This window comes from Oratosquilla oratoria, unplaced genomic scaffold, assembly GCF_046742065.1.
Source record: "Oratosquilla oratoria isolate Oo_2021 unplaced genomic scaffold, ASM4674206v1 SCAFFOLD295, whole genome shotgun sequence".
NCBI lineage: Eukaryota > Metazoa > Arthropoda > Malacostraca > Stomatopoda > Squillidae > Oratosquilla > Oratosquilla oratoria.
The window spans coordinates 1,434-73,522 of record NW_027467646.1 but is presented as its reverse complement, the minus strand read 5'-3'; the positions used below and the strand labels follow the sequence as shown (position 1 = coordinate 73,522).

Here is a 72,089-nt window from a genome sequence, read left to right as displayed (position 1 = left end):
GAGTCAGCACTCTAGTGTTACTGTAGACTTTGGCAGATCCAAGAAAAATCTAAATATCTCCAACCCTGCCACTTGCAGTGCACTGTCTGCTTTGGTAGATACACCTCATCTCTTTTCAAGTCTTGCTCCTCATTGCAAACCCATTGTAACTAAGCCTTAGAGATTTGGGGATGATGATAAGTTCATAAGGTCTGAAATTAACAAGATGCTACATGATGGTGTTATTGAGGAAAGCACATCTCTATGGAGGGCGCAAGTCCTTGTTGTGTCACATGAGCACCACCGAAAGAGATTAGTTGTTGACTATGGACAAACCATTACCAAATTCACTATCTGGATACGTACCTTCTTCCAAGAATAGACGACCTTGTCACAGAACTGTCTCATTACAAGTACTATAGTTCACTGGACCTAAAAGTGCTTATCACAAGGTACCTATACAGAAAGAGGACAAGCCATCCTGCCTTTGAAGTGAATGGTGAACTATATCAGTTCCGCAGAGTACCATTTGGAGTTACAAACGGCATTGCTTGCTTCCAAAGGACTACTGACATCAAATAACATGATCTGCATGGAACTTATGCTTATGTAGACAATATTGTCATAGCAGGGAAGACCCAGCTAGAGCACAATAAGAACTTGACAAAGTTTCAAGAAGCTGCCCGGTTCCATAACCTTACCTTCAACAAGACTAAATCTATCATTTCCACAAAATCTATGGATTTTCTTGGTCACACAATAACCCATAGTTCTCTCAAACCAGATCCTGAACATTTACGTCCATTAAAGGAATTACCTATCCCTAAAGATCATACTTCCTTGTCCTGTGTTATTGGTATGTTTTCCTATTTTTCACAGTGGGTTTCCCAATTCTCTGACCAGATCAGACCTCTTGTTATTACTGACACTTTTCCTCCAAGTCCAGACGCCCTGAAAGCCATCAATGACCTCAAAGAAGAGATTGGGAAGGCTGTTGTGCATTCAACTGATGAAACTATTCCTTTGGTATTTGAGTCTGATGCATGCAATACAGCCATTGCTGCTACTCTGAATTAGGTAGGTCGTCCATTTGCCTTTTTCTCTCACACTCTCACACCTACTGAATGCGAACACTCTCCTGTAGAAAAGGTGGCATGTGTAATTGTGGAACGTGTATACAGTAGAGGTGGTCTCACTACTTGACAAGGCAATGTTTTACCATAGTTACAGAAGAGTGTAGAAGAAAGGGAGGCCTTTTGGATAGATTTAAATGAGTGCATAGAGGATTTAGGGAGAAATGTCAATGTAATAGTATTGGGAGACCTTAATGCTACGGTAGGAAATGGTCCAATTGATGGAGTGGTTGGGAAATGTGGAGTTCCAAGATAGAATCGTAGTGGAGAGTTGATGGTGGAAATGTGTCTAGAAAGAGAGTTGATGATAGCAAATACAGTGTTTCGGAAGAAAGTCAAGCATAAGTACACATGGGAAAGGGTGGTGGATGGAAGGGTGGAAGATAGAGCGTTAATGGATTATGTAATGGTAAAAAGGATTATGATAGGAGGAGTTAAGGATATACATGTGCTAAAGGGAGAGGGTGGGGGAATATCAGATCATTTTTTGGTGGAAGGTAAGTTGAGAGTGGAGGATAGATGGAGAAAGAGGAAAGGGACAAAAGGTAGGGAGGTGCTTAGAGTGAACTCTTTAAATGAAAAGGAAAAGGAGAAGGAGTACAAGAAGAAGCTGAAGGAGGAGTGGGAGGGAGTGAAGGATAGAGTAGAGCTAGGTGTGGAGGAGGAATGGGGATGGTTCAAGGAGGGAGTCACAAAGTGTGCAAGGATGGTGTGTGGAACAAGAAGGACAGGAGAAAATAGAAGGAAGGGTAGTGAATGGTGGGATGAGGAAACAAAGAAGGTTGTAGAAGAGAAGAAGCGAGCTTTCACAGATTGGTTATAAAATAGGACGAGGGAGTCATATGAGAGGTACAAAGAAAAGAAAAGAGAAGTAAAGCAAAAGGTAAAGGAGGCAAAGAGGAGAGCAGATGTGAAATGGGGTAGGAGTATGACAGAAAATTTTGAAAGTAATAAAAAGATGTTTTGGAAAGAAAATAAGAGACGAAGAGGAGGCGAATCAAGTAGAGAAGAAAAGGTAAAAGGTGCAGATGGAGAGATGATAATGGAAGAGAAGGCAGTAAGGGGAAGATGGGCAGAGTATTTTAGGGAGTTGCTAAATGTGAAGGGAGGGAAAGATAGTTGCAGTGGGAAATGCTAAGAAAATGACCGTGATGAGTGAGACAAATGGAGGAGAAATTAGGAAGGATGAAGTGAAGGCAGTTGTTAAGATGATGAAAGCAGGTAAGGCACCTGGTCTGGATGGATGCCATGCAGAATGTCTAAAAAAAGGAGGTACAGTGATGGTGGACTGGTTGGTGAGGTTATTTAATGTTTGCTGGTGAGAGGGTAGAGTGCCGGAGGACTGGAGGAGTGCCTGTATAGTTCCACTTTACAAGGGAAAAGGGGACAAGTGTGAATGTAGTAGTTTCAGAGGGATTAGCTTGTTAAGTGTAGTTGGGAAGGCTTATGGGAGGATCTTGATTGAGAGGATTAGGAGAGGAACAGAGGGAGTAATTGATGAGGAACAGTGTGGATTTAGGATGGGTAGAGGTTGTGTAGATCACATCTTTGTGGTAAGACAGATATGTGAGAAAGCTATAGGAAAGGAGGTGGTGGTTTTTTGGGCTTTTATGGATTTGGAAAAGGCTTAAGATAGGGTAGACAGAAAGGCACTGCAGGAGGTTATGCAGATATACGGGATAGGAGCTGTCAAGAGTTTTTATGAGAGTAGTAGAGCTTGTGTCAGGATTAGAAATGGAGAGAGTGAGTGGTTCGAGGTAAAGGTGGGACTTCGTCAAGGATGCGTTATGTCGCCCTGGCTGTTCAACTTATACATGGATGGGGTAGTGCGAGAGGTAAATGCAAGGGTAGTGGGTCAGGGATTGGAGATGGTTAAAGAAAATGAACAAAAGTGGGAGGTGAGCCACCTGTTGTTTGCAGATGACACTGCACTTGTGGCAGGATCGGAGGAGGGATTGAGGAAGTTGGTGACAGAGTTTGGGAGAGTATGTGATAGAAGAAAGCTAAAGATAAATGTGGGTAAAAGTAAGGTGATGAGATGTACAAGGGGTGAAAGTGGCAGTAGACTGGAAGTGAGCATTACGGGAGAGCAACTGGAGGAAGTGGATAGTTTTAGATACTTGGGTGCAAATGTTGCAAGAAAAGGTGGAGTGAAGGTGGAGGTAGAATGTAGATTGAGAGAAGCGAGTAAATGCCTTGGTGGATTAAAGAGTGTAATGAGGAATAGACATTTGGGAATGGATGCTAAGAGGAGACTGTATGAAGGAGTGATTGTGCCAACAGCACTGTATGGGACAGAAACATGGAACATAAGAGAGGAAGAGAGAAGGAGTTTGAATATGTTTGAGATGAGGTGTCTGAGAAGTATGATGGGGGTTACTAGGCTAGATAGAGTGAGAAAGGAGGAGGTGAGGAGGAGAACAGGGGTGGAAAGGGAGTTGGGAGATAGGGTTGATGAAAGAGTATTAGGATGGTTTGGACACATGGAAAGAATGAGTGAAGAAAGACTAGTACAGGTAAAAGAGGTATGGAAGGCAGATGTGGAGGGAGTGAACATGAGGGAACGTCCTAGGATGAGGTGGATGGATGGGGTGAAGGGGGCTTTGGGGAAGAGGGGAATGTCTGTTGAGGAAGGACGGGAGAGGACAGAAGACAGGGGTGAATGGAGAATGGTTGTATATGGATGATGTTGTGATGCATGAGGTGGAATGGGTGGGGGATGGGGGGTGAGGTAGTATGTGTGAGCAAAATTTGACGCAGCCTGAAGGGATTTCTCCCCGTCTTCTCCTTTTATGCATGGGGGGATGGAGAGGGGGGGTCGCCGATTAAATGAAGCGGCCTAGCTGTGGATGTGCTCTGTCTTGCAACACTGCTTCTGACCCATGTGCAGGGATGACCCGTCATCCAGGAGGTGCTAAGATGAGAGGGAGGGTGGAGGGGTTGGAGTGTATTCAGGGATGGAATGGGTGGGAGTGAATTTATGCATTTTCCTTTTTGGCTACCTACCTTGTAAGGGGGGAAAAGCCTTGGTATATGTATGTATGAATGTACAGACCAACAGGCTATCATTTTACGAATTGACTTGGAAAAATCAAGAATGATAAAATTCAACAATGGAGGATCAAGTTGGGATGCTACAATTATGACATGTACTGTCCTGGTAAATACAACATTCCTGCAGACATTCTCTCACATGCTCACTGTGGAGCTACTGTCAATAATGAGAAGCCATCTGAACTCCACGTTCGCCTTTGCCATCCTGGTGCAACAAGACTTACTCATTTTGTCAGTAAAAAATCTTCCTTATTCTGTGGATGTGAGGAGGGTGTGTTCTAAATGCCCTCAGTGTGCCCGACTGAAGCCTTGGTTCTACGAACCACACCAAACTCCCCTTATCAAGGCTATGCAGCCCTTTGAATTTCTTGGTTTGAACTCCAAGGGACCTCTACCCTCAAACTCCAGAAACCACTATATGCTCACAGTGGTGGATGAGTATTCTCGTTTTCCATTTGCATTTGTCTGTCAGAACATGACTACTGGTACTATAATATATTGTCTAAATCAATTTTTTGCAATATTTGATGTGCCTTCCTACCTACATTCTGATCATGGGTCATCATCTATGGCCAAGGATCTATGTGAATTCTTGCACAATCTAGGTATAACCACTAGTAAAACGACACCTTATAATCCTCATGGAAATGGGCAATGTGAGAAGTATATTGCTATAATCTGGAAGCACATAATCCTTGCTCTGGCATCCACAAACCTTTGAGAATGTCAATGGGAAACAGTGCTGTCTGACGCTCTTCATTCAATTAGATCTCTGCTCTACACAGCCACTAATGCTACGCCACATGAGAGGCTCTTCTCATACCAGTGTCGATCTCCCAGTGGCCATTCATTGCCAACTTGGTTATCTGTTCCTGGACTTGTCTTACTATATCACATTTGCACAAGTAAATACGAAGCCCTCGATGAGGTTCAGTTGTTCAAAGCAAATCCACAATATGCTCATGTAAGATTTGCTGATGGACACGAATCAACAATATCAATATGAGATAAAATTATCTCAACATTGATCCTTCTATAGACACAGGTTCAGCAAAGATTCTTCCAGTACCTACTACTGATACATCTGGGTTGAATTCTTAAGATGCTGTAGGTGATCAGAGTATACTCATCAAGGAAGGAGATATGAAGGTTGATTCTCTTCCGGCCTGGGTATCTGGTACTCCAGCTACTCTCAAATGTAGGGATGAACCCTCCACTCCTAAACATACTGGCCCTGAACAACTGTGCCAATCTGAGCTTTATATAACTAATAGTACTTCTTAACCCAATTAAAAATGGGTATGTTTTCTTACACTATTTTCTGTTTTGTTTTCTGACTATGGTGAAGCTTTTGGTTAAATAAAGCCTAAAGCTTCCAAGTGTTATTTGAAACTACATCAATATGTGAATTATCTTAAACTTAGTAGCAGCATTTGATTGTTTGATTTGATTTGACGGTGTTTCATTGTAGTTATTAAACTATTTTAATTTTGCCATAATTGTAATGAACTTCATACATTTAAATTGTATCTGAACTGACTCATCTGATGATTTTCAAATTACATTTCTTTCCAGTCAACAATATTAGTTGTGCCACTTACAGCACTGCTCGAGCAGTGGACCTGCCCAACAACACAATTTGCTCCCTACCCTTCCCGTGTTAAACACAACAAAATAAATTACCAACAATTACTAGTATATTCAAACTAAAGTAATTGCCAATAATCCTTTATATGATCAAACTGAGGTAATTAACTAAAATAGTTTTAAGCCATCTTTAGCACTGATAGAGTGGAGTAAATGTTGCCACAGTTCCACAATTTTCCCTATTTACCCATCTGTACCATTTTTACCTATGCCTTTATGAATATGAATTCATGCATGGTCTATTCCAAGGCCATCTCTTGAAACATATACTAGTTGTTTCACGCACACATCAGAAATAAACTATTTGACCATTTCACAAATCAAGTCTCTTGCAATAATATATTGTCTAAAAGAAAAATCTAAAAGTAAAGCACAATCTATTCATAAACCCCTCTAAATATATATGCTACACCATGTTATGCAGTAAAGCCAAGTAATGTAATATATGAAAACTGTTACCAAGAAGTGGAAGGAAAGATTAGCCATTCTATTCTATACACAAACAAACTCATGAGCATAAATTCATATTATTGCAATCTATAATCTCTTTTCCATTTTATTAGCCATTATATTCACAAAAAATAGAATCCACTTAACTGTATTATCTTAAAATATTTGAAAACAAACATTGCACCTCCATTTTCTCTTCACTATCATTCTCTTTCTCACTACTATTATTTACATTTGTGCAAATCTCTTGTAAAATATTAAGAAAATCATACATATGATGCATAAATTTATAATTAAGATTCTATCAATCATAATAAATGAATTCATATTCCCAGCCTAAATAAGAGGAAGCATAAACATGGCCTAAAATATATGGATATTTGTTCCCTAAATCACTATCATATTAACAACATAAACAAGTGGATTGTTTTTATGTAGAGCTAAAACCCCATAGAAAAACAGTTTCCTTCTTAAAAGTAAATATATATAATATATATACAAACACTAAAATTTAGAAAATACATTCTGCAACTACACAAATCAAATCCCAATATTGCACCATACCTTGTAACCTTATCTACACTGGTGTAATCTTAATTTTTATATAATCATAATAATGATCGGAATTTCATAATATAATTGCAAATGACCTGATTATAATGAGTTTGACAAACGTTTGCTGGTGATATGAACTCTTCAGCCCCCTCTAGGTCAATCATGTCAGCTTCTGTGGTCACTACGACAGTCACGTCAACCTACTCAATGGTCTATTTGTTATTCAGCCTTCTGGGATCGCCTTTGGATAAAATATAAGGCTTTTTCTAAAAAAAAATCTCACAGGTAATCTAAAGCGTAAATCCGTGCATCACTACAGGTGTATCTGACATATATAAGAAGTCAACAGTTCAGCACCTTGTACTTATTATCACAATACGATGAATTCAGATAAAAATAATGAAAACTTGCCGTTAAACTGATTATGTTACACACTTACAGTAATTAATTTCTGGTTATATTTTTGTAAATGACTTCCATTTTGTTGAGAAAAGCAAAAATTTGGAGCTTTACTTGTTCACCCTTGTCTTGTTTTGCTCTCACTACCTGGCGATATTTTTGCGAAACTTGTCTTCCCGCATACCAATATGACACGATAAAGAAATACATAAAGCTTCAACAACCGAAAGACAGACTCATTGAAATAAGTTCAAATGACATAATTACAAAATGCATTTATTCTCTTTCAATCGATGGCAACTATACTGAAAAGTCGAGCAATTCCGAGAAAGTAAAATGAATGAAAAAGTTGGTAGTCCTGCTTACGTCAACAAGAGGGAGTTTCGACTTGCAATATGCACGCCACTTACCTAAAACAGGCCGAAAACCACAATAATGTCTTCAAATTTTCTAGTTAACTTCAATCAAATTGTTTTCAACAAAATATCATAATTCAGTCTGCAGTTCACAATATGTTATACACACATTCACAAGTACAGTGTTTGAAGTGGTTATCACAATTAGTGGAACTGATGTATCAATTCATGTTATTACACGTAAAATAAAACGCCATATTTAGAAAAAAGATACAATATGTAAACACAACGGGCAGAGGATCCTCTACTTCCAAAGTAAACAACGTGACAAAAGTCAATAGTGCACCTCACTGTATGGTAATATGACTATCACAATAACTTCACATAACGGGCTTTGGGTATTTCACAACTGAATAAGATTGTTTTGCATTAGCCAGACTAATGTCTATTCCCACCACGCAAATCTTAGATCAAAGCTTTATGAAAAATAGACGAAGGCTACCAATACAATAATTAATTTCTGGCATATAATCGCGCATTGAAGCATGCAAACATAAAAAAAAATAATAATAATAAAAAAAATGATAAATCAAGAAATGCACAATCGTTGCAGATATTATTCTAACTCTAAGCCATGCCTACGGAGAAAAAAGACAATCGAACCAGGAAATATTACTTTGAAAAGTAAGTTTATTTGGCATTGGATCAATTTACATGAAGTGCAGATAATGAAAAGAACCCATAGTTCGAAATAACAATTACAATTGCCAAGGATAACACAAAAAAAACATGTAAGCCTATTTCATGCATAAGCTATGTTTAGTAACATTTCATCTATTCCTATGTCGCCTAGAGCAAAATTCCTATTTCGTCTAAAATTAATAAATGAATAAATAAATAGATAAATGAATAGATAAATAGATAGATAAATGAATATAAATAAATAAAGAAAGAAAGAAATAATAAATAAATAAATAAAACAAGAAGAAATAGCAGCTGCAGTGGACTACCACCTAGAAAAACAAGCGGCAGAAGCAGAACAGGAAAATAAAACGTAAGGAAATTTTGTTGCGGGAAGATGTCAATAGACTATTACAGTTGACATTTTACTGGAAGAGGCCTTCTTTGGCCTATGACTCCAGTGTAGCAGCCTGATTTCTACACTGGAGTCATAGGCCAAAGAAGGCCTCTTCCAGTAAAATGTCAACTGTTATAGTCTATTGACATCTTCCCGCAACAAAATTTCCTTACGTTTTATTTTCCTGTTCTGCTTCTGCCGCTTGTTTTTTTGGTGGTAGTCCACTGCAGCTGCTATTTCTTCTTGTTTTATTTATTTATTTATTTATTTATTATTTCTTTCTTTCTTACAGATTTTATGTATTTTGTGTCCCACTTCTGTGACTTGTCAAATGTCACCTTTATTATGTAATGAATTTTGTGATGAATATAATGTGATGCATATAACTTCAGTGAATAAATCACTAATATGTGATATCGGTAACAAATAAAACATTGTATTATAATTATGCGATTTCACTGATAAATAAATAATTGTAATACATGATTTCTGTGATAAATATATATGAAGATAAAAAGGAATTTGTGTATCCGCTGAAAAATATTCACCAACAACACTCGGCTACATTTACAATTGTTCCAAAAATATACACACTCCTCCAAATTAGTCCAAAACGCCCCCTCCATTTTTTTTCATAATCATGGCCATATGTACTTACGTGCACATGCCTCCTGAGCCACGACACATAACTCTAATAAATATCCCTTATTTTCCTACAGACTTCTCTTCCACTCCTTTTCCCACCCCAAAAATAATATTGATAATAATAATAATAATATTGATAATAATAATAATATTCATAATAATAATAATATTCATGATAATAATAATGTTCATAATAATAATAATAATAATAATATAGTAGGAAGATATAGATAAAAAATTAAAAAAGCCTACACACAAATACCGCAGTACAATGTAAACAACTATTTCCCTATACTTACCATATATCATGGATGCATACGAATTATTGCAACAAAATATGTGTTAATCCAGAATATACGTTTTTGGCAGCTGAGAAAATAATGTTATTTCTTTTTTTCACTAACTTTCTCCTTTCTTACTCAGTTTCCTAATTTTTGCCTTCCTGGTGAGTTTCCATGCACATTTTTTCATATCTCAATTTTTGTTTTGTTGTTATTTCATATTTCATTTCATTTATTCCCTTACTGTATTCATAAATATATGTATGTATTGCTGTTTGCAATCGAAATATATATATATATATATATATATATATATATATATATATATATATATATATATATATATACTTTTTCTTTTTCTTTTTGAAGGCATTCATCTGGGTACATAGAAAATATGAGTTAAAATAAGCTTTACAAGAATAAGGTTATTTTATTTTTACATGTGGAAATATAAACCACAACCTTAGTTAGAACTGCTACACTGACAATGACATAACTCAAAAAAGAAGTAATCATCAGGGAAGCGAGGCAGAAGGAATTGCGTGAAGTAAAGTAGGATATCACCACCTGTACAATGGAGAAACTCAGTGTACATATTTTGGATATATATTTTCCTCCTTTGTCTTTGTCCTTCTAGTTTCTGTGTGGCTGATATTCAGTTCTGGCCATATCTTATCTAGAGTAATAAAGTGTAAGAACAGTAACAGTTGAGTGGTTTTATCTTGATTTTTTTTTTCAAAGTTTACGAGTGGAAAAGGAGGATTCATGCTATACTGTACATAGACGGGCGAGAGGGAATTTGTCTTACATTTAAAAAATATAATTTCCCTGTGATGTTACAGGTTAATTTATTTGTCATTATCATAATTTGTTCGCATCTGGATTCTGGCCTAGTAGGACCAAAACGTCTGCTGCCGGCATGCTCCTCCTTACTAACTAGTCTCCTTCAAATGATGTAATAGTGTATTTATTAACCGCTGTCTAGAAACACTGAGCTCCACTAGTGAGGGAACGAATATGTAGTCTTAAAAAATAGTGTTTATGTTTATGTTGATTGTTTTTAAACTTGCTTTTCCTCTTTTCCTTTGAATAGTATACGATATTCGGTCATAATGTAAAATAATTCATACATACATACATACACACACAGGCCTACATACATACATACAAGTCGTACATGGGGACTACGCGTACAGTCGCTGCTGAGTAAAATATATTGCCCGTATGACATCACGCACCCTTGAGGCAGATCAAGAGAAACCACAACACCGCCATTTTAATTTGCGCCTGCATTTTCGTTGTGATTGCCAGATAAGAATTTTTCGAGGGTCCGGATTACTAATATAGTTAATATTCATGATTATGAATAAGTCATAATTTATTTGTTATTCATTTAGGTCGTGAGAATAGCAATATTAACGTAGTTCTGAGTGAGAACAGTGGCCAATAAACGAAAATTATTCCTTGAGGTGTTAGCAATATTTGTGTTATTGTTGGGGGCCAGTGTACGAGGGCGACCCGAACAGGCAAATTTTGGATGTGCTATTGTTTCCAAAATAAGCAATAACACACTTAGAAAGGTTTTATTTGTTGAGATAATTATAAAATTATATATCACATGGAAAATAGTGCCTGAGAAATCAATTATTTTTTTACCCAGGTGTCATTTTGTCGCATGTTTACCATGTTTTTGTACATTTTCAAGCAATGCCAGTTGATATGAACGTTTACAATTGTTTATTTTACTTGAAATAACCGTTGTTCAGTTCAATGAAATTGTATTTCAGATGCAATATGAGATGTCAATTAAATAGTGCATGTTGCACCAAACCCATACAAAATAAAAAATATTTTCAAATCCTTATAACACATACTTTACCTGAATGGAAACCTTGAGGAGGATGCCACACTTGATTAAATAGTTGAAGTTGATTTTGCACCCATTTTGAAAAAAAAAATCCTTGCGTACATGGATTTAAATATAAATATAATAATAGGAAAATGCGGAAGTAAATTTGTGGTCAGGTATGGCTCGTTGTCATTCCTACGCCCCACGGGAGACCTGCCGTGACTCATAGTTGACTTGACTTGACCCAAGGCGGGGGCAAGAAAGACCTGACTATTATAATGTCCATTGGTGTTTTGTCTACTGGGGTTTTGTCCACTGGCGTTTTGTAATGGAATTTATACACCGGACAGAACGCCAGTGGACAAAACATCAGCCTCTTATCCCCAAAGTGGACAATACCTCAGTATCATATGATTAATCTACAATATTAGGTGTCAGGCGTTATGTTAGTTTAGGTTAGGTTATTATACAAAGGAGATGCAAACAGAAACATACTTAATTATTGGTCATTACGGGGCTGCTTGCGAACTGAAAGGGGATATAAACAGTGGAACCAAAACTGTGTACATAAGACCACGAGAATGAAGGAGATTGCAAGAGACCATAAGGCTTACACTGGCCAGTTCCATCTCTACTATTTCTTACAATGTTGAGAAATAAGTTAGATTGGGATTGGCCTCTATATCCTTGTCTAGGCATTTTAAGTATTAATTGTTTATGAAATTACATTTACCATGTTAAAGTTTTTTCTTCTATTCTGTAACCATTATTTCTTGTGACATTACTGCGGTGCACGATGAAATATCATCTTGTATTCTTATTAACTAAGCCATTGAACATTTTAAAGACTTCTATTTAATCACTCCGCATTCTACTTTTTGGATAAGCTATAAATGAATTAAGTTCACTTAGACAATCATCGTAGGGTTTATCATGCAAACAAAAGATCATTGTAGTGATTCTACGTTGTACTCTTTATAATTTGCCTAATTCTTTTATAAGCTATTGCAACAAAAATTAAAAATATGATACAATTGCAACTTACGATTTCCTACCATTAATAAAGATGGCATGGACAGAGTGTTGATAATATATGGGTGACAAAATGCAGAATCGTCTACAAGATATTTGTAAAGAAACCCACTTTTCATCTAATATACTTTTGAAACTAATTTACATTTTAACTTAGTTTCAAAAGTATCTTGTGATTTTGTTATTCTGTTCATAGGTTTATTTATGAGACTGGTGAATATACTTTTAAATCACTCAGGAGGTGAATGTGTATGTATAGATTTTAGAAGTGGAATGTGCCCGGGATGGTTATTGTTTATTGTGAAGTTGAAATTAAATTGAAAAATAGGAAAGCGAAAACGTGGATTTTTTAAATCTATTACAATTCCTTGGTTCCCCAAAGATAATTCTGGCAATATTAAATAATGGGCATTGGACTTTAATTCGCCAATCTAAACCCATCTCAACGAGGTTTAAGAAATAAAGTACATTATACTATGTAGTCCATAATATTACCAATAGAGTTATAAAAGTAAAGTTTTTAGTTAACACATATCTTAAATAAATGTAATATATGTAGTATATAATAATAACAATGAAATGATAAGAATGAAATGTAGTGTTTGTTTCCAGAGTACACAGTCTGCGTTCCCTCCAAGAAGGGCACATTCCCGCCCTGGTCTACGTGCTGTTCGCCTTTAGGCCAGGGCCCTGGTTGAGTACCGTTAACCGAATTTTCAATTTCAAACCTCTTGTGGCATTTCCGGGAGCTGACCCGCTGATGTAAGCTCAACATGACAGATGAGCTGCGATATATCTCGCGCATACCAAAAAAAAAAAAAAAATCACAGAGTGAATACTCATATTTCACGAAAATTACATTACACACATCTTAAATATGTTTTCTAAGTGTCTCTACATATAATTTCACCTTTTTCATGATATACAGAATTTATTTACGTTTTTTCTTTACACACAAACACACACATACACACACACACACACACACGCACACACACACATATATATATATATATATATATATATATATATATGTAAGCGGAATAGGAAACACAGGAGTCTTAGTCTTGAGTTTATTCCTGACTAGTTTCGCAGGTATGCTTTTTCAAAGGAATATTCCTTTGAAAAAGCATACCTGCGAAACTAGTCAGGAATAAACTCAAGACTAAGACTCCTGTGTTTCCTATTCCGCTTACATCAACCTGTCAGAATGTCTCAACATATATATATATATATATATATATATATATATAATATATTGAGAGCTTCTGACAGGTTGACGTAAGCGGAGTAGGAAACACAGGAGTCTTAGTCTTGAGTTTATTCCTGACTAGTTTCGCATGTATGCTTTTTTCCATTGAAAAAGCATACCCGCGAAACTAGTCAGGAATAAACTGAAGACTAAGACTCCTGGGTTTCCTACTCCGCTCACGTCATATATATAGATATACATATATATATATATATATATATATATATATATACACATATATATATATATATATATATATATATATATATATATGCAGTTAGCAATTGAAATATATAGTTCCCTTACTCTTTCGTCCGTCTCTGGTGCTGTGATTATATATATATATATATATATATATATATATATATATATATATATATATAAAATACACATTAGACATATCATATGATATAATGGCAATATTTTATGAAATTGTAAAACACATAAACCTATACTCAATCTTAGATTAATGTTGAATTGTATTTAACACGATTGAATTCAATGATATACCAACCTAACATATATACTGTATATATATATATATATATATATATGTATATATATATAATATATATATATGTTCGTAAAGAGCTGGAGTCCAGGAGCCATGATATCGGAAATTTTTTCGAAACACTGGACTCAGAGTAACAGAATTTATTACCGACGTTTCGAACCCTGTCCGGGGTTCGTCCTCAGGGTTATACATAGTAAGCAAAAGGATTCATTTAAATAGTGTACCGATGTTCTCTGGGACAGGTCCCACCGGAGTGTACAAAGTTGAACAAAATCAAAACCCATTCCGAATGACAAAAGGTAATTACAAATTTGTGTAAAGCGTCCCCCAAATGAAAAGAATTGACAAAAAACCTCATAACACATGTCATAATAAATGGAACAAAACCAATTCTAAACGACACCCAGAAATTGATAACAGAGTAAGTACAGAGTGTCACCAAATGGCTCAACCGAAAATAAGAAATAAAATATCAAATGGCACAGACCAGACACAAAAGCACTACACGAGTCATCTGTCACCGCTCTAACTGTCCTGTATGTACTTATCGGTCCAAATCAAACCATAAAATAAAACAAAAACAAAAACCAAGACTAAAAGACACAAAGAAATTTGATTACAAAGTGTCCACAAGAAAAACAAAAGGCAAGTAAATGGCAAACCGACATAATAAAAATATCAAAAATCACGGTCCGGACCCAAAAGCACCACACGGGTCGCCAACCGCCGTTCTTTCTGTCCTGCTTGTGCTTCGCTTTTATATTGTGACGCCGGGGTAGGGTTTTCATAATACTGGGATTAAATGTAGGATTAGATCCTTTAAATATATGGCGAAGTATTAATAAATCCTCACAAAAATGACAGGTAAAGCGTTTTTGTTGCGCGTATATTTGTGTGCTCAATACATGTATATATATATATATATATATATATATATATATATATATATATATATATATATATATATATATATCGTGTGAACTTAGTCATGAGCTGTTCTCACGGATTCAGCGAGGGTTATCGACTGCACATATTTCATGCAGGCAATATTTAACGGGCACCAATCACATCCCTACGGACCAGAGTCATGCACTATACTGTATATATATATATAATATATATATATATATATATATATATAATATATATATATATATATATATTGGGAAGATTAATTTCCACAGTGAAAAAGGCTTATCACTTTGGATAGCTAGTATCCCTCCAGTCTTGGTATAATATAACATTACTTGTTCTAATACCATATTTATACTTCCAGGTTTCAAATTATTATTGTCAAATGTTGTATTTGTTGCTTTTTCATTTACGTTGTCACATGGATTATCATTATTATTACTATTATTATTATTATTATTATTATTATTATTATTATTATTATTATTATTATTATTACTATTATTATTATTATTATTATTGTCATTATCTTGATAGAGAGGTTCTTAATCTCGTTAGTATATTTTTGTACTATGTGTAGCTGACAAATAAATGTCATTTCATTGTTTAAACAGGTAAATTGAAAAAAAAAAATGTGGTGCTGTGTGGACCATTTTGACTTGGGTCATTCCAAGCTGACCTTTATCGTCTCCCGTCACTTGTGCGCGGAGGAGCGCAATCACGTACGCACTGCGCACCCACAAGGTCAGGCAGCCTTGCGCAGATGTAGTACGTATTTACGTTGTGTTGACAATGTAGAGCTCTGTTCTAAAAATAGAAAATATATTAAATTATTTCAGAATCACGCACCTTATCCAAACTTGACATACAATCTGATATTATTTTATACACAAAGATGAATATATTTACGTCATATTTTGGATCTTTAGTAGTTTGAGTTCTGAGACAATTGGGTTACGGGGAATACGTACGTGGCAAGCCATAAACAGCGGCAGCGACTTTGAATACAAGTGACGGTTATCGTTATGGCTATTATCAGGAGGACTTGAATATCAAACGCTGCATGTGACAGTTTCCTGGTCGCATTTTACTTGAGTTAACGAAATCACGTATTACAGGATTGGAAGAAAGTGTAGCCTCATGTGATGATATTGAATGTTTTTTTTTTTTTCCTCCTGGTTCTCAAGGTGAGGCCGAGGTAGGGTTTTTCCTACGTGGTTCGAACGCTTCACAACCTGTGTTGGTGTCCACTTATGTCCTCGGGTCTGTCTTATGTATTGTATTAGACCTGGGTAGGCCTATACTTAAGAAATACTATTCAGTTAGCGTACACAGTACACCGCGCTGCATACTTGCATCTCAGCCGAGCATTATGTGTAGATTGGTATGGACTAGAATGGCCCACAATAGATCGCCACTGACCTTCAGGGTAAGTATATACGTCATTTATTTTTTTTCTCTCTCTCGTTTCGTCTCGACCTCGTTGTCTCGTCTATTTCGTTCTGGCTACCACCAGGGAATTTTATTCAGTTAAGGGTAGCTCCTTCACTACTCAATTAAAACCTATATCGATTACATTGTTTATTAGTGGTATTAGACTGCTGAGGGAAACCCTCTCAATGACCAAAAAAAATACACTTCTCTTTCAGCAGCGGTATCGTCTTGACATATCTGTCCACCCACCCAGCGCTTTGGTTCAGCTGAGGAAAACCCCGTTACTACCTCTCCACTAGTGAGCGATGCCCTTAAAGTCACGACTACATCATGGTTGTACAAAAAAAAAAAAAAAAAACAGAAAGTGGAATCCTGTGTGCCAGTCACTGCCGTTGTAATATTACCATTCGTTCGTATTCTTTTCTGGCAGATGTTCATTCACAACCAGATGCTGCGTACAACTCCGCGTTGCCAGATGTCTCTATAATTTTCCTTCGGTGTTTGCTGGCTACAAAAGCAAAGCAGTTTTTTCTTATCTGAGGGAAAGCCATTATTCTGTAAGAATTTATTAAGTTGACAGAATTTTATGTGCACGTTACTGACTCTCATGACCAGCCTAGGTGTTATGCTTATCGCAACATAAAAAAAAACGGTGTAGCACAGAGCAGTTCGTACGAAGGGTTTAGAGAATTGCCAGGTAGGTTAATTAAACTTCGATCAAATTATTATTTACATTGATAAAAAATACATAATACATGAGACACAGAAACATAGATATACAAAAGTAAAATGGCATAATGCACAGAATAATCATATGTATATGAAAATCAGCATCAAAGCAACAGATTTATTGCATATTTCAAATGAGTTAAACATAGGTATTAATCAGGTACCAGGTTATCTCAGTTTACGCAGGCATCGTACGCAGCACCCGGAGATGCGGACAGACAGTGTAGCTAGCTTTGAACTTGTATTCAGCGCGTAAAAACTTGTGGGCGGACTGAAGCCTTGATGGTGGGTAGAAGACGCGCCAACGATGAGTCTGGAACGGTCTTGATGTCTCGAGAACAAATAAGTATTTTAGGGTGAGACAGATGCGCGACAACCTCTGGAAGGGAATTCTGGTTGTTGGGGAACACTTCAGATATGGACTAGATTATAGACGTTAACTGGAACAGAGAGATGTACCGGTACTTTGCTATCTCGTAGTTGCTTTTGCTTTAGAAATTCGGGAATATAATTCCCTCGGGCTTTTGAGTGAGACCGTTTCAAGGGTGAATAAGTGTAGGATTGTGTATGGTCTAGGCCACACACACTCATACACTCACAAGATATGCATACGTATGTAGGATATGTGTGCACATCCTCTCTAGTAGTCGTTGAGAGGATATCCGAAATAACTTGGAGATGCCATACACGAGTTTCGGTAACTAGGATTGCTGAGTGTAATCGAAGATATACAAAGGACTTGTGTAGTAGAGTTGTCGTAACGAGAATGTAGAGAAATTCTATTATACGTAATTTTCAGATAAACAGTGAGCGTTAGCTTCTCTGTTTGTTTCTGGTTCATCTGCTAGTCTGCTTGTCTCTTCTGCCTTCGTCCGGACCGCACTCTGTAGTCAAACAGTGCAGCTAGAAGCGTATTGTCCATATCAATACGTCTATCTAAATCTAGTTATACACCAATAGCTTTTTCCCAATTATAAGAGAGGTAGCCCAGTCAAAGGCATGTACTCTATTCACACCCATTCCACTCCCATCCACCACCATTCCCCCCCTCATCTTACCTCCTCATGGATGACGGGTCATCCCTGTATCCCCCCCCCCCCCCAACTACCCTGGGTCAGCAGCAATGTAGCAAGACACAGTACATTCACAGCAAGTCCGCTTCACTTAATCGCCGGCCCTCTCCGTCCCCTCATGGAGAAAAAGAGAGGACGGGGAGAAATCCCTTCGGGCCGCATAAATGTATCATCCACACGTAAGGATCCTTACCCCAATCCCACGCCCCTTACTTCTTTGCATAACAGTATAATCTTTACACTCACTCTCTATTTATCCCTATCCTATCGTCTTCCTTGCTCAACATACATTCCCCTATTCCTCAACTGCCCTTCACTCCATCCATCCATCTTATCCTCAGTCGTCCCCTCAAGCTCACTCCCTCCAACTCTGCCTTCCACACCTCTTATACCAATATTTCTTCATTCATTATTTCCATGTGTCTAAATCATCCCAATACTCTTTCATCAGCCTTATCTGCCCTCTCCTTTTCCACTCCCGCCCCTTCTTCGTTTCTCTGTCCAACCTTGTAACCCCTACCATACTTCTCAAATATAATTCAACTTTTCCTCTCTGTTTCTCTTAAATTCCAAGACTCCCTCCCATACAGTGCCGTCAGAACCACACATTCATACAATCTTTTTGCATCAATTCACAGGTGCTTAATTCTCATAACACTTTTTAATCCCCCAAGGCATTTATTTGCCCCTCTCAATCTACAATTTACCTCCACTCCCTCCCCTGCCACATACGACTCTAAACACCTAAAGCTATTCACTTCCTCCAACCTCTTTCCTTTTAGATTTACTTCAACTCACTGCTGCCCTCTACCTTAGTACATCTCATCACCTTACTTTTACCCACATTTACCTTCAACTTTCTACTATCACATACCTTCCTATACTCCGTCACTGGCTCCCTTGATCTCCCCCCTGACCCTGCCACAAACGCAGTGTCGTCAGCAAACAACAACTGACTCACCTCCCACTTTTCTCCATTTTCTTTAACCATATTCAGTCCCCTGCCCATTACCCTCGCCTTTACCTATCGCACCACCTCATCCATGTACACATTGAACACCCATGGCGACATGACACATCTCTGACGCAGTCCCACTTTTACCTCAAACCACTCACTCTCTCCATTCCCTATTCTAACACAGGCTCCACTACTCTCGTAAAAACTCTTGACATTGCCCTTAACTGCTTTCCCACAATCCTGCAATACTTCCCACAGTGCCTTCCTGTCTACCCTGCCATTAGCCTTTTCCAAACCTTTAAAGACCCAAAAATCATCCTTACCTTTTCCTAAATCTTTCTCACATATCTGCCTTTCCACAAAAATGTGATCCATGCAACCACTACCTTTCCTAAACCCACATTGTTCCTCACCAATTACTCATGTTCCTCTCCTAATACTCTCAATCAAAATCCCCCTACTACACTCAACAAACTGATCCTTCTGAGACTACTACACTCACATTTGTTCAATTTCTCTTGTAAACCGGAACAATACAGGCACTCCACCCTCCCTTAGGCACACATTAAACCTCACTAACCAGTCCATTATTACTGTAGCTTCATTCTTCACTCCGCATGACACCCATCTAACTCAGGTGCCTTACCTGTTTTCATAATTTTCAGTGCTACTTGCACCTGATCTTTTCTTATTTCTCCTCCATTTTCCTCTCCCATCACCGTTACTTTCTTAGCGCCTTCTACTGCCACTACTAATCCTTCCCTATCCTCCTCCATATTCAATAGCACTCTTAAGTGCCTGAAATGTCTGAGAAGTATGATAGGAGTTACAAGGTTGGATAGAGTGAGAAACGAGGAGGTGAGGAGGAGTGCGTGGTGGAAAAGGAGATGGCAGATAGGGTTGATGAAAGAGTATTGGAATGGTTTGGACACATGGGAAGAATGGATGAAAAATATTAGTAAAAGTGGTGTGGAAGGCAGTGGTGGATGTAGTGAATATGAGGGGGCGACCGAGGACAAGATGAATGGATGGAGTGAAAGGAGAGTTAAGTAGGAGGGGGATGTCTGTTGAGCAAGGAAGGGAGAAGGCGCGGGACAGGGGTGAGTTGAGAATGGCGGCGTTTACATGACACTGTGATGCATGGAAGGGAGTGGGTAGGGGGATGGGGGTTAGGGAGTGGTTATATGTGAATGATATACTGACGCAGCCCGAAGGGATTTCTCCCAGTCTGCTATTTTTCTGCATGAAGGGAAGGAGAGGGGGAATCACCAATCAAGTGAAGACGCCTTAGATGTGCTGTGTCTTGCTGCATTGCTTCTGATCTTAAATAGTTCACGTGGTCAGTGAAATGGCAAATGGACTTCAGTATCACAAACTACAGTGTGTTAAGCGTAGATTTATGCAACCCAGGAGGCAGGTAATAGTTTAAATAACACATTTTTAGAGAAAACTAGATGTGAGAATTGGGAGTTCTAGTGAGTCCTGACATTAAATCCAGGAAAAAAGTACATTAGCACTAGGAATATATCTAACAAAGCATTAGGTTGCATTGCTAGAACCGTTACGAATAAAACTGCAGAGGTAATTGTCAAACTATCTGGCGTTAGTTAAATCCATCCTTGATTATGCGGTACAGTTTTGCTCTCCGCATTTTAGAATCAGCACAGAGGAGAATAACCAAAATGATTTATGGGCTCAGAAACTTACTTTAAGAGGACAGGCTTAGGAAAGACGCAGAGTGAGGGGTAATGTAATAGAGGTGTTCAATCGGATCAAGGACTTTAACAAATGGATGAAAATATGGTTTCTCCATTCACTGTCAACTACAGAGGCTTAAGCCGGGTCCACACTGTGCCTCATGCAGATCTGCATGTAGTGTTGAAAGCTAATGTCCATACTGAGTGGGCATGAGGAAAATGCCAATATCATAAATGCAATTTTTATCTGTATCATTTGATATTTCGCATCGTTCTGAGTATTTTGAACCTCATAGATAAGTACCGTCAGTAGCGATTTTTACATTTTTGTTATTTTTGGCGGGGGGGGGGGGCTGCGATGTAGAAAAGCACAGCAGCAGGGAAATCATAAAAATATATTGTCTCCAAGTGCCTACAATTTTTCGTACTGGATTACTTTCGTTAAGGAAAAACCGGTAAATATAAAATCTCAGTTATAGTTTGAAAAGAACAAACGTCAAATGAAACTGCAACTTCCAGTAACGAACCGAAATAAATACTAACATTTTTCATCATTACTGTCCCAAAGCAAGTAAGAAGAAGTGAATTCTGGTGCATTTCGGTTAGAAGAAATGAAAGTGACCGTGAAGAATTTGGACAGAAAAAAAAAAAATTCTCCTCGCAGCGTCTTCTGGTTCTGTGCGGTATTCCAAGGACAGGAAGAGCACGGTCACCAAGTCATCACTAGTCGGCGGGGCTTTTAGCATCACACTTATTTTTTTAATATTCAATTAATTCTCAGCGATATACGTGACAGTAGGCTACGATATGTTGTAATTACAAATTAGCACGACTTTTCGGCGAAGTTTAGCTCAATAGTCAGAGAAGACTTCATGATCATTAGCATATTTTTTTCAGTTACATGTAGTTTTACTCTCTCAACCGTTACGTTCCCTCAACCGATGTAAATTGCCACCCAAGAATGTTGTTGTGGCCAGCGTTATTAAATTCGTATATTTTGTTCCTTAAGTGTTATAGGCCTACGTATGATTTGGTTTGATTGTATACAATATTTATTGCACCTATAATTTTTTTTCCTAATCCCGCTTTCTGGAATTTCTGGTCATTGCAATGTTTATTTTTATTACATGACATTTATAGCCAGCTGACACTAACCTTTGCCCTTCAACATTAAAAACTATTTGTTACTAAAACGTGCTATTGTGTAGCGCTACAAGGCTGTGTCCACTATTGTTGCAAAGAATACAACTTCATCTGTATAATGCAGCTCCACGGTTTCCCCAATGAGGTGTTTACGTTACCATATTAATAATTCTATTTTGGAGACCTTGGCGAAAAATCGGTTAAAAAATATGGCAATGGGATTATGGCAAAGAGATTATGGCTGAGAATGCCCTCTCCCAACAATAAAGATAAATAATGTGATTAGGTTACCATACGAGTTAGGTTAGAGGTGATAATTACAAAGGTGGCCGGACGGTTAGATGCGTAATACCCACTCGTTCTGTTCACGTCACTTAACGTATGAATTCCCAACCAACACTGTATAGATATATTCGACTAATTATCATCCTCATATGTGGTGCCCGGAATTGAACACAATTTTATGAAGACGTACTATAGTGTCTTCTCTCCCATCCATTTACTCGTATTGATCAATCTATTGTAGCTGCCGAGTGTGACACTACATATTTGGCAGAGTAGTAGTGGGATTAACGCCCATTTATTAATGATATATAGTAGTCATCATTCTGCCATTACACTTTTGATAATATGAGTCGCAAGCTGAGTAGCATGACTGCTAATAGCAAGCCGCAATGTTGACGTCACAGTTCCCACGCTCTATCGGCAGTTAGGTAAACTACAAGTTGCGGACAATCTCAATGCATTAAAGAACAATGTCCCTGTGGCCAAGGTAGACATTCAACATATTGACAGTTATTCTAAAATTCAACTGAAACGTTGGTTGGAATGTCTAGGACTATAAAGTGGCCACTTCTGCTAGTCCCATTGATTGAACTAGAAGTCACACACAATATTTCATAGAATTATTGAAGCAACATCATTTCTTATGGAACATCAAGAGAAAGGGACATTAATGCCAACCTTGATGATATGAGGAAAGAGTTACTCCGAACTGTGACATTCAATATGAGAGTTAGGTGCGTTTGTGGTTTTCCACGGCAGCCCTCCGTCCAAAAAAAAAAAAAAAAAAAAAAAAAAATATATATATATATATATATATATATATATATATATGTGTGTGTGTGTGTGTGTGTGTGTGTGTGTGTGTGTGTGTGTGTGTGTGTGTGTGTGTGTGTTGTACAGATGAGAGTAAAAGGGAAGAGATAGGTAGTATGTTTGTGAGAAGATGGATGTGTTGGCTTTGAGTGAAACTAAGTTGAAAGGGAAGGGTGAGTGTAAGTTTGGGAGTGTAAGTGGGAGGTTGTCAGGAGTGAAGAGAGGGCGAGGGAGGGAAGGGGTGGCTATTCTAGTAAGTGAAGAGATAGGTAAACGTGTAGTGGAGTGGAAGGAGGTTTCCTCAAGAATAATGTGGATGAAGGTGAAACTGGTAAAGGAGATGAGGGTTTTTGTAAGTGCATATGGGCCTGGCAGTGAGAAGAGTGTAGAAGAAAGGGAGGCTTTTGGGATAGATTTAAATGAGTGCATAGAGGATTTAGGGAGAAATGTCAATGTAATAGTACTGGGAGACCTTAATGCTTAATACCCCGTCTGGGGTATTGGCTGCTTGTTATTGTGGCAAAGTAGCATGCAGTCGATACTTTAGGGTCTATATGGGGCGCCCCTACGGATCAGAGCCACACATCATTTTGTCTATGATAGAAGAAATTCTGTTTATAGAGAAATGATGACACTTTTATGCTTCTGTTATGCTGTCCCCCAACCCCTTGTTGCTGTCCTGTACCATTTCTCTGAGTATTCTCTTTCTGTGATGGGGGAATTCCCTGTGGTGGGGGAAAAGAATACTGCCACCAAGTTTCCCACTTGGATCGTAAGAGGCGAGAAGAAAGGGACGGGGAGAGGGACTAGGCATCCTTCTCCCTGTAGCCCCAAGGGGCAGATTCCTAAAAAGAAAAGGAAAGGCATAAGGGGTGCTGGAGGGCCTCGGGCCAGCACCCTAAGGTTTGGGTCTTTTAATGTGCGTGGATGTGGTACAGATGAGAGTAAAAGGGAAGAGATAGGTAGTATGTTTGTGAGAAGAAAGATGGATGTGTTGGCTTTGAGTGAAACTAAGTTGAAAGGGAAGGGTGAGTGTAAGTTTGGGAGTGTAAGTGGGAGGGTATCAGGAGTGAAGAGAGGGCGAGGGAGGGAAGGGGTGGCTATTCTAGTAAGTGAGGAGATAGGTAAACGTGTAGTGGAGTGGAAGGAGGTTTCCTCAAGGATAATGTGGATGAAGGTGAAACTGGGAAAGGAGATGTGGGTCTTTGTAAGTGCATATGGGCCTGGCAGTGAGAAGAGCATGGAAGAAAGGGAGGCCTTTTGGATAGATTTAAATGAGTGCATAGAGGGTTTAGGAAGAAATGTCAATGTAATAGTACTGGGAGACCTTAATGCTAGGGTGGGAGATGGTCCAATTGATGGAGTGGTTGGGAAGTGTGGAGTTCCAGGAAAGAATCGTAGTGGAGAGTTGATGGTGGAAATGTGTCTAGAAAGAGAGCTGATGATAGCAAATACAGTGTTTCGGAAGAAAGTCAAGCATAAGTACACATGGGAGAGGGTGGTGGAGGGAAGGGTGGTAGATAGAGCGCTAATGGATTATGTAGTGGTAAATAGGATTATGATAGGAAGAGTTAAGGATGTACATGTGCTAAGGGGAGAGGGTGGGGGAATATCAGATCATTTTTTGGTGGAAGGTAAGCTGAGAGTGGAGGATAGATGGAGAAAGAGGAAAGGGACAAAAGGTAGGGAGGTTCTTAGAGTGAACTCCTTGAATGAAAAGGAAAAGGAGAAGGAGTACGAAAAGAAGCTGAAGGAGGAGTGGGAGGGAAGTAAAGGATAGAGCAGAGATGGGTGTGGAGGAGAAATGGGGATGGTTCAAGGAGGGAGTCTTAAAGTGTGCAAGGATGGTGTGTGGAACAAGAAGGACAGGGGGAAATAAAAGAAAGGGTAGTGAATGGTGGGATGAGGAAACAAAGAAGGTTGTAGAAGAGAAGAAGCGAGCTTTCACAGATTGGTTACAAAAGAGGACAGGGACAGAAAATTGAAAAGGTAAAAGGTACAGATGGAGAGATGATAATGGAAGAGATGGCAGTGAGGGGAAGATGAGCAGAATATTTTAGGGAGTTGCTGAATGTGAAGGAGGATAGGGAAGGAAAGATAGCTGCAGTGGGAAATGCGAAGAAAATGAGAGTGATGAGTGAGGAGAAATAAGGAAGGATGAGGTGAAGGCAGTTGTAAAGATGATGAAAGCAGGTAAGGCACCTGGTCTGGATGGATGTCATGCAGAATGTCTGAAAAAGGGAGGTTCAGTGTGGATTTAGGACGGGTAGTAATTGTGTAGATCAGATTTTTGTGGTAAGACAGATATGTGAGAAAGCTATAGGAAAGGGGAAGGATAAAAGCCTTGGTATATGTATGTATGTATGTAGGAAATGGTCCAATCGATAGAGTGGTTGGGAAATGTGGAGTTCCAGGAAAGAATCGTAGTGTAGAGTTGATGGTGGAAATGTGTCTAGAAAGAGAGCTGATGATAGCAAATACAGTGTTTCGAAAGAAAGTCAAGCATAAGTACACATGGGAGAGGGTGGTGGATGGAAGGGTGGTAGATAGAGCGTTAATGGATTATGTAGTGGTAAAACGGATTATGATAGGAAGAGTTAAGGATGTACATGTGCTAAGGGGAGAGGGTGGGGGAATATCAGATCATTTTTTGGTGGAAGGTAAGTTGAGAGTGGAGGATAGATGGAGAAAGAGGAAAGGGACAAAAGGTAGGGAGGTGCTTAGAGTGAACTCTTTAAATGAAAAGGGAAAGGAGGAGTACAAGAAGAAGCTGAAGGAGGAGTGGGAGGGAGTGAAGGATAGAGTAGAGCTAGGTGTGGAGGAGGAATGGGGATGGTTCAAGGAGGGAGTCACAAAGTGTGCAAGGATGGTGTGTGGAACAAGAAGGACAGGAAGAAATAGAAGGAAGGGTAGTGAATGGTGGGATGAGGAAACAAAGAAGGTTGTAGAAGAGAAGAAGCGAGCTTTCACAGATTGGTTACAAAATAGGACGAGGGAGTCATATGAGAGGTACAAAGAAAAGAAAAGAGAAGTAAAGCAAAAGGTAAAGGAGGCAAAGAGGAGAGCAGATGTGAAATGGGGTAAGAGTATGACAGAAAATTTTGAAAGTAATAAAAATATGTTTTGGAAAGAAAGAGAGGAAGAGGAGGCGAATCAAGTAGAGAAGAAAAGGTAAAAGGTGCAGATGGAGAGATGGTAATGGAAGAGAAGGCAGTAAGGAGAAGATGGGCAGAGTATTTTAGGGAGTTGCTAAATGTGAAGGAGGATAGGGAGGGAAAGATAGCTGCAGTGGGAAATGCTAAGAAAATGACTGTGATGAGTGAGGAAAATGGAGGAGAAATAAGGAAGGATGAAGTGAAGGCAGTTGTTAAGATGATGAAAGCAGGTAAGGCACCTGGTCTGGATGGATGCCATGCAGAATGTCTAAAAAAAAAAAAAAAGGAGGTACAGTGGTGGACTGGCTGGTGAGATTATTTAATGTTTGCTGGAGAGAGGGTAGAGTACCGGAGGACTGGAGGAGTGCCTGTATAGTTCCACTTTACAAGGGAAAGGGGGACAAGTGTGAATGTAGTAGTTTCAGAGGGATTAGCTTGTTAAGTGTAGTTGGGAAGGCTTATGAGAGGATATTGATTGAGAGGATTAGGAGAGGAACAGAGGGAGCAATTGGTGAGGAACAGTGTGGATTTAGGACGGGTAGAGGTTGTGTAGATCAGATCTTTGTGGTAAGACAAATATGTGAGAAAGCTATAGGAAAGGGGAAGGATGTTTTTTGGGGCTTTTGTGGATCTGGAAAAGGCTTACGATAGGGTAGACAGAAAGGCACTGTGGGAGGTTATGCAGATATACGGGATAGGAGGAAAGCTTTTGGGAGCTGTCAAGAGTTTTTATGAGAGTAGTAGAGCTTGTGTCAGGATTAGAAATGGAGAGAGTGAGTGGTTCGAGGTAAAGGTGGGACTTCGTCAAGGATGCGTTATGTCGCCCTGGCTGTTCAGCTTGTACATGGATGGGGGTGGTGCTAGAGGTAAATGCAAGGGTAGTGGGTCAGGAATTGGAGATGGTTAAAGAAAATGGAGAAAAGTGGGAGGTGAACCAGCTGTTGTTTGCGGACGACACTGCGCTTGTGGCAGGATCGGAGGAGGGATTGAGGAAGTTGGTGACAGAGTTTGGGAGAATATGTGATAGAAGAAAGCTAAAGATAAATGTGGGTAAAAGTAAGGTGATGATATGTACAAGGGGTGAAAGTGGCAGTAGACTGGAAGTGAGCATTAAGGGAGAGCGACTGGAGGAAGTGGATAGTTTTATATACTTGGGTGCAAATGTGGCAGGAAAAGGTGGAGTGAAGGTGGAGGTAGAATGTAGATTGAGAGAAGCGAGTAAATATCTTGGTGGATTAAAAAGTGTAATGAGGAATAGACGTTTGGGAATGGATGCTAAGAGGAGACTATATGAAGGAATGGTTGTGCCAACAGCACTGTATGGGGCAGAAACATGGAACATAAGAGAGAAGGAGTTTGAATATGTTTGAGATGAGGTGTCTGAGAAGTATGATGGGGATTACTAGGCTAGATAGAGTGAGAAATGAGGAGGTGAGGAGGAGAACAGGGGTGGAAAGGGAGTTGGGAGATAGGGTTGATGAAAGAGTATTAGGATGGTTTGGACACATGGAAAGAATGACTGAAGAAAGACTAGTAAAAGAGATATGGAAGGCAGATGTGGAGGCTGTGAACATGAGGGGACGTCCTAGGATGAGGTGGATGGATGGGGTGAAGGGGGCTTTGGGGAAGAGGGGAATGTCTGTTGAGGAAGGATGGGAGAGGACAGAAGACAGGGGTGAATGGAGAATGGTTGTATATGGAAGATGTTGTGATGCATGAGGTGGAATGGACGGGGGAATGGGGGGTGAGGTAGTATGTGTGAGCAAAATTTGACGCAGCCCGAAGGGATTTCTCCCCATCTTCTCCTTTTATGCATGGGGGGACGGAGAAGGGGGTTGCCGATTTAATGAAGCGGCCTTGCTGTGGATGTGCTGTGTCTTGCGACACTGCTTCTGACCCAGGGCAGTGGACAAGGTGCAGGGATAACCCGTCATCCTGGAGGTGCTAAGATAAGAAGGGTGGAGGGGTGTGGAGTGGAGGGGTGTGTAGTGGGAATGATTTTATGCCTTTTCTTTTTTGGCTACCTCCCTTGTAAGGGGGGAAAAGCCTTGGTATATGTATGTATGTATGTATGTATGTATATATATATATATATATATATATATATATATATATATATATATATATATATATATATATATATATATACATTTTTTTTCGCAACTGACATTATTAATTTACGGTAGTTATTTATGGGGTTCAAAATGGTGTAGATAAGAATTACATCTGTAAGACTGGCAAACAACTTTATATTTACCGATTTCTCCTTAATAAAATTTGGCCAGTACGAAAAACTGCAGGCACCTGATAACGTTAGATTTTTATTCTTTCCCTTCTCCCAGGATTGACAACACTATTGAAAGAGTGGTCAGGTGCTGATGTGTTATTCTATCCCAGCCCCTGCCAAAAAACACTAAATCTTTAAAATTTACCACTGATGTTAGTCATGTTACTATTCAATTGCGGTAATTATTTATTTGACTCAAAACACTCAGACCGATAGGAAGTACCCAATGATATAGATAAGAATTGCATATGTGTAACTGGCATACTTTCCTCATGCCCACTCAGTAAGGACACTTAGCTCAGTTCTCAACATTACATGCAAATCTGCATGAGGCACAATAAGACCCGTCTTAAACCTCCGAGGGTCTGTGGTTGACAATGAATGAATAAACCATACTTGAATTGGACAACATTGTACTGTTTCATTGCTTGCTGAACTGACATGCTCTGGGTTTGATAGGGCAGGATTGGATATGGGTGGTAAAAATGTCCATTCCACGCCCATCGCTGACATTTTCAAGTAACACCATTCAATTGCATGTCCACATAACCTGACTCACTACGACATAATCCATAGCAGCAGTGCTTAGTGGGTAGCATTTTTAAATTTTAAATGAAGTCGGATTCCGTCCAAATAGCCGATAAATGTGGATATATTTTTTACAAGACTATGAACAGTGTACCAAAGCGTTCGTTTGTCCACTTGGGATTTTCCCGCGAGATAACATGTGGCGTCGTAGCAATGTTTGTTTCTATTTTTAGGACTTGCGCGGATCGCTATTTGGTGCAATACCCGCCTGTCTATGGCGTATTGACGTGGGCCTACTGCGGCGTTGAATGGATTGATCTCATGATTCCAATTCTCACCAGACACTTGCGTCTTTTGTGAATATTTCCTGCAGTCACAACAATAACTCAATAGTTATTATTTCCATGTCCCTCTCCTTGTTCAAAACAGTATGACTGGTGTTACTGTGGTTTATTCATAATTCAGCCCTCTAGTTGGAATAGCCTGGCATTCCAACGGTAAGCTTTTAGTTTGTTTCCTAAAGTAAAGAACAACATATAATAATTTCCGCCGGGGAATCAGTGACACTGGAGTGAAATGTGCTCCGCAGTCTCAAAACTCATTCCAGTGTCAATCTACAAATTGAACCACGCGCATGAGAAGGAGAGCGTGCTCATATGATGTGACATATACAGCAACTGTAAGCCATAGCAGCATGCGCATGATTTTTATTCATTTATTTACTCATAACCCTTTATATTGTATTCTGGTTATTCTATTGGTTGAAAATATCCACGAAAATTAAAACTAATTCCTAAATGGATCTTGCCTCCAAATTGGGACTTTTTATGCATTTAATGATAATAATCAAGGAAATTCTGGTCGCCCTGAATATCAATTTATGGATTTACACGTGTTTTACTATCCTAATACATAAAATTATTTCTTGGCGTTTCCTAAATGGCACTACGTAAGCGAACATTGGATACGTCGACAACATATATATATATATATATATATATATATATATATATATATATTAGAAAATTGTAAACACCAGACTCAATTAAAGGGTTTATTATAAAGGAGGAGCATGCCGACAGGAGACCTTTTGGTCCATATATCTAGGTCGGATACGAGAAAATAGTAATAAATAAATAAAAACTATAATAATGTAAATATAAAATAAAATACATAAATACATAGGTATAATTAAATAATAAACAAACAGGTAAATATTAAGTAATAATAAATTGTCATATAACTGATTATAAATCAGAATCAAACAGACAAATGATAACAAAACAAAAACAAATAATAAAGAATAAATTATAAACAATACAGCATCTTGCTTGGGTGTTTATCTAAATGATTTTTAAAGCTTCGAACTGAACTACATCGCACTGCCTCTGAAGGAAGTTTATTCCATTCATCAACTACACGGTTGGCGAAGTTGTTTCTACCCACTTCCAAATCTAATCTATTTCCGGACAGTTTGAGACCATTGTTTCTTGTCTGATTCTCATTCAGTGAGAAAATTGTCACTTTTGACGTTGTCAATTCCCTTTAGAATTTTAAAGACCTGTATCAAGTCACCTCTGAGTCCGCTTTTTTAGGGAAAACAGATTCATGTTTTAGTCGATTTTCGTAGAATTTATTTTTGATATTTGAAATCAGTTTTGTGGGTCGCCGTTGTACTTTTTTCAGTCTGTCAATGTCTTTAATGAGATTCAGTGACCATACGGAAACAGCATATTCTAAATGTGGACGAACTAACGATTTATATAGCTTGGTAATGAGTGATGGACTTTTGAAGTAAAAAGATCGCGCAGTCCTAGAATATTATTTGCTTTCTCGGAGGCTGAAATACACTACTTGGATGATTTGAGATCGTTACTGATAATTACGCCGAGATCTTTTTCACTATTCACTTTTGTTATTAACGAATTTCCAAATAACTTGTAATCGTACTTAATGTTATTTTTACCTATGTGCATTACCTTGCATTAGCCACTGTTCAGACCATTGCTGTAATTTATTTAAATCTTCTTGAATATCTAATTGGTTTAAGTGATCATTTCGATTCCAGTCCAGGAATCGTCTTCAGGGGGTATAATGGTTACAAGATTGTGAACCATTATAAATCGTCGAAGTGGTAAACCTGGGAAAGGTTCACCCTGTTCGTTGTATCGTTTTGTCTGATTCCTTTGATTAAAATTTTCTATAGAAGTAATTATTCCTTTGATCAATTGTTTTGTCTGATTCTTTTTATTAACAATTTCTATATAGAATTGATTATTCCTTTGATCTACTATACTACCATAATCTTGAATGAAAAAGTCCTCTAATGATACTTTCTATAGGATTCTATACTCTACATATTGTTTACAATATTATTCCTAAATGTCCTTGTCATAACACTTATCATTTGCATGGATGATTTGAGATCGTTACTGATAATTACGCCGAGATCTTTTTCACTATTCACTTTTGTTATTAACGAATTTCCAAATAACTTGTAATTGTACTTAATGTTATTTTTACCTATGTGCATTACCTTGCATTAGCCACTGTTCAGACCATTGCTGTAATTTATTTAAATCTTCTTGAATATCTAATTGGTTTAAGTGATCATTTCGATTCCAGTCCAGGAATCGTCTTCAGGGGGTATAATGGTTACAAGATTGTGAACCATTATAAATCGTCGAAGTGGTAAACCTGGGAAAGGTTCACCCTGTTCGTTGTATCGTTTTGTCTGATTCCTTTGATTAAAATTTTCTATAGAAGTAATTATTCCTTTGATCAATTGTTTTGTCCGATTCTTTTTATTAACAATTTCTATATAGAATTGATTATTCCTTTGATCTACTATACTACCATAATCTTGAATGAAAAAGTCCTCTAATGATACTTTCCATAGGATTCTATACTCTACATATTGTTTACAATATTATTCCTAAATGTCCTTGTCATAACACTTATCATTTGCATGGATGATTTGAGATCGTTACTGATAATTACGCCGAGATCCTTTTCACTATTCACTTTTGTTAACGAATTTCCAAATAACTTGTAATCGTACTTACTGTTATTTTTACCTATGTGCATAACCTTGCATTTACTTGTGTTAAATTTCATTAGCCACCTTTCAGACCATTGCTGTAATTCATCTAAATCTTCATTCCGAAAATTATAATTATTCCAATAAATTTGACAATTTAAGATTATAACCTTCTAGGCAGTACAAACAGCACAATATGCATGGAGGTATTTTGGGCATTCTTGGAGGTTTTCTGGGTGGAGGTATTTTGGGTGTGGGATTTTGGCCGGAGGTATTTTGGGTGGAGGTATTTTGGGCGCCTTCCTCTCAATCACATGTACAAAGCATACCTCGTTACAATAATAAATACATTACAATAGAAATGAAATATTGGTCCTAAAAATAAAATAAAATACAAATAAACATAAAACAAGCGTAGCAAAAGTAACAATGCACTACCGTAAAAACATCAGACCATAGGGCAGAGATGCAAATGGAGGTGGACCAAATATCCGAAACGAAGTGTCAAGAACAAACGACTAAATTACAATCAAACAAAATACACTACAAAAATACAAATAAAATAAGTTACATGGCTGTGAACTTAAAACAAGTGTGGTAAAAAAGTCTCAAACGTAACACTAACATAAAAACATCAGAACATAGGACAGAGACGCAAATGAAGGTGGACCAAATGTCCGAAAAGAAGTGTCAAGAATAAACGGTGCCCGGACAAAAGGTCCCCGGACAAAATGTCCTGAAATTTGCACCCCTGGGACAAAATGTCCCCGACGGCCTAGGTGGGTGGTCAAAATGTCCTCATTTTTTTTTTTTTCTAAAAATTTGTCAGATGTGTTTTACTTTATTCCTTTATATGTTTTTTTGGTGAATTTTTGGTTTTTAACTTGATTTTTTATTTTTTTATATAGGCATACAATATAAGTTCAATAAAGCATAATTGTGTGCTGTAATTGTACTCATAATTTGCGGAATGAAGATTTAAATAAATTACAGCAATGGTCTGAAAAGTGGCTAATGATTGATGGGTTGGGTCGTGTATAAGATATTTAATAAAATATCAAATATCAAATATTATTGTACTTTGTGTTTATATATAGAGATTCTCCTGAATTTAAGGGTTGTTATAAAACCACAATTAACTATGACTCAAAATGTATAAACAGTTGATAAAAATCAATATTTGTTGGGGAAAAAAATTGGGACCTTTTGTCCTAAATATTGGGGACATTTTGTCCCGGGGGTGCAGATTTCAGGACATTTTGTCCTACATTCAGAATAAACGACTAACAAAGACAAATGAAAACCAAAGAAATTAAAAAGTTAAATGGCAGTGAACATAAAACAAGTGTAACAAGAAACATCAAAACGTAACCTAAATGTAAAAAAAAAAAAAAAAAAAAAAAAAAAAAAAAAAAAAAAAACAAAACATAAACAAAAGACGCAAGTGAAAGTGGACCAAATGCCCGAAAAGGACATTTGGGTTACGTTTTGATGTTTTTTTGTTACCGATATACGCCAACCTAGAGCCAATATTGGCCCACTAAATCATGTTTGCAGGACTGAAGTTATCAATGCTCTAATAAAGAAGATACGACCACAAAAGGTGCTTTGGGATGTGAGGCATCCCGACTATATTAAGAAATAATGATAATATAATATTTCTCTCTCACTGAGTCTGTCCTTGAATTACCATTTTTTATGGCTGACAAATGTCTTCTTCCTAGTGCTTGATAATCTGTGTGCATGCATGTGTATTGACCTAATTGTAGTATACAGGAAAGGAATTGGGTCCAATCTCCTATTCTCTAATTTTCTAGCATACCTAGACTTAAATTCATGTACAGTTCCAACTTCATCTTTGATTTCAATTATCATATCTAGATCCAAACTCATGTATTGTTTAAGACTGGGCTATATCACCTAAGCTATTCCACATATTTATACATCTATATGGAAAACTGTATTTCTTCACATTCTTTCGACATGTCTTTCTTAATTTACTTCTATGACATCTTAAAACCCTTCAATCTTTAATCAGAGCTCTTTTTATCAGTGAAAATTATCCCCTTTAGTGACCTGAACACTAATATGTCAACTTTTTCTCTTCAATCTTTCAAAGTTGGTAGACCCAGTACTTTTAGTCTTTCCTCATATGGTTTATCTGCCAAGCTGGTAGCCATCTTGGTTGCTGCCTTTTGTATTCTCTCAATCTTACTTATATCCTTCCCTCTGTGTGGGGACCATATTACAGACATATATTCCAGTCTTGAATGTATCAGGGTTTCGACGATTTTTTTTTTTTTTTCTTCATCCATATGATGGAATGCCACTTCAATCTTTTGTAGTAGTCCATATGTCTCTCCCACAATCCTGCTGATATGTCTATCAGGTGACAGGTTGTCTTTTATCAACACTCCCAAGTCTTTCTCCTCTTTTGTTTTTGTAATGTGTTCACTTTCCAAGGAATAATTTAAGGATGGATTTTTGCCATTATTGCCTATTTCCAGTACTTTGCATTTCTTGGTATTGAACTTCATTTCCCATTCTTGGCTCCATGCAAAAATAGTATCTAGATATTTTTGCAATATTCTACCATCCTCCTAATTTTTCACTCTTGCATCATCTGCAAACATGTTGGCACAGTTTGTTGTTCCTTCCATCATTAACATAGACAGTAAACATTATTGGTGCAAGCACTGAACCTTGTGGAACTCTGCTCATTACTGCTCTCCAGCTTGATCTCTTGTCATTTACTACTGTCCTTATGAAATGTTTCTTCAAAAAGTCTTTAATCCATTCTAATAGTTTGCCTCTCAGTCCTCTAACATACTCCAATTTCCACATAAGTTGACTGTGAGGTACTCTATCAAATGCCTTCTCTAAGTCCAAGTACATGCAATCCACCCATCCCTCTTTCTCTTGCAGCACATCAGTCACTCTCAAGTTAAAGCTTAAAATGTTCAAAACACATGACCTTCCAGATATGAAGCCAAACTGTCTGTCAGAATGTTCATCTTTTCAAGATACTGTATTTGGCCCATAAATCTTTCACATAATTTCTGGCCTATAATTTAGTGGTATTTCCATGTTTCCACCTTCATGAAATGGCACCATGTCTACCCTTTTCCAATCAAGTGACACAATGCCTTCTTTCAATGAACATGAGATAAGACTATCTACTACATCTCTTTCAAAATTGCCTTCTACTTCCCTGTGAATTCTGGTATAGTCATTTCTAGCTTGTTTGTAAGCTTCTTTTGTTTCTCCATTTTTCCCAAGCCACATCCCTGGCCTTTTTTGCAATCTTACACTTTTTGTTAAACCAAGCCTGTTTTTGCTTCTTTCTCTGGCGTGTGTTTATTCACCCCTAGATTGAAAATGTCAAGAAATATTTCCCATTTCCTCCTTTTTCCTGTGGTATTCATGAATTCCTCCCAGTTTGTTTCTTCAAAGAATTTTCTCAATCCTAAGTGATCTGTTTTTCCTAAAATTGAGTCTTCCTTACCTGTGATTCATTCCTTGGCTCTATTTCCTCATATGCAAGAGATGCAAAGACAGTCAAATATGCATTTTTTGAGAGATCACAAGTTGTTCAAAGTTATTTGGGATAAAATATTTGAGAGAATAACACTGGCATTGGCTCTGCCAATGAGTTCCGCATTCTGAATAGATTGATTGATTTATAACATTTAAGGCTTTCAGCCAAGTTCCCATTCTGAATAGAGTGGGGCTTACTGTTGCTCCTTTTACAATTTACATGATTGGTGGGAATTTCTCTACACAGTAAGGCTGGATTTACATATAACCACTTATTATAGGATGAACAAATGCTAAAGTTGGACCTCAAGCTTTTCACTGACTGATGTAACTCTACCTAAATGAACTGGGAAGTTGAAAGCATAACGTCAGTTCATGCATGCCTGTGACTCTTTTGTCTATATTGTAGGACCAATACAAACATGTACCTGCCAGTAGTCTAACAAAATGTTAGGAATTAATTTAAATTATGAGGAAAAACAGTAAATATAAAATGAAATGGGTGAAGGGTGAGTGCATACCTTGGCTGGCTACCTTCCATATATGGGAAGAGGCTTTTTGGTACATACATACATATACCAAGGCTTTTTCCCCCTTACAAGGGAGGTAGCCAAAAAGGAAAAGGCATAAAATCATTCCCACCCATTCCATCCCTGAATACACTCCACACCCCTCCACCCTCCCTCTCATCTCAGCACCTCCTGGATGACGGGTCATCCCTGCACCTTGTCCACTGCCCTGGGTCAGAAGCAGTGTCGCAAGACACAGCACGTCCACAGCAAGGCCGCTTCATTAAATCGGCGACCCTCCCTCTCCGTCCCCCCATGCATAAAAGGAGAAGACGGGGATAAATCCCTTCAGGCTGCGTCAAATTTTGCTCACACATACAGTACTACCTCACCCCCCATCCCCCTGCCCATTCCACCTCATGCATCACATCATCCATATACAACCAATTTCCATTCACCCGTCTTCTGTCCTCTCCCGTCCTTCCTCAACAGACATTCCCCTCTTCCCCAAAGCCCCCTTCACCCCATTCATCCACCTCATCCTAGGACGTCCCCTCATGTTCACTCCCTCCACATCTGCCTTCCATACCTCTTTTACTAGTCTTTCTTCAGTCATTCTTTCCATGTGTCCAAACCATCCTAATACTCTTTCATCAACCCTATCTCCCAACTCCCTTTCCACCCCCGTTCTTCTCCTCACCTCCTCATTTCTCACTCTATCTAGCCTAGTAACCCCCATCATACTTCTCAGACACCTCATCTCAAACACATTCAAACTCCTTCTCTCTTCCTCTCTTATGTTCCATGTTTCTGCCCCATACAGTGCTGTTGGTACAATCACTCCTTCATACAGTCTCCTCTTACCATCCATTCCCAAATGTCTATTCCTCATTACACTCTTCAATCCACCAAGGCATTTACTTGCTTCTCTCAATCTACATTCTACCTCCACCTTTTCCTGCCACATTTGCACCCAAGTATCTAAAACTATCCACTTCCTCCAGTCGCTCTCCCATAATGCTCACTTCCAGTCTACTGCCACTTTCACCCCTTGTACATCTCATCACCTTACTTTTACCCACATTTATCTTTAGCTTTCTTCTATCACATACTCTCCCAAACTCTGTCACCAACTTCCTCAGTCCCTCCTCTGATCCTGCCACAAGCGCAGTGTCGTCAGCAATGAATACCTCATGTAAATAAATTCATTAATATGTTAAATTTTCTGTACTAGTGATAGGAAGAATATAATAAATCATACTATAATTGATGATTTTTCAAACTTTATTGTCATCAACTTCATTTGAAAGTTATGAATAAAATAAAAAAGCACAAGTTATAATAAATGAGGAAAAAAGGAATCTTTGACACACTAACAAGGGCAGATTTAGACAGCTATTCTTGAGGGAGGGGAGGGGCACTATGGCCTCTTTCTCAGGAGATTTTTTTTTATTGATGAAGTATTAGATTGGTCATAGGAGTGGAGTACATAGTTTAAATTCTAATAAAATTAAACCAACTGTAAAATGAACCTCCATGAATTTTATGTGATATTGTCCAGTGACTATTTAATTCTCAAAACTAAAGGTTGTAGAACGACTAAACTATTTACTTACACTAGTGATGTTGTATTAGATAAACTAGCTCTGTCTTCGGTATTCATCTGACATCTGATCGTAAGAAGAAAACACTATTTTGTCAGTTCATAAACATAATTTTTTCAACAAGTTCAGTTGGTACATCTGATTATCTCCAATGACCCATGCCACTGCTATAAATCTAATGGTGTTTGATAAACCTACAGAAAAAAAAAAAGTTCAACTTTGAAAAACATTACACTCTATGGCCATCTGTATGTTTCAATATTATGGAATTTCATTTATACAATTCCAGGCATGATATAAGCAATATTGTCGAGGATCTTGGAAAGAGTTTGCTGAGGTATGGCATCTCTAATCTCATCTATCTGTGTGGTAAGGCAAGCTAAAGGTCCAAGAACACATAACATAGAGTCAAGCAGAACTGACAAACTTCCTGATACTGCTATCTGACCCTGTAAAACAAAAATTGTATGTTGTTAGTATGATATATTGGATGAAAATTGATAGATAAGGAGCATATGTAGTTCTAAATCCTCATGTTGCTCCTCTACTACATGGTCACACAGATAAACATATAGATTTATTTTCTTTCTACACTCTTAGGTGTAGAGAGTAATGAAATGTCGAGTGAGAGAAAGCAAGAGAGAGAGAAAGAGAGAGGAGAGAGAGGGGAGAAAGAGAGAAAGTAGTATCATCCAGGGCCATCAGCATCACCAGATCAGTCTAAGTTACAAGTATATTTACTGGTATGTAATGTAATTTCACTGCACATATGGGCATATCTACACTACAGTATCATGAAACATATAGCTACAGTTTATATGCAAATAGGATTTAAAATACTTTTTATATCTTAATACATGACAGAAAAAATTACCTCATGTTCCTTTAATTTTTGGCCAATGTTATTGAGAGATTCTCCAAGCAATTTGAGGTGAGCTGCAACATCAATTGGAGAACATCCAGTGACCTTATATGAACCAGATGGACTATGGTCACTCACAACAGCAACTGCAGACCTACTTGTACTACTGCTGCTTGTGTTGCTCCTGCAGAAAGACAAATAATGAATGTGATGTCTGAAAAGTATGGTAGGGGTTACAAGGGGTTACAAGGTTGGAAAGAGTGAGAAATGAGGAGGTGAGGAGGAGAGCTGGGGTGGAAAAGGAGATGACAGATATGGCTGATGAAAGAGTATTGGGATGGACACATGGAAAGAATGGGTTAAGAAAGATTAGTAAAAGAAGAGTGGAAGGCAGAAGCAGAGGGGGTGAACTTGAGGGGATTACTGAGGAAGAGATGGATGAATGGGGTGAAGGGGTATTGAGGAGGAGGAGAATGTCTGTTGAGCAAGGGAGAAGGCAGGAGATATGGTGGGAAGATAATGGCTGTGTAAAGATGATACGGTGATGCAAGGAAGGGGGTTGGGGATGGAGGGAATGGGGAGGGGTTCATGTATAAATTATATTATAAATTATATTTTGACACAGCCCAAAGGGATCCCCCCCCCCCCTTTTTTTTTTTTTTTTTAATAAGGGGATGGAGGAGGGTTGCTTGTTTGCTTTACTACAATGATCCACTTTAAAGATTTTGTTTTGACCAATGAAATTCATACATCTAACAATACATATACCAAAATACCATCCCCCCATTATAATGGGGATGGCAAAGTCAAAGCATACCCTTACCTTTCACCCATCATCCAAACACTCTGTGTGAGATTGTCAAGAGGGACAGAAGTGCTGGTAAACTACAATCCATAACAGTCCTAAAACACATTTGTTGTCCCTCCAGGCTTAGCTCCTTGTGAATAAAGGGTCATTCCTATCCTCTGCCTACTGCCTGGGTCAGAGGCAATGCAGCAAGACACATCACCTCAATAAAAGGACCCAACAATCCAAGCTAGTTTACTCTCACTGCTTCATTATATAGTGGCCCCAACCACCTTCACCACCATGTGAAATTTGAGAACAGACAAGGAGGAATCTCATGAGCCCACATTATTTCCTTATCCATTTACAATCACTCTCCACTCACACCTATCTCTTGCCCTTTCCATTCCCTGCTAGGAGGACATTCATCTTGCACTTTAACACCATTTATAACTCCATCCATCAACCTCATTCTCAGTCTTTCCCTCAAGTTTAATTGAAACACTTTCACCTTCCACATTTTTTTCCTAGTCTTTCTTCACTCTTTCCATATGCCTAGACCATTACAATATTTTCAGATTAATCCTATTTGCCAGTTTTCTTTCTACCCCAACTCTGCTTCACCTCCATATTTCTCATTCTATTCATCCATGTAACCCCCACCATAACAATTTAACCACTAATTCATACACATTTAGACTTTCTTTCTGCCTCCTTTAAATCTATACAATCTTCTCTTTCAATGCTTTCCCAGATATCTATTTCTTATGACACTTACCATTTTCCTAAGACATTTACTTCTTTCCACTACTCTATAATTAAAATTATGTGATCTGTTTGCTAAGATGCGATTTGTCCCAACCGCATTTAAAACAGTACGCCAGATGCATAGTTCCACTGCCTGCCGACAGGTGGCCACTCCCGCTCCCAGTTCAATATTTACAGCTCTCTCATGTGTTTAAAGTCACAGCCAGTCCAGTGAGTGACTGCGAGGGACTGTGAGAAGTGGGGGAGCATCATGTTAGTATTAATGGGTGCTTCATTTATATTTTATTTACACCTTAGTGTTACATATAGGTTGAGAATACTTCAGAACATGTTCACTTTATTAGTCAAATGTTTTTTGTTAAAAAAAAAAATGGAATTTTTTATGGGCCAAAACCCCATCCCCCTATTATCCAATGTTTCTTATGGGGAAAATATATATATCTATAATATTTTTTGTGCAATTTCAGTTTGTGCAATGCCTGTAGGAACCCATATCTCACACAAAATGAGAAATACCTGTAACCAAACTGATCCCAAGCATGGTAGATAAACCAACTTTGAAAGACTGAAGAGAAAGAGGTGATATCATTGCAGTATTCAGATCAATAAAGGAGATAGATTACACTCACAGAAGAGCTCTTTATGGGAAGGCTTTAAGAGGTCATGGGAACAAATTAACAAAGACCCCATGTCTAAAGGATGTGAAGAAATACATTTTCCATACAAATGTATAAATACTTGGAATAGCTTAGAAGGTGATATAGGCCAAGCTTGAACAATACATGAATTCAAATCTAAATATGATAATTGAAATTCAAAGATATAGATTAAGATGGAACTGTATATAAATTTGAGGCTAGGCATAATATATATACTGGAGAGTAGGATATGGGACCCAACAAGTGTTGCTCCTTTCCTGTATACAGAGAGTCCTCCTTATATGGTAATTCTTTATCCGGTAAATTCAGTTACAGTATTTGGTAATTACTACCCTCAATTCTATTTGTGGTAAAAAAAAATTCAGATTCGGTATCGCTAGATATTTTGAAGAGGAGAGAGCAGGGAGAATGTGCGTCTGCCATATCCTATTATTACATGTTATAATGGGTTCGGTATACGGTAAGGTTTTCAGGAATGCATATGTACCATATAACGAGGACTTACTGTATTACAATTAGGTAAAGGAAGCTTGCTGGCTGAACAGGTTAGGGTGTCGTTACTTGCAGCCAAGGTCGAGGGGATGGAAGTTCGAATACTGCCAACGGCGAAGTTGAACCAAAGGCATGGTTCATTAAATTCAACACTACAAAGCCCTCTGAGGGGCACCGTCCTAGCCTTCCGATAGGGGGGAGTTTGTGACATTAAACCATATTGCAATTAGGTAAATACACACTTATTACTATTATTATGGGTATTTCCATCAATGCAACAATTATAGCTGATGTTGAGACAAATACCTTCATTTACCACCAACTCTAAAATGTGTGCATACTACTGTTAACCTATATACCAAGAGCTTTTTCCCCATTATAAGGGAGGTAGCCAGGTGAAAATCATGTACATATTCCCACCCATTCTACTACCCTCCACCACCCTTTCATCTTAGCTCTTCCTGGATTATGGGTCATCCCTGTATCCCGCCCACTGCCCCAAGTCAAAAGCAATGTAGCAAGTAGGTATTACTTAGGTTTAAACTTAAACCCAAGTTATACCAACTATCTATCTATATATATATATATATATATATATATATATATACATATATATATATATACTGAAGATAGGGGTGAATGGAGAATGGTTGTGTATGGATGATGCTGTGATGCATGATGGGGAGTGGGTGGGGGATGGGGTTGTGAGGGAGTCTGTGTGAGAAATAAATTGACACAGCCTGAAGGGATTTCTCCCCATCTTCTCCTTTTCTGCACGAGCAGACGGAGTTTTTTTTTTTTTTCCCCACCAATTTAATGATGCAGCCTTGCTGTATTTACCTAGTTGTATTTTACGGGAAGGGGAGCTATGCTCGTGGGGTCCCGTCTTCATATCTCATTTTATCTAAACTATTTTTAAATTCATGTATTGTTTTTGCACACACCACTTTCTCATCTAACTTGTTCCAACTGTTTATTACTCTGTGAGGAAAGCTGTTCTTTTTCAAATCTCTTCTATAGCTGTCTTTTTTTATTTTCTTTCCGTGTCCTCTTGTATTTCTGTCATCCCATTTTATCAGATTCTATCAGTAATTTCTATGCCTTTCATGATTCTGTAAATAGCTATCAAATCTCCTCTCTCTCTTCTTTGCTCTAGTGTCTGTAGTTCAAGTTTTTCTAGTCTCTCTTCATATGATAGTTTTGAGAGTGTTGGTGCCGGTTTTGTAATTGCTCTTTGTATTCTTTCAATTTTTTTTTATACATTTTTTTGTACTTGGTGACCATATCGTTGCTGCATATTCCAATCTTGGTCTTATCAGGGTGATTAGGATTTTCTTCACCATTTCTTCATCCAGGTATGTAAATGCAACTTTGATTGTTCTTATTAAATTATAAGTTTCTCCAAAAATCTTATTTATATGTTTCTCAGGTGACATATTATTCATAACAATGACTCCCAGGTCCTTCTCATTTTCTACTTTTTTTATTCCTTCTTCTCCCAATTTATATGCTCCTGTTATTCTGTTTTTGCTTTTTCCAAATTCCATTATACTACACTTTTTTGTATTGAACTCCATCTCCCACTTCCTACTCCATTCCTGTACTATATTTAGATCTCTCTGTAGCGATTCACAATCTTCTTCAGTTTTCACTCTTTTCAGTAGTTTTGCATCATCTGCAAAGAAGCTCATATAGCTTTCAATTCCTTCATCCATATCATTAATATATATAGCAAACATTATTGGGGCCAGAACTGTTCCCTGCGGAACACCGCTTATTACTTCATCCCATTTTGAGTGCTGGTTTCTTATCACTACTCTCATTTTTCTTTCTTGCAAAAAGTCTTCCATCCAATTTAGTAGTTTTCCCTGTATTCCTCCTTCAGTTTCTAATTTCTTAAGCAACTTCTTATGTGGTACTTTGTCAAAAGCTTTCTTTAGGTCTAGAAATGCACAGTCCGCCCATCCATCTCTTTCTTGTATTATATCTATTAGCCTTGAATAGAAACATATTAAATTGGTGACACATGATTGTCCTTGTCTGAATCCAAATTGCCTTGGATTTAACACTTTGTTTTTTTCTAAATATTTTACCCATCTACTTTTGATAATTCTTTCACAAATTTTTGCTATTGTACTTGTTAGAGAGACTGGTCTATAGTTTGTAGGTTCTTCTTTATTTCCTCCTTTATATATAGGTACTATATTTGCTTTTTTCCAATCTTCTGGAACTTTTCCTTCTTTCAAGGAACTGTTTAGTATGCTATGTATTTTGTCTGCCAGTTCATTCCTGCATTCTTTCAGAATCCAGTTTGCTATATCATCTGGTCCATGCGATTTTCTGACATCAAGATTACTCAAGTGTGTCAATATTTCATTCTTTGTTACTTCTATTTCTTCCATAGGGGGGACTTTCTCTTTCCACTCAATCTCTTCAGGTTGTATGTTCTCCCTTGTAAACACCGATTTAAAATGTTTGTTCATAATTTCCGCCATTTCCATTTCCTCAGTGTATTCAACTCCCTCTTGTCTTAATTTCTCCAAGTCTTGTTTGTTTTTCAGTTTATTGTTTACAAATCTGTAGAATAGTTTTGGTTGATCTTTACACTTTTCTATGACATCTTTTTCATATTTTCTCTTTTCCTCTCTGCACGTTTGTACATATTCATTTCTATAACCGGTATATATGTTACATTTTTCAGGTCTTTTTTCCATCTGGTCCAGGCTTTGTCTCTTTTGTCTTTTAAGTCCCTACAACTTTTGTTGTACCAGCATTTTACATATGCTTTTTCTTGTTTTTGTCTTGGGACATTTTTTTCCACTAATTTTGTGTAAATTTTTTCAAAATAATCCATTTCTCTACCACTGTTGTTTCTTCTTTGTATATTTCTTCCCAGTTTTCTTGTTGAAAGAATTCTCTTATTTTATCAAAGTTTGTTTTTTCATACATCATTCTTCCTTTTCTATATTGCTCATTTCTTTTCATATATTTTTCTTCATTAAGTTCCAGTTCAATCAATATGTGGTCACTTTTACTTATTGGTGTTTTATATTCAATCTTGTCCACTATTCTAGGTTCAGATGTAATTATTAAGTCTAGTCTCGATGGTTCTTCTTCATTTCTATACCTGGTGTTCTCCTGTATCCATTGTGTCATTGTATGGTCAGTAATCATCTCAAGTAGAGCGTTTCCCCATGAGCCGTCTCCACCCTTTACCGTCATTTCTTCCCAGCAGATTTCTTTGCAATTAAAGTCGCCCATTATAACTATTCTTCCTCCATCTTCCATTATTTTATTTAATGTTATCTTTGTGTCCTCTAACATACTTTTATGTTCACTCTCCTCCCATGAGGCTGTTTTCGGAGGCACATAATTTATCACAAATTTTCTGCTCTTCTTATCTCTGTCTTCCACTTCTATCATAATCATCTCTACTGTATTCTTTCCATATATGACACCCTTCACGTTTATATCCTTCTTAGTCAGGAACATAACTCCACCCCCTTGCTTTTTCTCTGTTTTTAATCCAATAATTATATGCATCATGTCCTACACTGTTGGGTGGTAGTGGGCCTTTTAATTTTGTTTCTACAATTCCCATTATGTCCGGTTCTTTTTCTTTCAAATAATCATTCAGCTCATTCAATCCTGTTATTAATCCATCTATATTTGTGTAAGACACTCTTAGTTTTCTGTCACTTCCATTGTGTTCTCTGTTTCCCTTTTGTTTTTCTCTTGTATGTCGAACTGCCTTAGTTTCATATTCACTACTCTCCAATAGAATCTCTCTTTCTCTGACTCCGTTCTGCTCTCGTTTTTTTTCTTAGCTTCAAGTCTTTTCTGCTTTTCTTCCTCTCTATTCATTTCCCTTTTTATCCATACCTTTTTATATTGTTCACTTGTTGCTAGTTTCCCTGTTTTGGATAAGATATTCTCTGCCGTCATTTGTGACCTGAATTTAATCTTAATTGGTCTGGTCTTATCTGTACTATACTTTCCGAGCCTGAATTTTTCCTCAATTTCCTTCATAATTTCTGGTTCATCTTCCTGAACTAATTTTAGTAAACTGCTTACTTTTTCATTTTCCTCATTGGTTCTTGAGGTTCTATCTGGGTTATGTTTCTCTTCCATTCCTAATATAATTATACATTTCTTTTTGTCAGCTAAGTCTCTTACTATATTCTCCTTCTGTCTCATTACTTTAATAACTGAGTCTTCAGTTTGTTCTCTCATTTGCTGTTTAATTACATCATTTAATGCAACTTTACTGTTTTCTTTTATCGACTTCCATCCCTCTCTGTTTTCTTTACTATTCCTCTTCAATTCCTCATTCTCCACCTTTACTTCTTTTAACTGTCTTTTCAGGTTTTCTATTTCATCAGTTAAGTTTTTGTTCGCCTTCTCTAGTTCTTCCAATTTTTCAACCCTTTGTAGAATGTTGTTAACATGACCGAACCTACGCTCCAAGTCCTCGATCATCTTATCGACCTTCTCTTCTAGTCTTGTCAGTCGGGGGGGGGTTTGTGTCCCCCCCACCCTCTTTAAATCCCTGGAAAATATTCTCATCACTTTCTACTGTATTGCTCTTATCTATACTTCTAATCTTTACATTTTTATTAGACATTTCATCGTCGCTCAGCTGATCGGGGGGTCGTTTGTTTACCTTTCGCCTGTCTGCCTGGGCCAAGTCTACTCCTTCCTCATTTCCTTCCATTTCCCTCAGTAATCCCTCCCCTTCTCCTCTTTCCCTACTTTTCTACTACCCCACGAGCAATTTCCCCCCCACCCTGTAAATACAATAGGCACTTCTCTTTGCGTTGGGATCCACAAAACTTCAATTTTCTTCAGAACGTCTTCTAAGCCGTCCGTTCGTTGAAGTGTGTGTGTGTGTGTGCTGTCTTGTAACACTGCTTCTGACCTAGGGCAGTGGGCAAGATGCAGGGATGACCCATCATCCAGGAGGTGCCAGGACAAGAGGGAGGGAAGAGGATGGATGGGAGAGGGTTGGGATGGAATGGATGGGAGTTGTTTTTATGCATTTGTTTTTTTGCTACCTCCCTTATATGGGGGAAAAAGCCTTTGATATATGTATATATGAGTGTGTGTGTATATATATATATATACTATTAGTTTTGTGAGAGAAAATATTTAGCTTATGAATAAATCTGAAAATGATCATCATCTCAGAGTGGTTTGTTAGTATTGTTCTCATGCTCGTCGTAGCCATTTTGTGAATTTGGCATTTTTTCACAATAAGAGTTTCTGGGCCTCACTTTTAATACATGTCCATCAGCCCTCACAACAAAGATAAAAAAAAATTACCACCCCACTCCCAAGCAGCAGGAAGTAAAAAACCACTGGTAGGGCAAAGGCCTGTCAGTTGTGGCAAGCCTCTTAAGTTTATTTTGGCCAACAATGGATCACCTCCCTGCCTGGACAGGGCTGTTGGTAACCAATGTGGTAAGCCTGCAAGACTCAAACTCACAGCCTGCTCATTAGTTCAAGATCATATCCACTTGGCTACCTTGTGGCCTTGACATCAACACATCTTTAAGTGAATTATGGGCCAATTCAGAGTGTTGTCAGTTGCCTGGGAGCTGTGGGTCTTCAGCATGAGAGACCTGGGGGGAACATATAGGTTTACAATAAAAGCATCTTGGTACAGAGAGACCAGGGGTAATAGATTGATTGTCACATGAAATACTAATTTTTGTCTAATATTTCCTCCTAAGAGTGATGGTCTTACACCACCAAATGTAGTCTAACTATATACCAAGGGATTTTTTTCCCTTACAAGGGAGGCAGCATGTCAAAAGGCAAATACCCCCCCTCCCACCCATTACATTCCCATCTCATCTTAGCCTCACGGATGAAGGCTCATCCCTGTATCCCACCTACTGACCTGGGTCAGAAGTGATGCAGCAAGACATAGTACATCCGCAGCAAGGCCACTTCACTCAATCAGCAAGGCCCCCTTTCTATCTCCTCATACGGAGAAAGAGAAGACGAGGAGAAATCCCTTTGTGCTGTCAAAACATCATTCATACATAACCACTTCCTTCCTCCCCATTGCCCACCCTTCCTTGCATTACAGTATCATCTATACACACCCATTCTCTACTCACCCCTATCTCCTTTCCTTGCTCAATACCCCTTTCACCCCATCCATTTATCTCCTTGGTCATCCCCTCGAGTTCACTCCCCCCACCTCTGCCTTCCACACTTTTTACTTATTTTTCTTCACTCGTGCTTTCCATTTGTCCAAACCATCCCAGTACTCTATTACCAGCCCTATCTGCCATCTCCTTTTCCACCCCAGCTCTCCTCATTTCTCACTCTATCCAACCTTGTAAACCCTACCATACCAAATGTAGTGTCTGAAAAAGCAGGAATAAAGATACTGGGCTTGATTCTGGAATAGGGCCTATAGCAGTGGGAAAATTATTTGGAATTATTGAATTAAGGAAGCTCACTGGCTGAGCGGGTTAGGGCATTGTTACTTGCGGCGAAGGTCGAGGTGAGGGCGGTTTGAATCCTACCACAAGCGAAGTTGAACCAAGGGCATGGTTCATTAAATTCCACGCTACAAAGCCCTCTGTGAGGATCACCATCCTAGCCTCCCGATAGGGGGGGGACTGTGTGACGTTAAACCATATAAAAAATAATATTGAATTAACTATGAGCAGCGTTAAGGGTAAGCATGAGTCAATAATGCATATCTCATAAATGCATGGAGGAGTTCCATGATTACAAAATAAGACTGAAATAATGAGTCCTTTCAGAGCATAGTGATTTACAGTATCTTTAAGTTTGCGAGTGTGGGATGGGTGTATATTTTGACTGCAACCACATCATAAAGGTAAAAAGGCCCTTTAGTGTGTACAGTCACTATCCGAGTTACGACCACATCTAGCAGATGCCTATTATGAGTTTACTGTACATGTTTGGCAGCACAGCGCGTAAGATAGTTGTGGCAACCGGCATTGCGTATGGCAGTTATGGAAAAGTTGCTATACACGTGGTTGGAAGATAATAGGCAAAGAAATGCGAGAGTGACGTTGCAAGCAGTGCAAAGTAAGGCTACAAGTTAATTTCATATGTTGAAAGAACGTGCAGGTGAAGAATATGCTTCACATGAGTTCATAGTGAGTGCTGGGTGGTTTCGTTGCTTTCGAGAGCATTACCAGGTTCACCACGTGTTGTCGAAAGGTGAGGCTACTAGCAGTGATGCGCCTGCAGCTAAGGCATTTGTGGAAGAGTTTGATAAATTATGGATGAAGGATATTTACATACTTACGACCACGTCTAGCTGATGCCTATTATGAGTTTACTAATACGAATACACTATAATAAGTATTTTCTTTAACTTACCATATCATATTAACAACTAAGCAACTGAAAACAATGCTGTATACAACTGTAGGAGAGAAGCCAAACGCAGAGTATGGGATCCAATGTATTTAACGTTTCGCCCACCAGGGCTTCTTCAGAAATAACATAGTGGACAACCATCTGACTCCTTATATAACCCGAGCTTGCGGGGAGAAACGAACATGAAACTGGTATATATATATATCACAACAAAGATATGTCGTAACACATTTGTAAAATAATACTGATGACCCACTTTCGGAGAAGAATATGCGAAGATATAGAGATCTGTATATTTCGATCACTTACTGTGATCCTCTTCAGCAGATTTGTAACTCATATCTGCTGAAGAGGATCACAGTAAGTGATCAAAATATGCAGATCTCTATATCTTTGCTTATTCTTCTCCGAAAGTGGGTCATCAGTATTATATATATATATATATAAAAAAGGGGCTTAATGACCCCCTTATGGGTCGATAGCCTTAAAAAAGTCCACTATGTTATTTCAGGAGAAGCCCTGCTGGGCGCAACGTTAAATACATTGGATCCCATACTCTGCGTTTGGCTTCTCTCCTACAGTGCTGTTGCAGTCGTTGCTGTACCTATATCTCACACTTAGAATGGATTGAAATGGATGAGAAAAATAGATATTAAATTCACATATATTTAGAGTACATACAACAATTGAAGAATTAAGAAAAAATTATTAAAATGAAACTACAATTTAAAAAACCTAAAAATGGTAAGCAAGGTTATATTTAATACGTGTGTGTGTGTGTGTGTGTGTGTATACAGGTATAGTATATACATACAGTACCTGCATACGTATATATACTGAAATACAGTACAGTATTAAAACATTAAAAAAATAGAAAAAAATTATAAAAATGAAACTAAAAAGCATTGATAAATAAACAGTAAACAGCTTGTATTTAATAGTATTCAATAGAAAAAGTTACTTAAAAATGCAACAGATTGATATCATGTATCCTAGAGTAGAACCCTCGTGTCGGCCATTTTGAATAGGATCCGACTTACAACTGGTTGGTCGGAACCTATCTAGGTCGTAACTCGGATAGTGGCTGTATATCATTCCTTAAACTATATCTAAAATAAAGTTATGAAATTTCTGTTTAAAATAGGATCAGCAGGAGGAAGAGTAACTAATGTAAGTGCCAGCATGATCATACTGCTTGTTTTAAGTTTTGCAAGTTTAGTGTGTGATGTTTAGAGCACAACATGCAGACCTCATAAACCTATTGTACACATTAAATCCCATATATAAACCTAGCCAATAGGGGGGAGTTTGTGATGTTAAACCAAATCATAATTATAATAACTGTAACTGTCCATGTAGATTTATAGTTCTGACTTCCTTTTACAATCTTCCTGGGGTTTATGTAGTTACATCCAAAATTAAAACTATTTTCTGGTTTTACAATCCTTCCTGTTGAATTGCAAATTATCATGAATTTCAAACTCTGTCAGTGCAATTTCATTTCTTACCCCATTGTGATCCATACATGAATATCTTCAAAAAATTTCTATTCTTGTGAAAAGATCTTCATTCCTAGAGCAATCTTTTCCACTTATTCTTCTCATTTCTCTTAAGTTGATGAAGTAACTAGTTTGTAATGAAATAATCAAGTATGCACAGATGTACTCTTTACACTGAGTATTGAGCATTTTCACATTCAGATTATCTCAAAATTCTGTAGAGCCATGAGAGGTACACAATGTGAACAGGTAAATAAAATACACATATCTTGGACTTCAATATATGTTCATACAAAGTTTATTAAACATTTGTGACATGTATGTACAGTTCTTTTCATACACAAAAAGATTGCCCTTAAACAGTCACCATACTTAATACCATCCATCCTTTATAACTATTAAGATTACTGCATCAACCGTCTATATTTTTCTTGCCAGTATTCTTCCTCAATGTTCAAGATCTGCATTTTTTTATTGTGTTCCTTTTCCTTCTGTTCAAGTTGTTTTAATAGTTTGGAATAAATCTTATGCTGCGACCTTTCATTGGCAATCTTCAATCTCATCAATTCTTTTCTTTCTTCAATAAAACTTTTATCTATAACAAGAACATTAAACATAACTTAGTTTATTGCTATTAAAGGAAATAATTCAGCAGTTTTCATATTTTTCATTATTGTCATAATAATATATGCCCATACATTGAACATACATACATATACCAAGGCTTTTTCCCCCTTACCAGGGAGGTAGCCAAAAAGGACAAGGCATAAAATCATTCCCACCCATTCCATCCCCGAAAACACTCCACACCCCTCCACCCTCCCTCTCATCAAAGCACCTCCTAGATGACGGGTCATCCCTGCACCCTGTCCACTGCCCTGGGTCAGAAGCAGTGTCGCACGACACAGCACATCCACAGCAAGGCCGCTTCATTAAATTGGCGACCCCCCCTCTCCGTCTCTCCATATAAAGGAGAGGACGGGGAGAAATCCCTTCGGGCTGCGTCAACATTTTGCTCACACACACTTCCTCACCCCCAATTCCCCCGTCCATTCCACCTCATGCATCACAACATTTTCCATATACAACCATTCTCCATTCACCCCTGTCTTCTGTCCTCTCCTGTCCTTCCTCAACCGACATTCCCCTCTTCCCCAAAGCCCCCTTCACCCCATCCATCCATCTCATCCTAGGACGTCCCCTCATGTTCACTCCCTCCACATCTGCGTTCCATACCTCCTTTACTAGTCTTTCTTCACTCATTCTTTCCATGTGTCCAAACCATCCTAATACTCTTTCATCAACCCTATCTCCCAGCTCCCTTTCCACCCCTGTTCTCCTCCTCACTTCCTCATTTCTCACTCTATCAAGCCTAGTAACCCCCATCATACTTCTCAGACACTTCATCTCAAACACATTCAAACATTTCATACATTGAAAGCTTCTGAAATATAATGAAACTTACTAATTGAGCTGGATAAATTAAAATGAGGTGACATTACTTGGCCCTTTGTGGGGCGCAAGAAAATCTTATCAAGGAGAGCGATGTCACTCTGATTCAGAGTTGAAGGCTTCCATTCTCCATTATCTTTCCTGGCTTCCACTTTCTCCACACTAGAAAGTAATTAGAACGATATTGACCATCAACTGTGTAAAACACTTGTACAGCACTCATTTCAATGTCACTTTCAATAACCAATGAATCAGATCAAATGGTATTTGTATACAAGTGGACCAACAATGGATATCTGTAAATGGTAGTCATGTGAGATGAATGTCAGAGAATCATCTCTTTGCAGTCTGTCTTCAAAACATGTCAACACCCACACCTCCAGAGGGGTTGACATTGTCTGTAATGGGACCAAGATTTCTTTTTATCAACTTTGACTGTATTTCTTCTGCTTTTCACACAAAAGAGAGCTAACAACTGCTTCTCTCTTACTTTTATAAGCAGGTGACATGAAAAGCCCCAGACAGATGTCCATAATTTCATCCCAGAGATATTTATGGACTGTTGCCTCATGACTACAGGTTTCTAGTCAATGAAAGTTGAGGCTATAATTCCTATCATGTAGAAAGATCATGAAATAACCATAAAATCATGGACAAAAACCACTAGCAAGTGCAACTAATCTGATTATGTGAGCTCATAAAATTTTCCAACAAAATACCAATCAAGGTAACATACCTATATGACCGGAATTCAGAATCATCACTATCTGTGTCATTTTCCTCATCCGAGTTCTGTTCAACTGAATCTAGTACTTCAACTGTATCCTCAGAATTTTCATGTAAATTATTTGATGAAAGCATCAGAGGCCTGAAATCAAAGAGAACAGTTTGAAAGCTATCTACAATTTACTTTTGGTCCAAAGTTCTGCAAATTTTCTAAACAAGACATTATGCCTTTCAAATAATTCTTACATTTCACAGCATCATGATGTATCCGAAGGATGATGAATATACTTGTACTTTCTGCTGGAGCAAAGAGGCTTCCTTCCATCAAACATCAAATTGGAGAAAGAAAAGAAACGGGGAAAAAAAAAAAAAAAAAAAAAAAAAAAAAAAAAAAAAATCCATACAATACATCCCACACTTTATTGACAGACACAAAGACATCAACACTGCCTCATCACGTTCAACACTACTGCACATGGAAATATTAACCCAAAATCCTCAAGGAGATGTAGCCCTGAGGGGTTGGTAACAGGTCTCCAGATTAGGTCCAGAAACTTGCACTATAAAAAAATTATTCAGTTTAACATCACGAACTCCCCACCCACAGGAGGTTAGGATGTTGCCTCCATATAGAGGACTTTTGAAGCAGGGAACTCAAGATACTCTTACTACAAACTCAATTGCTCAGCAGGATTCAAACTTGCTCCACTCCCAACCTCTGCCACAAGCAGGACCACTTTAACCCACTGAGCCAGTATCCCACTGTGGAGGGAGGGAGGGAGGGAGGGAGAGAGAGAGAGAGAGAGAGAGAGAGAGAGAGAGAGAGAGAGAGAGAGAGAGAGAGAGAGAGAGAGAGAGAAAATATATATATATATATATATATATATATATATATATATATATATACACACACACACACATACATATACCAAGGAAGGTAGCCAAAAAGAAAAAGGCATAAAACCATTCCCACCTATTCCATCCCTAAATACATTCCATTCCCCTCCACCCTCTCTCTTATCTTAGCACCTCCTGGATAATAATAACAATAAATAACATATACACCAAAGGCTTTTTCCCCCTTACTAGGGAGGTAGCCAAAAAGAACAAGGGCATAAAAATCCACTCCCACCCATTCCATCCCCACATACTCCACTCCCATTTATCCCCTTCCTGTCCTCTTATCTTGGCTTCTCCTGGATGACGGGTCATACCTGCATCTCATCCATTGCCCTGGGTCAGAAGCAGCGTTGCAAGACAGCACATCCACAGCAAAGAAGCAGTGTTGCAAGACAGCACATCCACAGCAAAGAAGCAGTGTCACAAGACAGCACATCCACAGCAAGGCTGCACCATTAAATTGATGACCCCCCCTCTCCATCCCCTCATGCAGAAAAAAAGAAGACGGGGAGAAATCCCTTCAGGCTGCATCAATTCATTTTTTCACATATACTCCCTCACCCCCCATCCCCCACCCATTCCCTTTCATGCATCACAGCATCATCCATACACAACCATTCTCCATTCACCTTTATCTTCTGTCTTCTCCTGTCCTTCCTCAACAGACATTCTCTTCATTCCCGATGCCCCTTTTACCCCATCCATCCATCTCATCCTTGGTCGTCCCCTCATGTTCACTCCTCCTACTTCTGCCTTCCACACCTCTTTTATACATAGGGGTGATTGTGCCAACAACACTATATGGGGTGAAGAGTCTGAGAAAGGCAGAAAGAAGTTTAAATGTGTTTGAGATGAAATATCTGAGAAGTATGGTAGGGGTTAACCTCTTCACTCCGGGGCACATCGCACGTCTGGCAGCATTAGCTGCCCGACGTGCAATGTTGCGTCATAATAATCGCATTATAAAAAATAAAGTCAGTGCTCAATCGTTCGTTCTCTTTCACCCGTGAATTTTGATAACCATAGAAAATATGCTGAAGCCAGTTTAGAGAGAAAAGAGGTTACGTAGGTACGACTACAATAAATATAATCAAGACGCCGACATTGGCATCATCGCGTACCCACTTGCTCCTCATAATGCTTACGTAGGCGTCACCGTATGGAAGTGGTTAACAAGGTTGGATAGAGTAAGATAGGAGGTGAGGAGATCTGGGGTGGAAGAGAAGATGGCAGATAGGGTTGATGAAATAGTATTGGGATGATTTGGACACATGGAAAGAACGAGTGAAGAAAGATTAGTAGAAAAGCTGTGGAAGGCAGTGGATGAAGTGAAGTTGAAGGGACAATTGAGAATGAGATGGATGGAGTAAAAGGCTTTGAGCAAGTGAGGACTATCTGTTGAACAATGAAGAGAGAAGGCATGGGATAGTGGTGAGTATGAATGATACAGCCTGAAGGGATTTCTCACCATCTCTATTTTCCACATGAGGGGGCGGAGAGAGGGCCTTGCTGTGGATGCACTGTGTCTTGCTGCATTGCTTCTGACCAGGGCAGTAGGCAGGAGACAGGGATGATTCTCCATCCACCAAGAGTTAAGATGAGAAGGAAACAATGGTGGTGGATGGGAGTGGAATGGATATTTACCTAATTGCAATATACAGGAAAGGAGCAAGACTCATTGGGTCCCATCTCCTATTCTCTAACTTTCTAACACACCTAGATTCAAATTCATGTACAGTTCCAACTTAGTCTATATCTTTGATTTCCAAGTATCATATTCACATCCAAACTCATGTACTGTTGAGCTTGGGTTATATCACCAAGCTATTCCACACGTACATCTACATAGAAAACTTTATTTCTTCACATCCTTTTGACATGTGGTCTTTCTTAATTTACATCCATGACCTCTTAAAGTCCTCCCATCCTTAATCACATCTCTTCTATCAATGCAATCTATCCCCTTTAGTGACCTGAACACTGTAATCATGTCAACTCTTGCTCTTTGATCTTTCAAAGTTGGTAGACCTTGTATTTTTAGTCTTTCCTCATATGGTTTATCTGCCAGACTGGGGGCAGCATTGTATTGAGAAGAACCATGAATTTAAGAGAGGCAGAGAGGAAAAGTTTAAATGAGTTTGAGATTAAATGTCTGAGAAGTATGGTAGGGGTTACAAGGCTGGATTGAGTAAGAAAGGAGGAGGTAAGGAGGAGAGCTGAGGTGGAGAAGGAGTAGTACATAGGGCTGATGAAAGATTATTGAGATGGTTTGGACACACGGAAAGAATGAGTGAATAACGATTTGTAAAAGAAATGTGGAGGGCAGAGGTGGGGGGAGCGAACTTGAGGGTATGACTGAGGATGAGAAGGGTGGATGGGGTGAAAGGGGCATTGAGCAAGAGGGGAGTGTCTGTTGGGCAAGGAAGGGAGAAAGCAGGAGATAAGGGTGAGTGGAGAATAGCTGCGTATAGATGATACCGTGATGCAAGAAAAGGAGGGAGTGGGGAGTGGTTATGTATGAATGATAATTTGATGCAACCCGAAAGGATTTCTTCCCATTTCTTTTTTCTGCTCAAGTGGACGGAGAGGGGGTTGCTGATTAAATGAGGCAGCATTGCTGTGGATGTACTGTGTCTTGCTGCATTTCTTCTGACCCAGGGCAGTGGGCAGAATACAGGGATGACCCATCATCCATGAGGAGCTAAGATGAGAGGGAAGAAAGGGTAATGGATAAGAGTGGAATGGCTGGGAGTGGGTACTTGCCTTTTGATTTGGCTACCTCCCTTGTAAGGGAGGAAAAGCCTTAGGTATATAGATAGATATATAATTCAAATGAGCCACAGTGACAATGATCAGTCAGCATTATTCAACAATGTCACCCAATTTCAAATTTCTTATAAAGGCTGAAAGATATTCTTACATAAAATTAGTAAGATATGGCAGATGTAATATAACCACACAGTAATATGCATTAACCTCTTCAATACGAGTCATATTCTCGTGCGCAGAATCAGATGCCTGAGGTATGATGATTGATGCATCACAATATTCCTATTATAAAATATAGTCACTGCTGTATTACTCATTCTCTTTCATCGAGTACTAATAAACACAGAAAACGTGTTCAAGTCTGTTCACAGAATTCGGGGGTCACTCGGCTACAACTACAAAATATGATCAAGACGACACCAGTATCCTTCTATACCCACTCGCTCCTCATGACACCTACGTAGGTGTCATCGTATGGAGAGGTTAAAACTTAGAAATAATAACCACTTAATATTCTACACTTGGGTACTAAACAAAGATATTTGTCTCAAGAACATCCAACTAGGAACCAATGACAGGTACAGTATGTGGTGGTCCTACAAGACTCATCTACATCTACAAGATTCATCTCCTCGCTGCTTCTTTTTTTAAAATGACTCCCTTACCTCCATCTGGAGGTGTAGCCTTGAGGGTATAACACATAGTCTCTGGACTGGGGCCAAGGATTTCTACCAACTATGTACTTCCATTACTTTTTTCACAAGGAGAGCTGATAATTGGCAACTACTCACCTCCTACTATTACTGTAACCCAAAGACACAGAAACAATCCCACACTAATACAACACAAACAAGTTAAATTTTCCTTCCCAGAGAAATATCTATGGGAGGGTCCAAGGGCCACTATGGGGCTTTTGAGTTTCCAACGAGTGAAACTTGTGCCACCAATTATCATTACAGAGAAGTATCTCAATTTATGATGGTTTTGACTTCTGTTGTTTTGTGGTTTTGACACTGGCAGTGCTCGTCTCTGTACATTCTCCTTTGTTGATCCCCTCCACTGCTACACTTATACTTTGGGTTTCAGCATGCTATCCAATACACTCATTTCTTACTGTAGCAGTTTACTCAAGCTGGTTCTGTCCTATACCTAAAATCAGTTTATGTCATAATATATGTACACACAGATGTACATACACAAAACTCCAAAATTAAAAACTAATATTACCTTTGAAAGAGCAGAAGAGAGCAATCACAGGTATTTCTTATACCATAAAATTTTTTGTTCCTACTTTGGGAAGAGGTTTGGCAAGAAAAATAAGACTGTGCTCGGCTGTTTTCAAAACAAAAGTGTGCAATAGAAAAACAAGTTTGTTTATATCACTCAAGGCAGGATCAAAGGAAGGACTAAGGAAGTTAGTGATAGAGTTTGGGAAGGTGTGAGAAAAAAGGAAGTTTAAGATACATACACCACTTCAACTAATTTTTCTTCACTCATTCTTTCTATGTGTCCAAACCATCCCAATACTCTTTCATCAACCCTATCTCCCAACTCCCATTCCATCCCACCTCTCCTCCTCATTTCTCACTCTATCCAACCTAATAACCCTACCATACTTCTCAGGCATTTCATTTCAAACATATTTAAACTCTTCATCTCTTATATTCCACGTTTCTGCCCCATACAGTGCTGTTGGCACAATCACTCCTTCATATAATCTCCTCTTAGCATCCATTCCTAAATGTCCATTTCTCATTACACTTTTTAATCCACCAAGGAATTTACTTGCTTCTCTCAATCTACATTCTACCTCCACTTCCACTTCTCCCTTTCCTGCCACATTCACACCCAACTATCTAAAGCTATCAACTTTCTCCCTTAATATTTACTTCCACATTCTCCCCTTGTACATCTCATCACCTTACTTTTACCCATATTTATCTTCAACTTCCTTCTTTTGCACACCTTCCCAAACTTTGTCACTAGCTTCCTGAATACCTTCTCTGATCCTGCTAAAAATGCAGTGTTGTCAGCAAACAACAACTGGCTTACATCCCATTTTTCTCAACCATCTCCATTCCCCGACCCATAACCCTTGCGTTTACCTCTTGCACCAGCTCATCCATGTATAAATTGAACAGCCAAGGCAACATAACACATCCATGATGAAGTTCCACCTTTACCTCAAACCACTCGTTCTCTCCATTTCTAATTCTAACACAGACTCTAGTACTCTTGTAAAAACTCTTGAATGCTCTTAACAGCTTTCCTCCTATCCCATATATCTGTAATACCTCCCACAATGCCTTTCTGTCTAGCCTGTCATAAGCCTTTTCCAAATTCAGAGGCCAAAAAAACATCCTTACTTTTCCCTAAAACTTTCTCACATATCTGATTTACCACAAAAATCTGATTCACACAACTACCTGTCCTAAACCCAGTGTTCCTCACCGATCTCCCTCTGTTCCTATCCTAATCCTCTCAATCAAAACCCTTCCATAAGCCTTCCCAACAAACTGCTCCTACTACACTCACATTTGTTCCCTTTTCCCTTGTAAAGTGGTACTATAAAGCACTCCTCCAATCCTCTGGCACTCTACCCTCTTTAAGAATTAAACAAACTCACCAGCCAGTCCACCATCACTGTACCTCCCTTTTTTAGACACTGCATGACACCCATCCAGTCCAGGTGCCTTACCTGTTCTCATCATTTTCATAAGGACTTTGTCCTTATCTTTCCTTAGTTCTCCTTCATTTTCCTCATTCATCACTGTCATTGCCTTAGTGCTTCCCACTGCAACTACCTTTCCCTCCCTATCCTCCTTTATATCTAGCAACTCCCTAAAATACTCTGCCCATCTTCCTCTTACTGCCATCTCTTCCATTATCTCTCCATCTGTACCTTTTACATTTTCTTCTCTACTTGATTTGCCTCATATTCCTCTCAATTTCCTTCCAATTTTTTTTTTTTTACTTTAAAAATTTTCTGTCATACTCTAACTCCAATTCACATCTGCTCTCCTCTTTGCCTTCTTTACCTTATGCTCTACTTTTCTTTTCTACACTTCAAGGACTGCTATTCCAAGTCTGTAATTGTGGTTCTTGTCTCTGGAACCAGGACCAACAATCCCTAACCTTCTGGACTTTGCAAAATTTGAGAGACCTGTTAGCATTCCTGGTTCAAGAGCAATGAGAACTGATGTATGCTTTACAGTTAGCTCTGTGCTTGTAACTGCATTGAAATCATCCTAAATAACAAGGGAGTCCTGTGCAGGGCACTGGTCAAGTCTACTGTAAAGCCAAGCTTCTCCATATATACAGTAAATCTTCATGTGAAAAAATAAGTGCAATATCACCAATCAATTCAGCTTAATAAATTTAATAAAAAAATAAAAAATAAAAAAAATTGTCTAGCCAAGTAAGCATGCAAGTGAGCAAAAACACCAACCAACTAACCTTGGTGTCTGAACAAGAACCTTCTGCACCACAGGTGGTGTCACAGCTGGTTGCTCGTCTGTTTTGGAGGCTCTCACAAGCTGCTGTGGCTTAACACCACCTTTGTTGATTAGATTACTTTTGGCTGATGCATTACTCTGTTTTGCTGCTTTTCCTGTGCTGATCATTCCCTTCTGATTTCCCTTGGCAGCCAACCTTTTGGCACGACGTTTCCAATTCTGTGGTAGATCCATTATTTTTCTCATTTATCGATTCTAAATCCTATGATCTAACCTAAATTCATTCAGTTGTGCAGTATGCCATACACATTATTTTGTACAATAAAACTATTACTAAATATGTCAAGAAAAACAAATCTTACATATTTCTGAGATGTTGGAACAAGTGCCCACAGTTCCCCAAGGCGTTTATTTACAGCCGAGAAATCTGTAAGATTGAATAAAATCTTGGATCATAAAACAATAACTTACTAGTAGACTGTCAGATGTAGATGAATTTGTACAGCAACTGTAGTCTTTGACATGAATAGTTAAATCTTTTCCTTTAATGAACAAACATCAAATATGGCTTGCATCAAGTAAAACTATTATAACTGAAATGAGGGATGCTATAACCACTGCCTCTCAGTTAAATAAATACATACATACATACATATACCAAGGGCTTTTCCCCCTTACAAGGGATGTAGCCAAAGTCCAAGGCATAAATCCACTCCCACCCATTTCATCCCCACATACTACACTCCCATTTACAACCACTCCCTCCCTCTTTTCTTGGCTCCTCCTGGATGATGGGTCATCCAGGCATCTTGCCCACTGCCCTGGGTCAGAAGCAATGTAGTAAGACACAGCACAACCACAGCAAGGTAGTTTCATTTAATCGGTGACCCCACCTTTCTGTCCCCTAATGCAGAAAAAGAGAAGATGGAGAGAAATCCTTCCAAGCAAGAGAGTTAAATAAATATCACTGAAATACTATAGAATGGAGCAATGTAGACTATTCAGGGCAAGTGAGAACACAATCAATCAACTGTTGCATCAAGTTTCTTGGACTGGAACCCCCACACTGGCCAGCAATGGTCCTTGTGCCCTCCTCCAGATTTCTCTGGGAGGAATCATTGGACTGTCTGCATTGTATTAGTGTAGGACTGTTATGTCACAAGCTGGAAGTAGTGAAGGGGAGTAGTTATCATATGTCAGCTTTTCTTCAGTTTAAAGGGGATGGAAATATTAAGTTGATAATGACAGGAAATATAAAGTTAATAAAAAGAGGAGTTGATAAAAAAAACTTGGACCTTGTCTAGGGACCAAGAGCTAACCCCTTGGGGCTGCACCTCCAAATGAAAGTGAGGATGTTGATGGTATTTGAAAAAGGGTGGTAGGGAGATGACTCTCTTATATCCTTCTCATAGGATTTTATATGTTCATATTTACACATTATTGACTTGTCCTCAACTTCTCACAACCCTTCAATCTACATGATGTTCCAAGAGACTCACTTGTACCACCCAGTTGCATGGGTCTCACCAGTATTTATTTGCAGAAATGCACATGCAGTACCCGGCTCCATCTACATTCCATTCTCACTAGGTCAGCTCCCACAATGTCCCAAGACAACACCTACACCTCAGCCGGCTGCATTGGAATGGGCAGCTGTTCTTTGAGGAATGCACATGCAGTACCTAGCTCCATACATTCCATTCTGGCTAGATCAAAGGTCTGAGAATGTATTGCACTGGCTTCCTAGGCATCGACACTTTTCCCTAGCACCCTAGCATGGGTCATGGTCTGACCCAGTATATAAGCAGGACGGAATTGCCAAAGATACAGATCGCCTCGTATCATCACACTGCGAGCCTAGCTTGACGCCTCTGTCACCATCTCCTTCCCCACTAGCAGACCAGCTTGAAACATGACTTGAAAAGCATAGCCATCACCTCCCTCACCACTCCCCCCCCTCCTTTCTCTTGCAACTTGCATGAGCCATATTATCCTATTGGCACCCAACTTTCAACTCTACATCTGTTCTGTTTTTTCCAGCACTATTTGCCTTCCAGCCTGGCTACCCTCTTGAAAATCCTGATATTTGGCTGCCCAACATTTGGGGCCCTAATCGCCAGTTCTGCCAACTGCTGTCACTTGCCTCCCAGATCAACTGCTACCAACAACCTTTCAGCTTGCCTGCTGCCACTCACCTGCTACTACCAGATTTACTGCTGATTCAACTGCTGCCACTTTCCTGGCATATCAACTGTTGCCACTTGCCTGCCAGATCAACTGTCGCCCCAAAGCCCTAAAAACAATTACAGGCTGCACAAATACAACACCTACAGACCATTTACACCATGAAACAAAAGTCCTCAAAGTCAAGGACCACCTCGACATGAGAGGCACACAAACACTTGCCGCAGCCACCACAAACACATCACACCTGCTACACTACATAGCAGAACACCCACACACACCAAGAAACATTAAAACAACACCCAAAGACCTGTATCACACACAGATACTCTCTTCTCTTCCTCCACAACCACCAAATACCAGCCTCTGGAAACATATTCATAATCATATCACTCACCGCTCCATTAACACACTGAAAGACAACACACTGCTGCATGCCAGACCCCCTGATATCCACCCTTCTGAATCCTCTCTCCCATGAAAGGACAGAGTCCACCTGGCCAGACTGCGGTGCAGCCACCACCCAGCACTTCTAAGCTACCAGAAGAGGCTGGATGACTGCATTGTGAACAGCTGCCCAGGATGTAACACTTCACCCCATACCATACAACACATAATGGAAGACTGCATTATACACAATCATGCACGCAAACAACACAACATACACTCTATAAAGGATTTGTGGGAAAACCCAGTTTCAGCTGTGGCATTCCTTGGGGAGACGGGACTGCTCGGACAGACAGTCTAGGGAATGACAACAATAACAACAACTGTCGCCGACTGCCGCTGCAGCCTGCCTGGTTACAATCACCTACCACAGGTAATATTTTGTGGCCTACCACTACTGCCACTAGATCATTTAGCAAACTAGAGCTGTGAGCATCCCCACCTTGACCACCCACACACTCAATAGAGATCACAAGGTTCCATACCTTGACTCTGACAAAGCTAATGACTTGCAACCTTGACTGTTAAGGTCCACAACACCCTGGGTGACCTAATGCCTCACCTGCTAACCACAACCAATCTCAAATGTTTATCTTTTCAGGAAGATGTTACAGCCATGCTACTGAAGCCACCACATAACATGATCCCAGGATACATTCCAAGCATGAGTTCCTTTGAGTAGCCTTCCGAGATGCAACAACTTCCTCAACATCATTCAATCATCCAAGAAGTAGAGGACAACTTCAGTCTCACAGGAGCAGCCACACCCTGAGGCTTGCTACCTTATGACAAATGTTCCACCGCCTGCTACTGCCCCTGCAGTCTACTGGCCAGCTCCATCCCCGCCTTCAAGTTCTGACCCCACCATGTCCGGACAAGTACACCTACCTTGACAGTTTCACCTCCAGCCTTGATTTCCATGGGGGTGCACTGAGAAGCTGTCCTTGCATCTTCTCACAACCTCTTGACCTACATGATGTCCCAGGAGAATCACTTGGACCACCCAGCCACACGGCTCACACAAGCGGTTCTTTTGGGAAATGCATGTGCAGTACCCATTTTCATCTACATTCTATTCTCACTAGGTCACCAGCCAAAGAATGGACATTGTCAGCTTCCACAACATCCCAAGAGAACACCTACACCTCGGCCTGCTGCATCGTGATGGACAGTAGTTCTTTGAGGAATGCACATTCAGTACTTAACTCCATACATTCCGTTCTGGCTAGATCAGCAGCCTGAGAACATATTGCATCTGACTTCCCAGGCATCGACACTTTTCCCTTGCATCCCATTAAAAGTGTGGGTTATGACCTGACCCAGTATATAAGCTGGACAAAATCGCCAAAGATGCTGATCACCTCCAGGCATCACGCTGTGAGCTTTGCTTGTTGTCTCTGTTGCCTTTCCTCTGGCCTCCCCTGATAACAGATCACCTTGGAACACTACTTGAAAAGTATAGTTGTCACCTCCCTTGCCATACTATCCTATTGGTGTCCAACTTTCAACTCTTAAATAAATACTGTTTTCCCCACCAGTGTTTGTCTTCCAGCCAAGCTACCCCCTCAAAAATCCTGACACACATACGAAAATTAAGTTAGCTACCTCCCTTATAAGGAGGAAAAAGCCTACAGATAGAAAGAAGTTGGCATAAAAATCTATTACAATGACTTACCCATGCTTGGATTGGATTCAATTATGCCTGGTCGCACTTCTCTAGCCCATAACATGTATGCTGTGAACCTAGATTTCTGGAAAAGAAGTATACAGAATACCATAAACTTTCATCACAGGCAAGCTGATGAACTAAGAGTTTAATGTGCTACCAAAACGATTTATATTTTCATAACAATCACATACATATACCAACGGCTTTTTTACCTTTTCAAGGAAGGTAGCCAGGGGCATAATCCACTCCCACCCATTTCATCCCCACATGCTCCACTCCTATTTACCACCCCTCCCTCCACAGATTCCATAAAGTAAAACCTTTGTTAAGTCAGAACAGTTTCTGACTATTAAATGTTGATTTATCATATATTTACTTCATCAATCAATATACTAAGATGTAACACTTACTCCTTTATCTTTACGTTGTGCCTTCTTCCTCTGCACAACCTGTCCGTCTTTGATAACCACACTCTTCTTGCCTTGTTTTTCCGATAAATATAAAGATTTAGCCTGAAAGAAATAAAATACCATTAAGCAGGTCTAATGTAAAGAATCAGTAGATATATAGAATGACTGATATAAATGTGACAAGACAGCTGTTGCTACATAAATGTAACTTGCCGCTGAAGTATTTTAGTTGATAAAATTCTTATCAACATACAATATTCATATGTAAATAAACATTTTTTATATATTTTTTACTCCACCTGGCTATAGTTTGAAGTTTCTCTGTGCTGTGTATCATTTGAATCCTCATCTACTTGTAAAGGATCATTAGCATCTTCTCCATCAATATCTCCCTCCTCCCCCATGTCCTCATCGCCTTCTTCACCAACACTCCAGTCTTCAACTTCAAGGGCCTCTGCAATTTCAAGTACAAAAATAATGAAGTTTTGTTATTACACAGCAAACTTCCAAGAAAAAAATTTCTGCAACTGAAACAAAACAATCAACCACAGTATGGCCCAAACAATGTTATGGTAGTTTTTAATCTCTGACACTTTAAAAATCTGAAAATTCAAAACCTTAATTTCTTTCAATTAAATCATACAAAACATTGGGGTTGGACTCTTTTGAGTTAGACGGAAGTCAAAAGTCTGTCCAGTTTCTATCTTCTGTCCAACTTCTTTCAGATAGTACCCTCTACATGGTGACAACTTCAGATTATAGTAAACAAGTAATTCTTTTATATAGTATCCTCTATAACATTCAATAGATAAAATTTAATGACCAACCCATTGGAAAATAATCCAAAATCCTGATCCCCAATTTGACAGTCACATGACCTTCAGCTCACATATCAAAGACCTGACATTGAAAATCAGCGAGGTAGAGAAAGAGCAAAATATCAAAATGATTGCAGAGCGGCTGTAAACCTCTTAAGGAAATGATGCAGCCCAAAGTGATGTTCTTGTCTACTTCATAATCTTCTACAGAGGGTGGAAGGGTGGAAGGGTGAATGGTCACAAATCTAATGGAGATAAACCAGCTCTGGCCATTGGACCCTGCTATGGAAGCTCTGTGCTTTTCTGCACTGCCTTGGACTCAAACAATGTGGCAAGAGCCAGGGATAACCCTTCATCCAAGAGGTGCTAAAATGGGAGGACAACAAATGTGCTTTGGATGGATGTGGAGTGCATGACTTTGCATATATAAACATGTATGCATGTATATTTAACATCCTATCCTCCACTACATACAGTATGGAGAATAGGACAGTGCCACTTACAGCGGACATTGTACTCCGGAATTAAATAAACCATGCTATTGGTTCAACTCGCCAGTGGCAGGGTTAAAATTGCCATTACCTCGACCTTCATTGCAAGTAGTGACACTTGGCCAGCAAGCATCCTGTGTATGTGCATGTACATTTATATACACACACACACTTAGAGATAGACATAATGCTTACACAAAGTAGTATATGTAAAAATAACCATCAGAACCATCATACAAATAATCCTTACCATCCTTTATATCCATTACTAAGTCATCTTCCACTTCTGGGTCTGATTCATCAAAAGATCCAATATCCTGAAATAGATACATTAATATCATAAACATTCCATCCAAGATGTCAAGATAAAGACGGAAATAAAACATACATATATTCTTAAACACAGCACATACATGGGTGTATTCAAATTAACAAATAGACAGCATTAGACAATGGATTATAAAATAAGACATACAGGTCACATACACACACAAATATATATATATATATATATATATATACACACATATATATGCATGCAACCTTCAAATGTTGTCAAAATACTGTGAAAATATATCCATAATGAAGCTTTATGAATACATAAGTATCACAATCTTAACTTTTCCCTTCTGGCTTTTAAGAACCACCCTATTATGCAGTCAATACCACATACAGGGCAACATTTACTTAGAAAAGAAAAAAAATATATATATATATATATATATATATATATATATATATATATATATATATATATATATATATATATATATATATATATATATATCAGTTCAAACTACTACTTACCTTAACAATTTTAATAGTCTTTTGAAGCCTATCAGTTTTACGTTTGAATCTAGTATCAATTTCATCTGGGGATTCAAAATCTGCAAGCTTAGATGACTTTTTTCGAACTCTTCCTGATCTGGAGACACCAGTAACCTCTGGAAAAGAATAAACACAATCAAAAACTTCTATTCCAAAGCAATCACCCTAGTTCCACCTTTGACAACATAAATTTTGAATTATTAAATCATGGATGTATATGTTTTCTTTCCATCACACCCAAAAAACCAATCTGCAAATATTTTACTTTGTACAGTGATGTGTTTGAGCAGGGAAAATCAATCTATCAATCTATTGGCCCCAAGTCTCTCTAGCAACATCCACTAAATTGGTCCTTAATTTACTCAAAGAAGAAATGTTGTATTTATATCTGGATATAGCTTGTGTGGGACAGTGCAAGAGAGGGTGTTCAGTGTCTTCTATGTGAAAGTTGCATTTGGGGTAGTTTATTACTGTAGCCAGGCCTATTCTGTAGTAGTGCTTAGTGCTGGATGGTGACTTGAATAAAAACAATCTAGTGTGGGTATTGCTTATTTTGGAAGGAATTGTGGGGCTAATTTTTGGGGAAGGTTTGATGGAGTTTGGTGGTCAGCCTTGAAGAGCTTTTGTGATCAGAGTACAAGTGCATTGCCATGTGGATGTACTGTGTGATACAGGTGACAGATTGTTATATATACATTTAAGTAATATGCTGCTGTTTTTCCCCAATATTCTGTTGAGTGTACTTGTGTTAATTATGACACGAATGAACAAAGTTGATGGTTCTTGCAAAGAACTGTGCACCTATCATTTTTATGATCAGGCATGGGAGGTCTGAAAAAATAAAGGAAAGATGCTAAGGAACAAGGCAATCGAGTGAGGTGTAAGGGGAACACCTATAATTTCACATAAATACATACCATACATATACCAAAGGCTTCTTCCCCTTACAAGGGAGGTAGCCAAAACACAAAGGCATAAAATCCCCTCCCACCCATTCCATCCCCACATACTTCACTCCAATTCACCCCCCTCCCTCCCTCCCTCTTATCTTGGCTCCTCCAGGATGACAGGTCATTCCTGCATCTCGCCCACTGCCCTGGGTCAGAAGCAGTGTTGCAAGACACAGCACATCCACAGCAAGGCTGCTTTATTTAATCAGCAACCCCTCCTCAGTCCCCTCATGCAGAGACAGAAAGAAATCCCTTTGGGCTGCATCAATTATTATTCATACATACTCCCTCACACCACACCCCCTCCTTTCCATGCATCACAGCATCATCCATACACAACCATTCTCCATTCACCCTTATCTTCTGTCTTCTCCTGTTCTTCCTCAACAGACATTCCCCTCTTTCCCAATGCCCCTTTTACCCCATCCATCTCATCCTTAGCTGCCCCTCATGTTCACCCCTTCCACCTCTGACTTCCACACCTCTTTTACTAATCTTTCTTCACACATTCTATCCATGTGTCCAAACTTTATCTCCCAACTCCCTTTCCACCCCCGTTCTTCTCCTCACCTCCTTGTTTCTCACTCTATCTTGTCTAGTAACCCCTACCATACTTCTCAGGCACCTCATCTCAAACACATTCAAATTCCTCTCTTTTCCATGTTTCTACCCCATACGGTGCTGTCAGCATAGTCACTCCTTCATACAATCTCTTCTCAGCATCTATTCCTGAATGTCTATTTTTCATTACACTTTTTAATCCCCCTAAGTATCTAAAACTATCCACTTCTTCCAGTCTCTCTCCCTTAATACTCACTTACAGTTTGCTGCCACATTCTCCCATTGTAGATCTCATCACCTTATTTTACCCATATTTATATTCAACTTTCTTCTTTTGCACACCTTCCCAAACTTTGTCACTAGCTTCTTTAATCACTTCTCTGATCTTGCCACAAATGCAGTGTCATCAGCAAACAACTGGCTTATCTCCCACTTTTCTCCATTTTCTTTAACAATCTCCAATCCCCAACCCATTACCCTTGCAATTACCTCTTGCACCACCCCATCCATGTATAAAGTGAACAGCCAAGGCAATGTAAAACATCCCTGGCGTAGTCCCACCTTTACCTCAAACCACTCACTCTCTCCATTTCTGATTCTAACACAGCCTCTACTACTCTGGTAAAAACTCGACTGCTCTTAGTGATGTTGAGAATTCATGCTACATACATTTACAAGCATTAAATATGAAATACATGATAAATGTAGAAAATAAGTAACAAATTAAAGAATATACATTAGAAGGCATTACTAAACCATTTGTTCAGTAATATAATATTCACAAAGTATGGTTGTAGGTGAAGTACAGTACAGTAGGTTGTAGGTGTGGCAGTGTACACCTATACTGTACACTGTACAGTATGGGCTACATCTATATCCAGGTACAGTCTGGGCAGTTTTGGGTACAGTATCCGGTATAGTTAATGATTACTCACTCACTCCGTTGGATCTTGAACCTCGTGTAGATTCTGGTCAGCCAACAGTAATCCTCTCCATACCCTTCGGTCCTGTGCTGCTTCCATCCAGGTTATTTTATTTATTCCTCTTCTGTCCATCTCCACATCCAATTATGGTACAGTAAAATGTTAATCAATAAATCAAGGCATGAATATTCACTTCTTTTTTTCTATTTGTTTTTTGTTTTGTATCTTTTTCTTGTTTTATGTGCTTACAAACTAAGTTAACTTCACTGAGGTCTTACTAGTGGCTTACTGGTGGTACTGGAGGGTCATCAGTATCCTCATCCAGTAATACTGCCACACCAGAGGTAGAGTGCTGGGGCTGGTTAGAAGTAAAGACCCTCTTTGCACCCCTTGAGAACATGATGTGGATGTCTGACTGCTTTGATGACTTTCTTCAGGCATCCATAATCTGATTCTTGAGCTTGTTGAGATACATAACATCCTGGGCTGTGAGATACTGCTGGCATTCTGTAAATTTTATTGCAGTGTCAAATGCTGCCAAACTCATTTCATGACACTGGGGGATCAACTTCTTCCTCCTCACTCTCCTCTTCATCATTTTCCTGACCTTGTTCTCTGACTACAGCAATTAGATCATCAGTATCTAATGTGTGACAGGAACATCATAGTCGACTTCAGTCCACTCCTCAACTTCATCGGCCTCCACATTAATCTTGCCACTTCACTCAATCATATCTTTTATAATTTTTTTTAGCAGATTCTTAGCCACAGCAGAATCAACAATGGCGAATTTCTGCTCACCACTCACATCTAATCCACAAATTCCATGCCTCAGCTTGATCTATGAAGCCAACCAGAAGAGAATACTCATGGCTCAGTTATCTCCAATTTGTTATACATTTCTTCGGCCTTTTCAATCACAAGTGGGCCCAGAAGTACATGCTCCTTTTGAATGCTTCTACTTAAACCATTCATAAAGAACTCAGTCCAACTCCTCCAACTTCAGTGCACGCAACTTCTGCCTCTTATTGATGCCCTTGTTGGTCTCACTATTCACAAAAAATTCTTTTATCTGCGGGCTCTGTTTTTTGGCATCATAAATGGTGGATGACAAAATCTGGTCATGTTCCATAATTGTGTGGCAATTTTCATGTTTCTCTAGTCTTTCAATCACTTCCAGCTTCTGTTTCAATGTTGATACCTTCCTGGTACATTTCTGCAGTTCTTTGGGCATGGTTGAGGCTGAGAAAAGTGATATTTGGGGCCAAAAAGAAATCCACAAGAGAGCACTTTTCAGTATGGGCAGACAAACTGCACCTCAAACTTTTGGTAGGAAGGCTAAAACAACAACAATGTCAGACTGTGTGCATGTGCCATTAATATAGGGATTCCATTCCTATGAATACCTTTATAAAGAGGTTCTACAGTACCAAGGAGTTCTGGAAGCCTTAGTCAGCTTGCGCCTTTTTCACATCTGGATCTTACGCCCTCTGGTATAACTTTTTTTTTTTTTTTTTTTGGGGGGGGGCCTAATGTTTTGCTTCCTGGTAACAAATTGTACACACAAGTTGGACACTGTTCATGAAATTTGCAAAGTTTGAACCTGGGTCTTCATTGTCAAGATTTTTCCATTAAATAAGTGAGAGTTCATTAGGCTCCTTCCAGCCTGCTTTGTGGAAAATTAAAACTCTCAAACCCACTTTTGTATTTGCTATTCCTGTGGTTTTTCCTCTTCTCTAGTGTCCTATTAATTTCTACAAACATACCATTATGGCCAGGTGTCAATGTGGGGGTCACAGTGATCTTGTCAATACCATTTTCATTATTGGTCCATATCAAGTCTAAGATGTTATTGCCACAAGTTGCTTTTTTGTCACCTGGGACCAGTATAAGGAATTTGCCAATTCAAGCCACAAGTCTAACTGCACATTACTGGTGTTTATGACATATCCTGTTTACATTAGTGAAGTCACCTAGTACTACAATTTCTGGCAGTGAATTTGGCTGATTTAGGAGCTTATACTTTTGTGTAAGCTGCAGAATTCATCCTCTCTGGTGTCTGGGGGGACATAAACAACAGCCACTATAAGGTTGTTTTTTGTTAGTTTTACTAGTGTTTCACAGACAGTGATTGAAAATTGTTGCAGCACTTCAGAGCATATATAATATTCTCATGTAGGAAAAGACATAAATCCCCATGGGATCTGCCTATTCTATCAGCTCTAGTTAACACATATTCTTTAAGCTGGATCTCTTCATCACTAGTTTCATTATGCAGATGTGTTAGTCAACGCAATAAAGGCTGTACGATGATTAGCTATCCTTTAGTAAACAAAGTTTGCTTTTATCTGTCCCGCCTTTTCTTAGTTTCTTAAAATCCCACGGACATTTACGTATACAAGTCTAATGATTCAAACATTATGTTTACACACTAGTCTTAAATAAAACAGGCACAATCTTACTTTCATTCTATGTACATTTAAAAGCCTTCCACATCTGAAAACCTCCCTTTCAATTAGCTATGGTAACTGACAACAAACAAGACATCCTTCTTTCACACGTATGCCGATTCTTCCACGTCTATTAAACCTCATGCAGTACCTGCTGGTTCTCCTCCACTCTTAATTTTTCTTGAATATTCTAGTTCCATTCCTGATTTAATTATTCTTTTATTGGAAGTTTGTTTACCATCTCCCTCTCTTCCCGAACGCGCATTGACGAACAACACCGATTTATACACGCAATATTTTTGTTCAAAATATTACACTGATACCTTACCTTATTATGGATGAACAGTAATGTAAAGCTTTGTATTGTGATTTAATTGCGATATATAGTTTAACAATACAAAAGGATTCCAGGGAGGTCAATGAACTAGAATAATTTCAAATGCAATAATAAATTTAAAATGTGTATAAGGCCGTTAGTATGGCAATACAGTAACACAATAAACCCATTCTCTGCTTCAAATATTTAAAAGAAGATTCATATTAACACTAGTATTTCCCATTAGTAAATGCTAGAATTAGGTCAATATATCATAGTATTTCCTAAACAACGAATCGTGTATCAAGACTATTTTTCTTTTGTTTTAAAGACTAAAACATATTAGAATTTTGTGAACGTTATATTTTAGTTAC

General features: G+C 38.7%; 2 protein-coding genes and 1 pseudogene across 5 annotated transcripts in view; 1 reads left to right on the top strand and 2 right to left on the bottom strand.

Annotated features, from left to right (window-relative positions):
- Positions 1 to 7,352, bottom strand: part of LOC143023058 (uncharacterized) — a gene marked incomplete at its 3' end in the record, with an annotated part of 55,822 nt that extends 48,470 nt beyond the window's left edge. The window contains 1 exon segment of the mRNA XM_076181529.1: positions 7,258 to 7,352.
- On the top strand, positions 4,203 to 5,172 carry LOC143023057 (uncharacterized; annotated as a pseudogene).
- A 30,238-nt stretch (positions 7,353 to 37,590) lies between the features above and the next one.
- On the bottom strand, positions 37,591 to 71,701 carry LOC143023059 (uncharacterized). 4 transcript variants are annotated; one of them, XM_076181531.1, is made up of 11 exons: positions 71,551 to 71,701; positions 66,495 to 66,631; positions 65,938 to 66,004; positions 64,678 to 64,832; positions 64,379 to 64,480; positions 63,975 to 64,050; positions 60,031 to 60,095; positions 59,670 to 59,887; positions 52,555 to 52,686; positions 51,832 to 51,980; positions 50,016 to 50,961 (listed from the first exon to the last, which is right to left on the bottom strand). In XM_076181531.1, the coding sequence occupies exons 1-11, from the start codon at positions 71,597 to 71,599 to the stop codon at positions 50,771 to 50,773; spliced, it is 1,341 nt and encodes a 446-aa protein (XP_076037646.1). In that variant the 5' UTR covers positions 71,600 to 71,701; the 3' UTR covers positions 50,016 to 50,770. The 4 variants fall into 4 exon arrangements, with proteins under 4 accessions (XP_076037647.1, XP_076037646.1, XP_076037649.1 ...); XM_076181534.1 differs by lacking the exon at positions 71,551 to 71,701 and adding an exon at positions 68,962 to 69,081; XM_076181532.1 differs by lacking the exons at positions 50,016 to 50,961; positions 51,832 to 51,980; positions 52,555 to 52,686 and adding exons at positions 37,591 to 38,377; positions 38,803 to 38,974.
- Positions 71,702 to 72,089: the final 388 nt, after the last annotated feature.

Excerpts from the sequence above, each read along its gene's own strand:
- LOC143023059 (XM_076181531.1), bottom strand. The coding sequence starts at position 71,599 with ATGGAACTAGAATATTCAAGAAAAATTAAGAGTGGAGGAGAACCAGCA. Across the intron at positions 66,632-71,550 it reads GAGTGGAGGAGAACCAGCAG|AGGTTACTGGTGTCTCCAGA; the intron begins GTACTGCATGAG and ends ATTCTTTTCCAG. Across the intron at positions 52,687-59,669 it reads GTTCTTGTTCAGACACCAAG|GCCTCTGATGCTTTCATCAA; the intron begins GTTAGTTGGTTG and ends CTTTGATTTCAG.